Genomic DNA, 72089 nt, shown 5'->3' on the forward strand with positions numbered 1-72089 from the left:
TTGTCTCTCTTTTTGTTAGCATTAATCTTGTTGTAAATTGATTTAGGTGTATATTTCTCCTTGTGTGCGTGTGTGTGTGCGTGTGTGTGTGTGTGTGTGTGTGTGTGAGAGAGAGAGAGAGAGAGAGAGAGAGAGAGAGAGAGTGAGAGAGAGAGAGAGAGAGAGAGAGAGAGTAGGTAACTGGGCTTCATGGAAATCTAAACACTTAACAAAAAGGGAGAAACTCACTAAAAATTGTTAAGACATTTTGGAAATAAGACTTGTGAGTTTCCCAAGACGCTTTTTTACTTGATTGCCAAAGACACTTGAAGAGTTACATGAATATGATGGAGATGAGAAACCGGTACTCCAAGCAACAAAATTAAGGAGAGGAAGCTTCTACCTGCCACCATCACAAAAAGAAAACATGACAATGTTTGTGTTTTAAAAGTGGAAGACAAGTGTCAAAAAAACTTCCTACATGCTATAGATTTCACCTTAATGCAAGTGCTTAAGAGCAGACCTGATTGTTGGAATTAGGGTTGCTGAGAGACGCACACAGCTTGGACAAGGTGAAGGAAGCTCAAGGCACACAATAGAGAGTGTGTTACTTAGTGTGCAATGGAAAGATAGATAGCCCTAGAGTGATGGGCGTATATACAATGCTCGGGGGAAAAAACCTCCTAAAGAGGGAAAAAATGCACCGGCGGTCCTAGTGTGTTCACACACATCACTACCACATGTATATGGTAACAAATCCCCCCTGGAGTGATGCGGTGAACAAGAGCTGGCACATGAGTAAAGGAAAGTGCCATGCCCTGAGGACATGATCAGTCCACAAAGGGGAGTAAGCCCAAAGATTTGTGGAAAGCTTCAAGCTTCTCACGAGACAATGCCTTTGTGAAAAGATCTGCAAGGTTGTCCTGTGTCGGCACATAAGCCAAGCTGATCTCTCGTGCTGAGAGCCTCTCCCTGACATAGTGGTAATGCACCTCAATGTGCTTTGTGCGAGCATGAAAAATTGGGTTCCTCGTAATTGCCAATGCGCTCTAACTGTCAGTGTAGATAGTGTTGGCAGTGTCCTGTCCAACACCCAAATCAGCCATAAGGCGTCTGAGCCATACACACTCAACTGTAGCTGTCAAGACTGCCCTGTACTCAGCCTCACAACTCAAAGTGGCCACAGTAGGTTGCTTCTTGCTCAACCATGATATACATGTACTGCCAAGCATGAAACAAAACCACTTGTGGACACTCGCGTGTCAAAACAACCAGCCCAATCTGAGTCCGAAAAAGCATGTAAGTCTGGCGGCAATGATCCCCCCTTGGGATAAAACAAGCCAAGATGTAAAGTGCCACTAAGGTAGCGGAAAATCCTCTTAACAGCCTGCCAATGCTTAGACCCTGGGCTATGCATAAATCTATTGACCTGTGAGACTGCAAACTGAATATCCGGCCTCGTGTTGCATACATAAATGAGGCATCCAATAGTAGTTTGGTAAAGAGTGACATCAGCAGGATCACCAACATCATGTAGACTCAACTTCAAACCTGTTTCTATGGGAGTGGCAATAGGTTTGCAATCCCCAAGTCCAAACTTACATAGCAATGTCTCTATGTAACTTTTCTGACACAAGGCAATACCACGATCACACTGCTTAAACTGTATACCCAAGTAATGATGCAACAGCCCCAAATCTTTCATCTTGAAAGTAGCATTCAAATCAGCCTTAAATTCAGCAATATGTCTCTCATTTGGTCCAGTGATCAGCAAATCATCGACATAAAGTGTAAGAAAATAAGACGTAGCTAAATAGATTTTTGAGTAGATTACTTAATGGAGAGAGATAGATTTCACACACAAGAGATTATAGAGTAGAGAGAGAGAGAGAGAGAGAGAGAGAGAGAGAGAGAGAGAGAGTACACACGATATACATGGTTCACCCAATGTGGGCTACGTCCACGGGAAAGCAGCCACTCAATGGCTTTACTACTTCAAAACAAGAAGTAGTTTACAAAGGGATTATACCCTTAATGGAGCTCCCGCCTTGCTTCACTCTCACCACCTCACACTCACCTTGTTGCATCAACTTCACACTATGAAATGTGTGTAGAAATGGCCTCCTTTTATAGGCCAAAAGGGCTGCCCTCTCTTATGAGAGACAGCCATGTGTAGCTGCCCTTGTGCGAATAAGTCCAAATCGGACCCTCCAATCCGCCCATGTGTGGCCGTCCTTGAGAAGACAAGTCCGCTTTTGAATTCGGCCACCGGCCACCGGCCATTGACTTCCGACCACCGGCCAACCGACCGGTTGTTTTCCAACCACTTTCCGGTCGCCGTCCGGCCATAATATTTCGGCGAAAAAAAAAAGTCTCGGGGGCCTCCGCCCCCGAGGCCTCTAAAGTTGCCCCTGATTCTTGTCCGTGAAAATTTTGGTTTTCGGTGAGTGATTTTCCTTCACGCACGATGGCTTCTCCTCATAATGGGGGCCTTACAAATGTGCGCTTTTACCACAGAAAATTACAAGGGTAAATCAGGCTCCATACTTAACATAAAGAACCACAATGAGAAGTACATCATCCTCACGCTTTACATACAATGTGCTTTCTGTTGGACTATTACGAAAGCCTCGTTTGACCAAATGAGTGTCAGCTTTCTCATACCAAGCACGAGGAGATTGCTTCAACCCATACAAAGCCTTCTTACATTTGCACACTTTGTCCTCTTGTCCTTTTATGACAAAACCGCAAGGCTGCGTTACATAAAGTTCCTCAAATATGTCACCATTCAAGAAAGCAGTAACAATGTCTGATTGATGTACATCCCAACCAAAATGAGCTGCCAATGCACATAGAAGACAAGTGGGAGTAAAAGTCTCTTCATAATCTATGCCTTTTTGCTGTGCATAACCCTTTGCAACAAGTTGACCTTATGGCGATCGATCTCACCATCCGGCTTGTGTTTCAACTTGTAAACCCACTTCGTACCAATGGCCTTTTTGCCAGGAGGCAAATCACATGACCTGTTTTTCCTCTCAGCAACACCATTTTGTTGAGGTGTATAAGGCACTATACATTGGTGTTTTATCCCACGACTAGCCAGAAATGCATTGAATTCATGAGACATATACTCCCCCCCTCGATCGGAACGGAGGGTGCCCATAGTACATTTCGAGACATTTTCAGCCATAGCCAAAAATTGTTTGAAGCACATAAAAACTTCGGACTTCGCTTTAAGCGGAAATACCCATGCATGCCTGGAGTAATCATCAATGAAAGTCACGAAGTAAAGGTAATTGCCCAAGGACGGAGTTTGCATGGGCCCACAAGCATCGCTATGCACAAGCTGCAACCTGCATGTGGCCCGAACTGAACCATCCTTTGGAAACTTAGAACGCTGCATCTTACCCAAAATACAGCCTTCACAAACATGTTTGACAGGTGCTTCAAGAGGCGGCAAAGAAGCAACCATATCAGATTTTTGCAAACACAGCAAACTGGCAAAATTCAGATGACCAAAACGTGCATGCCAAAGTTTTGCATCTGAAATAGCCCTTGAATCTGCAACAGGATTTGCAAAATTTTGTCCACACTTGTCATACAAAGTAAGTTTATACAGCCCACGACACAAAAGACCAAATGCAACAATTTCATCACCAAACCTGAGATCATGAACTGTACATCTGTCATCCACAAATTTGACTACAAGTCCAAGTCTAGCAAGTGCGGATACAGACAAGAGATTCTTCTTGATCCCAGGTACATAAAGTGCATCAACAAGTGTGAAGGAACTGCCATTTGTAGCACTAAGCACAATCTTTCCAACTCCCTGAATCGGATAAGAGGCATTGTTGGCACAAGTGACTGAATTCCCATGAGGGACAGACTCGAGAGAGGTGAACAATTCATGATGAGAGGTAATGTGCTTTGTAGCACCACTGTAGAAATACCACACATGTGAATCTGTAGCAACTGACAAGCATGCATCATGGACAACAGGATTGTAAGTGCACTATGTGCTAAAAGCCCATTCTGCATCAACATTAGCAACACAGTCTCCTTTCACAGAAGACTCAACAATGGATGCATTTGTAGTGGAACCAGCATTTGCAGTGGAACCACCCTCTTTCTTCTTAGCCTCTTTGGCCTTCAACTTAGGACACTGCTTGATCAAGTGATCATTAACTTTACAATAATGGCAACGCATCTTCTTTTTTCCCTTATCACCAAAATTTCCATACGAATTGCTGCCAGCATAAGCATCAGGAATAGAAGTTTTGCCACTCGCAGCAGAGCCATAAGAAGTGGTTGCATTGCTGTTACCACCCTTTCTTTGAGAAGCAATAAAAGCCTATTCAACTGCACGCTACCTAGTCCTGTTTTTTCTAGAAAGTGACTCTTGCAACAGCAATGTGCATAATGCATCAAACTTGAAAACTTCAGGATTTCCTTGGGTCATCAGTCTCCAAGTACTAGCAAAAGTCTGGTAGGAATCTGGTAAGGCATCAAGAACAGTCTGCACAAGGGAACTATCTGAAATGACTTCACTTGCAGAAATAAGTTGCTCATTGATATCCTTGACACTAGCAAGGAAAGTGTCCATATCATCTTCCTCATGCATAATCTTCGACTCCAGCTCTTTACGCAGCAAAGCAACTTTAGCCTCATTGCGACTTAAATAAAGACCAGCAAAAATATCCCAAGCCTATTTTGCAGATTTTGTTGAACGGATGTGAGGAACAATGGTGCACTTCACAGACAACACAATCAATGCACGAGCCTGTGCATCTTTTACATCCCAACAAGATTGTTCTGCCGTAGGCAAAACAACTCTAATAGCAGCAATCCTTGCAGCAAGACCTGCAACATCCTCAACATCACCTACATCCTCAGAACCAGGACGTACATCAATGCCCTGCACAATATTCCAAACGCCCTTTGTCACAAGAACATGTTGCATCACGTAAGCCCACATAGGGTAATTGTCCCCATCCAACCTGTCCTCAGCAACAAACATCTTGAACACATCTGTGTTGTTGTCAGCCATGGTAAATGATGCACCTGATGTGAAAACTGCCCGAAAAGAGGAGAAATGAAGCAGGAACAACACGTGCTATATAGCACAAACCCTAGAAGACTGTAAGGCACCTGTTATGCAAAAAATGGCACTGATAGAAATTCTGCACAAAATGACGAAATAGCCTGTGCAGACATGCCTATAGTGGAAACGAAGGCCGAAAGGAGCCCGAATCAAAAATTTGAGCAGACTGAGCTCTACGAGCACACCCGAAATATTTGTCGACCTACGAACGCTCGCCAAATCTCACTGTAAACGGAGAAAGTGAGTAAGCGTGTGCTGGAGCAGCAAGCGACTAAGCTCGGTAGGATGTAACCTGCTCTAATACCAATTGTTTGAATTAGGGTTGCAGAGAAATGCACACAGCTTGGAGAAGATGAAGGAAGCTCAAGGCACATAATAGAGAGTGTGTTACTTAGTGTGCAATGGAAAGATAGATAGCCCTAGAGTGATGGGCGTATATACAATGCTCGGGGGAAAAAACCTCCTAAAGAGGGAAAAAAATGCCCCGGTGGTCCTAGTGTGTTCACACACATCACTACCCCATGTATATGGTAACACTATAGAGAAATCCATGGAAAGTAAGGAGGTAGGTGTTGTGTGTTGAAGTTCCTTTGTCAGCCTAGAGGTAGAATGATTCTTACTTGCCCCTTTTTCCAAGCATTGGATTTTAGTCTCCTATGTATAGGTCAGAGAAGCCACATGAAATTTACTCCAGAAAAGGTTTTTTAGTAAAATAAGGGTGGAGAGAGTATGTAGGCCCATCAAGAAGGTAGATGGAGAGTGGGGAGTTGGTAGGAATAAAGATATCCCTTGGGTGGTAATAGCCAAAACACATATGCACGTCCCACTTCTCCTATGAGGGCTAAAAGGTTTGAAAAGATTCTTTTTATTAGCATGTATTGGGGGCTTAGGCCTAAGGAAATGTGAGTGAGAAATATAGATGGAGAAAGAGAGGCCCTCCACCACCTATAGTAGAACAATAAGATATGTCATTATTGGGGACACTAGGCAACCCAATAGGGGTCCTAGTGCCCTCCAATTCGAATTAAATCCAAAATGATTTGGGCTTTGCAAGCATGTGTTGAAGGAGAGAAATTTTTAAGGTACCCTCTACTGATTCCATAGCTTTTCTCTTTCAAGGCTGTTTTGGCAAAATGCATTAACAACTGATTTTATGTTGTTAGCAGCATCAAGGGGTAGGTATTGCAAAAGAGGATAGGTTTCAATTGAGCCAACCCAATGGCCTATTACTCGATCTTTTTAGAAATTTGATCGTGTGCAAAAAGGCTACTTTCCTTATTGGCCAGATGTTTAGTAAGTTTACCATTAGAGATATAGAGCTGAAGGTTAAGAAAAGTAGTGGAAAAACCTTTTATTTTCTCAATCGAGAGGCAATTAGGATTAGATTTTGTGATGATCCAAAAAGTAAGTAGAATCAATTGAATTTACTAGAAGAATGTCATCAAAGTATCAAAAAGGTGTACCAAGATTGTTTAAAGTAAGAAGCGATGCATGTAATGTTAGGTTTTTTGCTATGAAGTTAAACTCCAAGGAATGGAGATAAAGGTTGCACCATAAAGTGGAGCATGCCAACCCCATAGGTATCTCGTGGGTTTGTCGATAGACAAACCCAAAACATTGCACAAACATGTTTTGGATGAGCCAAGTATTAAGCTCTAGGACCCCTTTTTCTCAAAAGGACAAACAGACAAACCTGATTTGACCAAGAACCTTCCATGCATTTGGAGGGTAGCTTTCTGAAAGATATGAATTCCTCTTGGTTTACTGAAAAAAAATAGTTATAAGTTTGTTTATGTAGGAAATCAACCCATTCCCCCTAAATGAGGTATGTTTTCATAACACTTCTTTACATCTCATGAGCAAAGAATGGATGCATTTTTTGGGAGGTTGAGAATGCATTCATAAACTGAATCTACAATCCACCAAGATTGAAGGTGTATATTGTAACAAAGGAGGGCTCTTTGGTTAAGATTCCTTGCTCTAGATTTTAGAGTGGGAATGCAAATTTTTAACTAGCATGCCATGAGTAAAGAAACATCAGAATAACAACACATTGATCCACAAGTTATCCATCTAAAAGATGCCTTATGGAGCTTGTAGATGGCAGTTAAGTAAGGTAGGGATCTGTGTAGAGGAGAAAGATGTGAAGTTAAAAAAGCATAGATAGAATCAAGAGTCCGTTCAATATCTAATTGAGAGGGTTCGAAATCCGAACCTTGTATGCACTTAAGTACTTTATTAGAGACGAACTTTTTACAAATTAGAATTGGATTGTTTGCCACTTTTTCTATGCTAGTGATTGTGAGAGCGCAAATGCGGTGCGTGTGCGGAGAGTGAGAAGGAAAGAGAGAGAGAACACACAGGATGTGGGTGGAGCTCCCAAATCTCACTGTATGAGCACAATGTGAGAGTGAGTGAGAGCTCCTTATTCTTTGTATGTATAAAGAATAAGGAGATAAATGTGGGTGACTGGACACTTCCCGACGGACACGGGCAAAGCATGGTGAGGCACAACTTCCCACTAAAGGCTGTGCGCCGATAAGTGGCGAGAAGACTAGCCTACAACTAGTATATACAAGAGGTGAGAGAAGACGACTCTCAACCTATGCCCACTGGCTCACTCCAAACACATGAGTGCATCTGTAACCGCTCTAGTCTAGATGCAACATGCATACCACTAGGGCTAGGGCTATGATGACACTCCTGATGCAGGTATCGAGTGAAAAACTGCATGGCTCCACAATGCACAATGCCAATGTCAGGCATCGCACAACTGAAAACTCCCATTGCAAATTTACCAAACGCGTAAGCAAGATTAGGTCTCGAGACCAAAAGGTCAGACATGAGAGACCCGAAAGCCGATGAAACATGCACTATGTGTGCCAACCTATCCCTATCAGCAACCTCAGTGCCATATGCATCCTCATCAGGAACCACTTGACTATGCATCACCATGTCAGCATCATCGTCTGGCAAAGGCATATCTACTAAGAATGACTACAAAACTAAAAAATCAACACCACTGTTATCACCACAGATGTTTGAAGGACATTGTCACCCTCAAACATATTAGACACATCATATAACAATGCATCAACCTCTGGCTCAAATGATGTCACCTCAACTGATGACTGACCAAGTTGTGCATCCCCAAAGATACCACTGTCTGCGTGAACGTCACAACAAGACAAATGCACAACCTGCTCTCCATACATCACATCTGTAAAAGAGACACACCTCGTCTCTCGCTCCAAACATGGCTTTAAATACACAAAGACTACATCATCTCGTGTGTCAGAATTATGCAAAGGGTATACCAGACCACTCGTAGCACCTCTGGTTATCACTAGTGATGCCCTATGCATCTGAAATGACCGCTCTCTAAGCAGTACACAATGTACACTACTCTGCAACAACTGACGCACTGAAATGAGACTCTAGCTGAGCCCTGGTACATAACGTACATCTCGTAGCGTAAGCAATGCACTACTAGGTAAAGACATGCATACATCTCCAACACCCTCTATGTCTTATGCTGAACCTTCAGCAAACTGCACACAACCAAGTCTCCCACTAGAGAAGGAGCAAAACAAATCACGACGTGGTGTCACATGAAAAACTACATGCTCTTCTAGTAGAAAACGCGTAGACAATATGCTATCCCAAGAAACAAAGTAGTCTGAAGGCAAGCTAGACTCAAAAGTGACATGCCCATCATATGCATACTCTCTAGCATCTGTCCTCATAGTAGCACCATGCATCTGCCTCTTCTGCTACCTCATACACCTGAAGCAATGGCACCTAATATGCCAACATGTCAGTCACGATTGTGAGAGAGAATCACCTCTAACCAAAAGTGTCTCCATATCCATGCCAAAATTATGGCAAACAATGCTCGAGATCACAACTCCCCCACCCGAGAGCAAGCCATTGTCTCAAGCTAAGAGGTGAGCAAATAGTCAAGCTCACTAGCCTTTGCAATAGCCTCTCCTCACTCCTATGAGAGTGTACAAGAACATTACTGTGTCCAAACTGACATAACCTGTCAAAGTGAGAGTAAACACTCGATCATTGTCAAAGTGGGAATATATAAACCACTATACCATGAGAGAGAAAACTGGAAATATGCATAAACCATGGCGAGAATCTGGGAAAAATTCGCCAGAGTTTCTCTGAAAACTTAGCAAAAACTCAAGTACAACCTTTACCATAAACCATAACACTACTCAATGCCAATGAGTAGAAATGCCAAAATGGCTCCACATTTTCACATACAATGGCAATCCACACTCAACGTACATCAACGGAGTGACCGCGCATAAGCAAGCACCAAAAGAGTTGCAATCCGGAAACTTGATCAATGTGAAAACAATGCTCTCAAGAGAGTTCACCGGCACTTGAAAGTGCTCGTCAAAATGCATGTACAATGGGCATCAACCATGTGCCATCACCATCCGCAAACCATCTGCAAAGACCATGAATCCAAGCACAAAATCACTACCAAAGTATCCTGTGAAAACTTGTGAAAGAAGCTCCAGCTGTGCTCCTAAAATCGTGTCTCTCCTCAAGAGACAGCTTCGATGGTGTGTAAACGCCTGCGTACTTCGTTGCCCAAATCTACCAAAAACCCTCAAACCACAAGCTAAAATTGCATCTTCAGCTCAGAATTTATGCACCTAACTTCGAGCACCTGCCGTGCTTCCAAAAGTGCATCAAACTCACACATTATGCAAAAACAGAAAACGTGCAATTTCTATATACAGTCAGTCTGAGCAGCTGAATATCAACAAAACGGTGAGGAATTTTCAAAATGTTTCTTCTACAAAGTTGTAGACCACGTCGAAATGGTAGGCACCTGGAGCAGAATTCTCAAATCTGCATTTTATAAGGAGAAAAACCAATCTGAAAACAGTGTTGTTATGCACACAGTTTTTAGGGCAGCACCTTCACTTACACACAATCTTCCACACTCCTTTTGGAGCTTCCACAAGAGCATACATCACTCTCAATTAAGCTCACAAGATCCCATTGCATTCTCACAAAGATTCCAAGCTTTTTTTATCTCTCCACCGTAGCCAATCTCAAGCCGCCATAGCCGAGCTTCGTCGCTTCCGTCTCGTTGAGAAGCTGTCGCACACGTGTCGCCAAAGCTCTAATACCGATTGTGAGTGCGCGAATGCGGTGCGTGTGCGGAGAGAGAGAAGGGAAGAGAGAGAGAGAGAGAGAGAGAGAGAGAGAGAGAGAGAGAGAGAGAGAGAGAGAGAGAGAGAGAGAGAGAGAGAACACATGATGTGGGTGGAGCTCCCAAATCTTAATGTATGAGCACAGTGTGAGAGTGAGTGAGAGCTCCTTATTCTTTGTATGTGTAAAGAATAAGGAGATAAATGTGGCCAGCCGGACACTTCCCGATGAACACGCGCAAAGCACGTTGAGGCACACCGCCTTTACCTAACAATGATAAAGTATTGTTTTTTTACTTCCTCAATCTCTTGTAAGAGTTCACCATGCTTGTTGTGTTGTTTTTTAATTGGTAAGTAATTAAGACAATAATCGTATAATAACTTACTCGCAAAATGAAGAGAGAGATGAGCAGGAAGAATAACAAACTTGAGTGTCACAATGGCTTCAAATGCTTTTAGTAACTCGATAAAATCTTGGTGGAAGTTGGGTGGTTTTTTTATAATATGACCCAAGACATTTCTACACATTTGAGCAAGAAAAGGATCCATGCAACCTTCAAGTGAGGAGTTTAAAACATGCCCATGATAGGAGTCAAAACCAACCAAATCAGGAGAACAAGAGTAATGATTTATACGATCTAATGTAAAAACATCCTTTGCATTACATAGGCTAACTTTTAGGGGGGCATCAAATGACCAACAAAAGATACACTCATCCCAAGAGTGAGTTGTGCTAATTCTTAAGCCAAAAATGAACATACTAAAGAAAGCTTTAATGCTAGATAAGTCTAGCAGAGGGTTAGCAAAGTGAACTGTCAAGAAAAAACCTCTATTTTTCTCTTTTGGTACCAAATGAAGACATCCATGGCGATCCCTCGCAACCTGTATCAGTCGTATAATAGTGATTTAGCAGTGGTGGCACAATTGGGGTTGAAGAGAGGGCGAGAACGAGATGGAGGGAGGGAAGGATGGGTGAGAATAGGAGGAAAGGAGGGGGAAGTTTGAGGGGTGCGATAGCTACTGACTGATTCAAAGGGTGTAGCAGAGATCTTCCTAGGTGGTTGAGTTGAATTGGAGGAGCGTTGAGGTGTGAAATGGCTTCCTCTTCCTCGAGCTTGTTTGATGTTTTCTCTTCGTGCACACTTTTGGTTGTCATGCGTTTCTCTCTCCCAAGGGTAATGGCCTGCATGATAAACTTGTGTACTCCCAAGTTTGAGTTAGCCAACGGAGGTACTTGATTGAAGAGAATTGAGAACTTTATAGCTTCTTTAACCTCTCCCTATAGAAGAGGTGTACAAGAAGGGCTTTTAAAGCCTCTTGTGCCTCCTTTGATATCCAACTCAAAAATGAGATAGTTGATTTTTGTAGAGAGGAGCTTGGGAAGAAAAGTGGTAGATGATTTAGAATCATCCAAACAGTATGATCAAACCATAACAAATTTCCATATTTACATTGATCACCTTGGCCAACAAGTTCACATCCACATTTTAAGAAGCGCCTATGAATATTCCAAATTTGTGTGGTATAATTAGGCTCTCTGTCAGAAGTGGAGATAACTCCTTTTACCCCAATAACACACCCATAAGATGCCTTGCATGTATTATTCTCAAAGCAAGACATAGTAAACGAGGTAGCCATGAGAGAATTCTCTACGATGTTAGAAGAGCTGGAATCAACAATTTGTTGTAAACCAATTTTCATGGCTTCCTTGTCTATGCTATTGAGAACGGTAAGGAGAAAACCTCCTGTGATGGGTGCCACAAGTGTAAAATTTCCAAGCGTCCAAGGTTTATGTTGAGCATCTCCCAAGAGTACTTCCAAGAACCGAGAAAGTATAAATGGGTCATTATAAGTTTCAAAAGGTTTCTTGTGGAGGTTGAGTTGAGGACTTAGGAGGGTGAAGCTTTGAGTAGCTGTTTGTTGTTCTTCTTCATCAAGGTCAGCAGGTACAAGAGAGCTGCAAGTCTCTGTTGGAGGTGACATAGAAACATTGTAGTAGTTGTTTAGAAGATGCCTCTTGTGTTGTCGCAACAAAGGGTCATTGCGTAAAGTCTTCCCATGAGCATCCATGAAGCATCTCATCACATTAGGTGATTGCTCCAGCCAGTCCTTGTGATCTCATTCATCCGCTTCGGTGATAGCTTTTAGGTTCATAGAGAGCTCTCAAAGCCGTGTAACTGCTACCTGAGGGTGCTTGCGCCCCTACTTGGGTTAACACCTACTTGGTGGTAGACACCAATTTCACAGAGCGAGAGAGAGAGAGAGAGAGAGAGAGAGAGAAGAATTTTAAATTCGTAGGAATGTATCCCAAGAGACCTCAATCTATCCGACGAGAGTTGAACTCAAGACCTGTTATATAAGAGGCAAATGGCATAACCAATCTACCACACTTGGGTGATAGAAAGGTTATACCATTTTCCTCTTCTTATTAACACACTCACACACCCACACACACACCCGAGAAGAAGAGAATTTTAACATTGTAGGAATCTATCCCAAGAGACCTCAAAGATCTATCCGACGAGAGTTGAACTCAAGAAACTCAAGACCTGTTATTTGAGAGAGAGAGAGAGAGAGAGAGAGAGAGAGAGAGAGAGAGAGAGAGAGAGAGAGAGAGAGAGAGAGAGAGAGAGAGAGAGAGAGAGAGAGAGAGAGAGTTAACCACCTACTTGGGGCCAAACACCAATTTGAGAGAGAAGAAGAAGCGATAAAGTCAGGAAATTTCGACAGAGATCTTGACCTTTTGGCCTCAACCTCCTTGGGACATTATCATTGATATCCACTTGCACATTGCAATTGAGTCTGGCATTGCAATGAGTGTACTTAGTTAATAGCCATGCTTTTCCTTCACATTGCATGAAGTGAAGGGCCGAGAGCACAAAGTGGAGGGTCAAGATGGTAAGAGATGGCTCATAGTACAAAGGTGAGGGAGAAGGCTAATGAGACATGTCATGGAAGAGGCCCAGAAGAGGTAACAAAATGTGCACCTAAACCATTACATGTGACAAGAATGTTGCCCCTAGAAATATAAGGTAGATCATTAGAAATTTTGTGGAATCTGCTTGCAAAATGGCAAAGGATTGCATGTCACAAACATAGTAGTTGGACTATCTTTAACTTCGGTAAGCTAATCTTTTTAGCTTTGGAGATGAAGAGAAATATCTAAATACAGAAATTTGTACAGATTTGGCATGACAATAGATAGATGGAGGCATATGTATAGGGATAAATAGATAAACCTATGCAAGAAACAACAAACTTAGAGAATCACGTAGACAATGATTGTGATAAACAAATAGATCATGGCACTAAATTGGAGGATGTAAAAAGATAAGCACATCAATGGTTGTTGGAGATAAAATAATGTTTTTTTGTGTGTAATTTCTTCAAATCCATGTATGCTTCCCTTATGGAAAGCATGAATTGGGGGAAGGGGGGGGGGGGTTTGCAGGGTTACATGTCAGGGAAAGGGTAATATGACTAATTTATAGCTTTGGAGATGAGGAGAAATAGCTCAATATATAAATTTGTAGACAAATTTGACATGATGATAGATAAACAAATAAACAAAGAAAACCATAGAAGTGATGCATATAGATACATACAAGGAATAATAGACCTAGATAATTGGCTGGAGAATTATTTTGGTAAACCAATAGACACGTGGGTAGATTGACCATAGAGAATAATAAGTGGGAAGATGGATCAACCAATACAAGTAGTACCTATTTGAAGGATAAAGCCAAAAGGGATCCAAATAAAGATACTAATACTTACAGCCTCAAGCCTTCTTTAGAGATGTTTATTCTCATGTCCTTCATGCACATTGCAATCTAGACCTGCATTACAATCAAAATACTTACTTAATAATAGGCATTTGCATGTTAAAAACCGTGATTTGGTATAGCATGCCTCATGAGGAGACTTTGGAATGACACACCTCAAACACGTTGCACCGCTTGAAGTCTAGAAAATAAGCTGGAGGGTCAAGTTGATAGAAGATGGCTCACAATTCAAAGTTGACGGCTCAGACCAAACAAACATATTTTGGAAGAGGTAAAATAATTTGCATCTAAAACATGACAAGTGATGCAGATGTTCTCCTTAGTAAATGTGACGAAGATGCTCCAGTCATGTCAGAATTTGCTTGCAAAAAGTCCAAGTCTAATTTTCTTTTGACACTGTATTGGAGGATGAGAATAATAAGCACATCTATGGATGAAATATACATTTTTGTGCAATTTCTCTCTTTCTATGCTTCCTTTGTGCAAAGTGCGACTTTTTCAAATGACGTGGTTGTAAGAAGGTGTGTGTGTGTGTGTGTGTGTGTGTGTGTGTGTGTGTGTGTGTGTGTGTGTGTGTGTGTGTGTGTGTGCACATATGCGTCAAACATATGTTTCTTTCCATCACTCTATATCTACAAACCTCTGATGAAGCCGAAGACAATAGAGTACAATAGACCAGTTGATCTTGACCACTCGTAGATAGATACATGGTCTTTAGACTGCACAAAAGAAGAGGGAGCCACAACCATGCCAATTCACACTGCTCGGAATGGATTCACGCAGTAAAATGTCAACTCAAAATCTCAATAGGTGGCATGGCACCTCGTTCAATACCAACATCTCACGCTGAAAAGCTGCCCGCCCTTCTTCACATTTTGGTGGTCCCACGCCTTTGTAATTTTGTCATATTGGATTATGCCAGCGCATATCCATGCCCCTACCTGCCATGTTCTTCCATGCAGTTTGAACGCTGCCATATACTCTTCAATGCAGTCCAAATTTGCAACGAACAGAGAACTCTAGTAGGACTAACTTGAGGCTTTCTGGGGTGTGTGTGATTTAGTTTAAACGCTCTAGACCAAGTGCAAGTGTGTTTCGACGAAAGGGCATTGCCTTTGAGGACTTAAATTACCCTTCCGTCTACTAAGATCTTTGCAGGAAACCTTAGGATGGGTGAGAGTGGTAACAAATCTAGCTTGAGGCTTTCTAGAGTGTGTTTAATTTAGTTCAAACGCTCTAGACCAAGTGTAAGTGTGTTTTGACGAAAGAGCAATGCCTTTGAGGACTTAAATTACCCTTCCGCCTACTAAGCTCTTTGTAGAAACCTTAGAACGGCCAGGGTAGTTGTTGTACGTCGTACGGAACATTTCGTTCCGTTCGACCGGTTCCGTCCCGTGCTATCCGTTTCGTACGACAAAATTTTACATCCGTTTATGACCGTTGGCAGTTTTTGAACGTTTACAGGGAGCCGTTTTAGGAGCCGTTTTGGAGCCGCTTTGCAACCATGTGCCAATGCCCATGGGCCATTTCCATGCTCTCCCTCTCACATGCATTAAATGCAATGTGCATAATGCCTCATGATCATTGCTCTCGCTCTCCCATGCTCTAAGCTCTTCCTCTTCCTATTTAAGCAACTCCTCCCCCTTGTTCTCCAACATAACCTACAAGTTACATTGTACAAGCTCTAGCCCTAAGCCTCTCAATGCTCTCATCATCCATGTGCTTCCATTGAAGCTCTCAAGTGACAAGGCTCAAGCTCTCGAGTCTCCATCTTCTCTCCCTTGGGTCTCTCCTTCTCCCACCCCCACCACATCCTTCCAAATGCCCTCTCTCCCTCTCTCTCTCTCTCTCTCTCTCTCTCTAATCTATTAATACATCATACATCATACTAGTAGCTACTAGCTACATACTGCATAATGCCGCCTCCTCTCCATGCAGCCTTTGAGAAGCATTGCCGATATTTTGAGCGGGTGGGGGGTATGCAAAACACTTGCAAGTGGTGGGGCAAATATTGCCCAAAAGGTATGACCTCTTCCATCATCTGTCTCATCATCCACTTGACAAAGATGGGAGGACAAGCGGGCCCATGTCCTAATATCCCCGAAGATATCCTTGCAGAATGCAAGAGAAAGTATCTTCCATTGAAGACACGCAAGGGTAGAGTCACCTCGGATGAGTTCGTGTCACCAGATGTTGATAGCTCCGATTCGGAGGAAGAGGCCTCTCCAACTATGTCCATGGCTACCGGTGCCACCGCGGCCTCATGTGATGGTGGTGCCATCTCCAAGAAGTCCAAGAAGTTCAAGGGGTCTTCAAGTGATGGTGGCCGGCCTTTGAAGATGGAAAAGCAAGCTTCTCTTGCTAAATCGGTGGGTGGATGCTCCGACCCCTTGTCTTTCCTCAAGGAGAGACAAAGAATCTTGGAAATAGAGATTGCCCGCACGGTGATTGAATGCAATCCCTCCTTCAACATTCTTCAGTTGGAGTGATGGAAGAGGATGATCATAGCAATTGCGGTGGTTGGTCCATGCGAAGGGTGGACGGGTGTGTCATACCACGACATGAGAACAAAGAAGCTTGATGAAGAGAGGCAAGGATTGACAAGTCACTTGAGTCCGTACGTGCGGCTTGGGCAAATTATGGATGCTCTATTCTCTTCGATGGATGGAGCGACCGCAAGAAGAGGGGCATCATCAACATTTTTGTTTCTTGTCCTCTTGGCACGTACTTCTTACGGGCGGTGGATGCGGGTTCGAGAGGGAAGAAAGTGACCAGGGCATTCATTTGGAAGCACATCCGTCAAGCCATTCTTGAGGTAAAACTATAAATCAAGCCTTTATGTCTTGAGCAATTGAGTCCTATGTTTTAACTCTTTTTGTGACAAATGCTTCTTGTGTAGGTTGGTGCGGAGCATGTCGTGCAAGTGATTATCGACAATGCTTAAAATTGCAAGGCAATGAGTAAGAGGCTAGAGAAGGAATTTCCATCCATAGTATGGACTCCATGTGCCTCTCATTGCCTTGACCTTCTCTTTGAAGACATAGGGGAGCTAGGTTGGGTGAAAGATATCCTCAACCGAGCACTCTCCATCATCAATGGCAAAGTGAGGGTGCTTGTAATTTACCGCACCTACTCCGACCTTGAGTTGAAGAAGCCATCAGCCACTCGCTTTGCCGCTATGTGGATACTTCTGGAGCGGCTCTATGATGTGCAAAACAAAATACAAAAGACCATGGTCTCCGATGAGTTTAAGGAATGGATGAATGGAGAGTCCGCCGCTTCACAACAAGATGCAAAAGCCATCCAACGGCTTTGCTTGCGGGAGGAGTTTTTGCAAGAAATTAAGGGTCTTGTCATTGCGATCTTGCCCTTGTACAAGGCTCTCCATATGACCGACATGGAGGGGGCAACTATTGGGCTTCTATGGCACTTCATGGAGGAAGCTTACAAGGAGATTGAGAAGTCTACAATCCTAGATGGGGCTACCGATGGAACACGGTATAACTACATATTTATTATTACATAAATGATAATACATTCTCTATGTATCTAGACTCTACATGATTGTTTCTCTACTTAGTACATTTCCTCTCTCTTCTTGTAGTGATTACCTCGAGGACTCTCCCAAGAGAGACTACATTCTCCTCCTAATCAAAAAGCGGTGGGATTGGATAAAGAGACCTATCCATTACTTTGCGGCTCTCTTGCATCCGGCTTACAAGAAGCTGGAACTCTTTGCAAATCAAGAGCTTATTGAGGAGCGCAACAATTACCTCTTTAAGGTGCTAAAAGAAGAGAACATTGGAACATTTCTCCAAGAGGTAATCAACTATAGCGACCAACGAGGCACCGCATTCACTTCCAACTTGTGTTGGAAGTGACAATCCTCGGTGAAGCCTCTATTTTGGTGGGAGAGCTTTGGCTATCAATTGCCCACTCTCAAAAGACTTGCTTTGAGGGTTCTTGGCCAAGTAAGCGGCAAGCCTTAAACTTTTACATTTTGTGCTTAATCTCTTCAACTATAGTCTCTTATAGCTTATGCCTCTCTTGGTGTGTTTTAGGATTGCTCATCGGGAGCATGTGAGTGGAATTGGTCCGCATACTCCCTCATCCACACAAAAATCCGAAACAAGATCTCGACGAAGCAATTAGAGCGACTTATCTATTGTCGCTCCAATTTACGCATGTTGCGCTCTATGCATGAGATGCTTATGGCTCGACATATATAAATTATAAATTATAATCACAACTCACTCCATTTTCTATACTCTAGTCTTTAATTAGTTTGAATATACTACTATGTTTTCATTGTCCAATGTTGTAAATGTCAAATAGGTCAACGTGGATGAGCTCACACTTACGATTGACACTTTAAAGAGTGTCAACAAAGAGCAAGACCCTGAGGAGCAAATGATATTTCGCGAGCTCTACTTGGAGCTTGAGGAGATTGATCGCCGGGTTTCTCGCACACGATCATGCAAGGACGTCGTCATCCATGGAGTTACATCGGCTACAAGAGGTAGAGGTGCTAGGGCTACAAGAGGTAGAGGCAGAGCATCAACAACACCCACGGAGGCTCCTAGGACCTATGTGCGGCGAGGCTCCGGAAGCGGCTCTTGTGTGGTGGCCATCACTATGGAGAATAGAGAGCCTAGAGAGCCAGAGTATGATGATGAAGGCAACCTCATTAGTGATGGAGATTATGAGCCGTCATCCTTCAACTCTTGTGAGGAAGAGGATGATGTTGATGAGCAAGGCTCAGAAGAGGAAGATGAGGAAGACGATGAGAGCACTAGTGACTAGTTACTAGAAGCTCTTAAACTAGTTACTTTAGACTTTACAATTTAGTCTCTTTGTTATGGTGTGCCACTTTTTGAGTACTTTGTAGCCCTTGCCACTTTGTCCCCCCACTTTTTTGTATCATCTTCAGTCTGGACTCTCTACTTATCAAATTTCAATGGTCATTTTGGTTTATGTAATGCTCATTCTCTTTAGTCTTTGAGTCTTGACTTTTTACATTGTAGTATTGTAACTTGTAATCTATACAAATGTCAAGTTTCTTTAAGGCCTAAGCCTTAAACTTGAGAATTAATTGTTTTTTTTAATTTTAACGTACATAACGTCATCGTACATCATAAAAAATTTTAGTTCGTTTAGTACCGCACATCATTGTATGCGTACAAAACGTACGGGACTGTACGAAACCACTATGAGAACGGTTGAGAGACTAGAGTAAGGTTTTGAACTTCCATCCTTTAAAAAAAATAAAATTTATTTTAGCAAAACTCACAATTGTGAGTGAATTATATTTATCAACCCAAATAATTACAAGGTCTTGCCATGCTCGTGTTGAGCCATGACGTCAACCAGGGACCATAATTACAACGGCTATCAGGGCAGCCATCCCACCCAACTCCCCCCCTTATCCTTGATACATAGGGTCCCTTATCATGTTCTTCTGAGATCTTTTAATTACCGATAGCCAAGATTTTCCCCCCTCCTAGGCATGCCCTCTGCTGTCAACAAAGCCCAAGTAGTCCTAGACCAATCCTCCGAGTGTTGCTTGCATCCAAGCATCCATATTAGCACTTTGCTTTCTTGTATAATTTCTGCGAAGCTTGCCACCTCAAGACCTCCTTCAGACACACGGGGGTTCCTTGTCTACTATACATTATGTAAGAAGACGTACCTGATGATTTGAGTGCTGATGAGATGTCAGGACCACCTAAATTCTTCCCTCCAAGGAAAAGATCAGTCTTGTAAAAACCAATTTTCCATGTTCTTTGGATCCACTTACATATTTTCCCTGCGAGGCCTTTGATAGTTGGGCAATCCATGAAGAGGTGAGCCAGATCTTCACTAGCCAACCTGCATCCCAAGCATCGATCTGACCCAATCCCTCTTTCCTGAATCTTCACCCCCGTCGGTAGAGCACCCCAAATTACCTTCCACAAAAATATCTTCATGTGCTGCGGAACCTTTGGATTCCAGATGTTCTCCATTACTTGCTCCCTCCTTTCCTCCAGCCATTGTTTTTTCCATATCTTGTTAAGGAGGCTAGACCAATTCTTCTTATGCATCATTGTCTGGTAGATGTCTTTAGGATGGGGTTTCCAAAAGAGACTGCTTCTTGGCCATTTCAAGGCATTCCAGTCAAACAAACTCCGAATCACAGATAGGCATCACTATATTGTCAAGCTCTTTCCTCACTTTGTGGACCAGCAAGACCTCCAAGCTGTTCAGTTGGTACTGGGTAACTAGAATGTGAGGTCCCCACCCTATCGTCTCAACAACGGATCTGATGGTAAACCTGGTGGCCACTAGATCTATAGCGGAAGCAAACAAAGTGGTCTAGGTTCATCTAGCGGACGATCTCTCATCACAAAGTGAATTGAGTTCGAGCCTACTAGCAAGGAGATCTAGCTCCACCTCGCAGGGGAAGCGTGATTTAACCTATGTAGCGATCCTAAGACCCACCTTCCAAGAGGAGAGAAACCTCGAGTGCCTTTTTCCCCATGTTTCAGAGGCACGTACTCTTGAGATTTCACCGCTCTAGGGGCAATGAGTATTACTAATATCGAAGTAAGCACAATGGGAACAAAGAGTTCCCGACCAATCGGGACCACCCATCTCGTAGGCATTGGCAACCTGAGCCAAGCCCCCACTTTCCACCCCCACACTCACACTTCCTTGTGTGATCTAATTACTACCACAAAGGTTGTTCAACATAAAGATTCTTTGTTTAATTCCGAATCACATTGTTCGTTAAGACAACCTTTCAACCAGTATTGCAAACAACACCAAGACAGTATTCTAGTAAAAATTCTACTCAAACTTATTCATTAAAATTCCAATGTTCTGGAGGTACAACATCCCCCCTCCAGCGAGAGTTCACTCCTCCCGTTGTCGCCTAGCTGCCCATACAACTAGGTATGTCCACCGCATAGAAAGCACGTCATGGACACTCCCACCGCATAGAAAGCAAGACGTGGGTTCCCATCGCATAGAAAGCAAGTCGTGGGTATCCACCGCATAAAAAGCAAGTCGTGGATTCAAGAGCCCTTAACGAAGAACTCTGCCCCCTGTGATCTGTAGGGGGGTCAGGAATGATTCAACATTGGAAATAAAATGAACATGCCGAGCTAAATTTTCCCTAGCAGACATTCTTTCCTCTTGCAAACAGCATACCCATCAATCATTTCCTTCCTACTTTAGAATTTAATGTACAATGAATTCAATGCCGAGGTTTCTGTCGGATTTCTCCAACATGTTTGGGGATATGTTCATTCCTAACTAAACGTATGCAATGTTGATTCAAACGACTTAAATAAAATTATGACCTACCTCTTCCATTTCTTCGTCAATGGCCTGTGAGATGGCCGGTATTTATTCCTCCATGGGAGCTTTTCCCTTTCCGTTCACCTTGCTCGTTCTTGCCTCGTGGTCGTGGGCTCCACCAAAGCGAGTCCTCTTAACCGGAGCCATTTCTCACTACTTTAAATAATTAGCTTGGAGAAAAAACTAAGGTTCGCAAGCGTCATAACAATCCGATAAATAGATTAGCGACATTAATTAATCCCTCCTATATGAGAGGTCTAGATTTTTCATATAACAATCATTAAGGACGACACATAATCCTATGGGAACCGGCTCTAAAGATAATTACCCGGCTTACATGATTAAGAATAATAGGATTTCACTAATGGAATTACCAGAGAGATGAATTAAGTATGATTAATCTCTTTCCTAGCAATTAGATGGTGCAGATTCACCGCATGCATAGGTGTGAGAAAAGTCAACTCTTAGAGACTTAACGACGGATTAATTATTCTTTAATTACATCTTAATGCATAAGAGAATGGGTCTAAATTAGCTACAATGTTAATAAAAAAGTGATTTTCATCAATCTACACAGTTACCGGCTTATCGATTAATCACTATGCTACCTAAAGAGAGAAGATTCTGTTAATCATGCAATAATCATTAATCGAGGATGATGAATGATTGATAATTCAGCTTTAGAATGATGATTACTTAATAGAATATGATTAAAGAGAATTTAGGGAGTAATTATAGAGAATTACGACTAGGAATAAGCATAATATATGAGAAATTTAGGTGGTAATGAAAAGGATTTGCAGAAAGCATTAATTAAACCGAGGTTACCGTGATTAAGGGCTGATAATCTTCTCGATTCTCTGATCTAATCGAGCTTCTTGAGGCGAGAATTCGACAGCACCTCCCTCCTTACTTCTCCTTCAAAAGGTGTGTGAACTGGCAACACTTCCCAGTGTGTGTAGGTATGTGTGTATGCACGGTGTGTGTGTGTGTATGAGCATATGTGTATGTGTGTGTGTGCACTGGCCCTTAAATAGACTCCTACAGGCTGAAAATCGACCAGCCTTGCTATTAGCATCTGAAGGAGCACTCAGTCTCTGCATTGGCAAGTTCAGTTCCTCTACCCACCAAGTGTCAGGTAGGCTTGGTTAACTGGCTCTGAGACTAAGTTGCAAGCTTGGAAACTTCCCAAAGACTCCCACAAGGAATCATAAAGGCATTTATCACTTTTATCCGACTTGGGAATGGGAGAAGAGCATGCTCCCACCTACTCATTTTTGTTTTGACTTTTTCAAGCACCCACTCAAATCTTTGCTTGTGAGTTACGTCCACCCCCAAGGGGGCTCCTAGATGTCTGAAGATATTCCCTTTTGTGACAATCTCCCCCGACCAGTCAGAAGGGTCAAATGAGTCATTTTTCGATAGGGAGATCAGCCTTGACTTCTCTATATTACAATGGGACCCCGAAGCTACTGAGAATATTTATACAATCTCCAGAGCTTTCCTGATGACCTGGGGGCACACCTTCAAGAAGAGGAGAGAATCATCTGCAAAAAGTTTTGCTAGGAGTTGGCTATTTCCTGGCAAAGCCAGGCCTTGCAACTCCCCTCGTTCCGCACTAGCTTCGAGCTTCGTGATTAAAGGATATGATCCTATGAAGAAAAGTAGGGGGACCAGAGGATATCCCTGCTTAATAGACCTTTTGACCTCAAAAGAGCCCACAACTCTATCGTTGAATAGGAGCTCTGACTGGCTTCCAACTCCCAGTACACTTACTAGACGATAAAGGCTCGGCCCAAAGCCTAGAGCTTCCATGATGGCTTCTATATATGTCCATGTTATTCTGTCATAAGCTTTATCCAGGTCCAACTGTAGCAATACACACTCTTGCTTTGTGACAGTTGCGTACTCGATGCCCACCATTGCTGCCAAGATGTTATCTTAAATGGACCTTCCTTTGATGAACCCATGTTGATGGGGAGAGATGTTCTTGTTTAGTAAGGGGGCTAGTCTGAGGGCTACAGCTTTAGCAATAATTTTGTAGGCCACAGACATCATCGTTTTAGGGAGCCAGTGTTTCAGTTGAGAGCAACAGATCTGTTTGGGGATGGGTTTGATAAGCCCTCTCTTTACACTTCTCTCCAACGACCCTTCGACAATGGCTTTATTGGCCAGCCTTGTTTGAGATCGTCCCAAAATTCTATATAGAATTCCACCGGCATCCCATCCCAACCAGGGGACTTTTCCTTGCTAACGGCTAGGACAGGCATTAGAACCTTGATACTCACCTAAATTCTACGACAATTGTCGTTTAAAGCCAGAAATGTTTGTAGGTTTTCTCAATTGCTTCTGCTGCAGGTTTTCCAGTGATGGTTCGCGGAACAGGTCATGGTAGCTGTTGCAGACTATATCATCTTGAAAATTTCAGCTATGGTTTCCTTGCTTAGAAAAGAAGAAAAGCGCACTTCTTGCAAGGCGCTGATGTCTGACCATTGAATTAGAGGAAGACATCAACATATTTGACTAGCCAGCATTGCCATCTCTTGTCAGAGCTATGAGAAACTATAATTCGGACACAGATGCATGGTTGGTGTTGGTGCGTTTGCTCATGTTTCCAATCAAGACTTGCTGTTTGCTTGATCGGAAAGTGTTGCTCTACATCAGCTTCTAATCCACATACTGATTTGCCATATGCATCAGCTGAATTATTCTAGCTTGCATGCATTTCCCGTTGTTTATGGCAGTTCGTGACTCTTCATAGCTCACAGGACTTGTCCAAGCGACATGGCAGATTTTTTAGAGGCAGAGGCAAATGATGGGGTTAGAATGACTTGGAACTTATGGCCTGGAAGTAACACAGAGGCGGCAAAATGTGTGATACCCATGGCGGTTTCTTATCAACCTTTGCATTCATCACCACATTTGCTTGTCCTGCCATATGGTCCCCTTCGCTGCAAATCTTGTCGGTCACTGCTTAACCCTTATTGCAGGGTGGATTTCGTTGCTAAGATATGGTCTTGCCCGTTCTGTTTTCAGCGCAATTATTTTCCAGAGTCCTACAGTGCCATCTCAGAGACGAACTTACCAGCTGAGCTGCACCCACAGTGCACAACAGTGGAGTATGCACCTTCAGACACTTCCGTCTCACCACCAGTTTTCCTGTTTCTTGTAGATACCTGCGTCATTGAGGAGGAATTAGGATTTCTCAAATGGGCTCTGACCCAAGCAATTGATCTACTACCTGCGCATGCTCTTGTTGGGCTCATAACATTTGGTACTTTGATCCATGTGCATGAATTGGGGTTTTCTGAAGTTTCAAAATCTTATGTCTTTAGAGGATCCAAAGATGTGACAAAAGAGGAAATCATTGATTCTCTTGGACTTGTTGATGGAGTTCACAAGGGAGTAAGGCCCATAGGAGTGATTGCAGGAGTTCATGATGGAGTATCAGCAAAAAACATTAGTAGATTTCTCGTGCCAGCAGCAGAATGTGAATTTTCTTTCAATTCTGTAAGTTAACATACTTATTTTTCTGGACTCTGCAGCTACTTAATCCAATTCTAAGGGAATTGGTTTTTGTCAAGGTCTTAGATGAGTTGCAAGGGGACCCTTGGCCTGTCCAGGCAGACAAAAGAGCCACTCGTTGCACTGGTGCTGCTCTTAAAGCTGCTGCAGGTTTGCTAGGTGCTTGTGTACCAGGCAGTGGTGGAAGGATTCTCACCTTTGTTGGTGGTCCATGCACAGAAGGACTTGGCATGGTGAGTTTCATTTCCGAATCTTTAGCTTGAATTTCTCACTGTGTTACTAGTTGTAAAAGCTTTATTGTGATTTTCAACCAGTAAGCTTGTTTTTACGTTGTCCATAAAGGGGCTCAATTCTCTGCTCGTGTTGTGCATTGAAGATCCTCATACTTCGTCAATATCAAGAGGATGTAAACTGACTGGTATACTTGAGATAAGTTGTGTTCAATCAAGAAAGAAGGAAGAGGGATGACTCATTCTTAGTTTCCAGGCTGTGCTGGCTCCATCCAAAGGCTGGATACTGATAGTTGCTTTTTGCTTACCATTGATCTTGCTTTTTGCTTACCATTGATCTTGTTTGTTGATGTGAGTTGGGAGCATCTTTTGGCTAAGTGTGACTGGTCTTGTAATACTGTAACTGAGGCTTTCCATTGGTCCGCTAATGCCGAGGGGAAGTGGCCGTACAAGCCTCCCTAAAATAAACGAGCAAGCACACAATTCCAATAATTCAGATGGCTGCTTTTTCCCAAGAAGCACATGTTTCTGCTTTTCCCCAAAAAGCCCTCACTTTTTACTTTTCCTGGAAAAGCATAGACAGTTTGCTTCTTCCTGAAAAGCAAGATATGAAAAGCAATTTCTTCGGCTTGTTTTACAATCAGTTTTTGCTTTAAAGAGTGTGTGTGTGTGTGGTTTGAAAATGCCAAGGCTTTTGGGGAATTGCTTCAGTTTTAACTGTGTTGAGGGTAGAGGCTATATATGAGTTCTTAGAGGAGGCACTTCACACCCAAAAGCACGAGTGCAGAGTGTGAAGCAGCAATGAGTGTTGGTCATTTCGATTGAAATCTGTTTTCCCTTCTAGGCTCCAAGTCATTATACATTGTTGGCCGCAAAATTTGGCTCGGTTTTTTTCTAAAAGATATACCAAAAGCTGGAGGAAACCTGTCGACGTTCTCATCGTCTTCCTTCTCATCTTTGTCATCCTCAAGATATCCATAAGGATCTTTGAATCTATGGGGCATGGATCTCCTCTTCTGAGGCCGCAAGATCTCTCGTCGATCTCGTCCAACTCCTGTCGTCGAAGTCGTTTGCATCTCAGCTATGTTTCCCTTAGGCACCCCAATCGGCGCTGTGAGAACTATATGCATCAATATGAGCACCCTTGTAAGGTGCAGCAGATTGAATGTTTGAACTTTGCTCAAGATGAGTGCTCCGAACTGTGCTCAAGGTTCCTTTTACTTACAGAAGGGAGAGCCTTCCGTTCCTTTAGTGAGAGAGTGCAATGGACACAAACAAAGTGAATGGACATAGTGAATGGAAGTGCATGAGACTGAGAGATAGAGAAGAGAATACGACACCAGAGACGTAAAACCCTCCTCCGAAGGCCCCACTCTCTATGGTGAGAGCGGTCTACTTATGATTGGACAAATCTCTACAATTCTTGGACTTGCCGACGATGTCGACGACGACGAGACGGGCTGAAATCTGAAAATGCTAATGGCTGAAATCTGCAAATCTTTATCTGCTGAATTCTGACTCTATGTCGGTGACGACGGCGATGACGACGATGCAACGATGACGCACTGAAAATGCAGATGCTGAAATCTGCGTTTTCCGGGCTGAAATTGTAAACTTCGCGGAAACTGACCGTGCGGCGAGGAACTGTTGCGGAAAGTGAGACCTGCGAGGTTCTGGACTTGATCTGTGTTGTCTAAGGGCTGAAAACTGAAAACGCTCGGGTTTCTTGAGGTTCCGTTGTCGCGGAGAATTTGCAAAACGCTAGGGTGTGATGCAGATGCAAAAACGCTAGGGCTGAAAATTTGCAAATCTGTTGCCGGTTGTCTTGCAAATGCAAAACGCTAGGCTGATCTGATGTTCTGTTGTCGCTAGAATCTGCAAGTGCAAATCGCTGGCTGATCTGGTCCAAAAACGCTAGGTGGTTGCTGTGGAGCAAAAACGCTAGGGCTTGGGGTTCTGCTGAGAAGTTGCCTGTTGAGCGAGTGCTCTTGCTACCTCTTCTGCCAACTATGGCTAGTCTAGGTTTGCTTATATACAAACTTACTCAATTTGCCCTACCTACTTTCCAACAAAAGTCACTTAAAAATAATAAGTGAAAAATGTCAAAAATATGGAAAATAGGCTAAATGCTCTGGAAAATTCCCCTGAAGGATTCTGATGGGAATGCTTATGATCATGCTGTGTGCAACCAGAGGATATGCATCTATACTAAGTGTCTGAATATGCATGGTCTGCGAACAGACTCACAAAAGTGTCAGATTACTTCCTATTCTAGACTGACTTGACTGAATTGAACCCTGGTCATACTGTAGCTCGTCCACGGACACATAGGGTTGGATGTGTCACATGACATCCCCTCCTTTTCAAAGTGAGATACTGGTACCGAACTGTATGGCATCGAGGGAGATCGCCAATAGCATCCGGAATCCTGGAAGGGACTCTTCGTCGGCCCACTCTGATGTGTGGGTCGTGCGGTACTTGAACTTAAGAAAGGTCTGCAACGCTTGCGTCTTTGGGCTGCGCCGAAAGCGACAGTCTTCTGTGGCTCCTTCAATGCTTCAACTTCGTCTAGAGTCATGCTTCTTTCTTCTTCAAGAATCTCCATGGCTTAAAATTCGTGAAACCATTTCCAACACAAAACCATGAACATACCTATTCCATGTAATGTGAGTGGAAAAAATCATGTCTTCCTCAAAGACTGTGCATGCAATCTAGATGAACAAAGAGACGGAGTGCTAAACCGTTCACCACACACACGCAAACAATGAGATCAAATCTCTCTTTTGATCTAGAGCAATCAATTGTGGCAATTCACAACGGAAATGCCCATGCTTGGTGCTCATACTTTCATGTGCTCTTTCTACAACTGTGTCATGCCAAGGAAGAGACATGGAATGTGACTTCCTTACATACTTTTCAGCTTTTCATGAACAATCCGCATACATTCGTGCTCATTCATGAGTGAAACGTGCTCAACGTACAATATGTCATACCTAGGAAAAGGAATCACATAAAGACGCTGACGAAAATATAGGAAATGATCACGAATGAAACACTCGATCAATGCGTGTTGACTAATCATGCGAACACATAGTACTTCCTGTGAGGGCTCTTTGGACCTAGGCTCAAGAGCCAAGATCGGTTCTTCGTGTTTGATCGAATCTTCCTGTGGGGGTTCTGTGGACCTCGACTCAAGAGCCAAGATCGGTTCTTCGTGATTGATCGAATCTGCAATGAGGTTAGCTTCACCAGAGAAAGTATCAACTAACACATCATCCTTGTGAACAATCACATCATCTTCATGCAACTCATCATGCTTGTGAGAAATCACATCTTGATAATGCAAATCATCATGCTCATCATTGTCATTCAAATCATCATGCAAATCCTGTGTGTCATGCTTTGGAGAAGAAGAGACTGAGTGAGTCTCCTTTCCTGGTTCTGTGCAAACTGCACCTGCACAATAGAAAAGAGTCGCAAGAATTTTTCATGTGTTGGTCGCTCTGTTCTTGTCTTTCTTTGCTCTCGTGATCAAATGTTGCTTGTCTTTCGTTGTTCTCGCGATCCAATTTGGCTTGAATTTCTTTGGCTTCCAAGTCGTACTTACGCTCTATGGCTGCCACGCTTTCTTCGTAGTCACGATCTATGGTTGCCATTGTTTCTTCGTAGGCCTTTCTTTCTGCTTCTCTTTCTTTGCGTTCTAACTTTCTTTCCATAAACAACTGCTTCAACTCCTCCATAGGAGTTAGTGCAATCCTTGGCGTAGATGGGGAAGGGGGAGGGTCGGAAAAACCTTCTGGTGAGGAAAATTCTTCTTCGCCTCTCTCATGCTCATCACCTCCAAGCGAAGTATCCATTCCTCTTCGAGTGATGACCATCCACTGAAGTCGTGGGTTCTTGTTTTCTGGTCTTGAGGTTCTTGAGGTTCTTCTTTCGCTTGCAATCTGTGTTAGAGAAGGATCTTCTCTTCACCCGAGTTCTACTCTTTTCCGCGGGCGCACCCCTTGGCGGCCTTGCGCTCGCACCAAGGTTGCTTTTTCCCACCTCACGTCGATTGGCCGGCCGCTAAGTGCACGGTCCGCTCTCAATGAGTGAAAAGAGGCACAATGGGAGGCTGGACAAGCCCTTCTTTCTTGGGCTTCCTGTCACGCTTCAAAAACACGATTAGGAATCGACACGCCCAAGCTAACTTGGGTTTGTGCGACCTCAACAAGCAAAAAAAATTTGTGGCTCTTGTGGTTCTTTCCTTGAGTGATACAGAACACTGCCAAAGCTCTCATACCAATGTTAGGTGCAGCGGAATGAATGTTTGAACTTTGCTCAAGATGAGTGCTCCGAACTGTGCTCAAGGTTCCTTTTACTTACGGAAGGGAGAGCCTTCCGTTCCTTTAGTGAGAGAGTGCAATGGACACAAACAAAGTGAATGGACATAGTGAATGGAAGTGCATGAGACTGAGAGATAGAGAAGAGAATACGACACCAGAGACGTTGTAAAACCCTCCTCCGAAGGCCCCACTCTCTATAGCGAGAGCGGTCTACTTATGATTGCACAAATCTCTACAATGCTTGGACTTGCCGACGATGTCGACGACAATGAGGACGACGACGAGACGGCGGGCTGAAATCTGAAAATGCTAATGATTGAAATCTGCAAATCTTTATCTGCCGAATTCTGACTCTATGTCGGTGATGACGGCGATGACGACGGTGCAACGAGGACGCGCTGAAAACGGAGATGCTGGAATCTGTGTTTTCCGGGCTGAAACTGTGAACTTCACGGAAACTGACCGTGTGGCGAGGAACTGCTGCGGAAAGTGAGATCTGCGAGGTTCGAGACTTGATTTGCGGTGTCTAAGGGCTGAAAACTGAAAACGCTGGTTTCTTGAGGTTCCGTTGCGGAGAATCTGCAAAATGCTAGGGTGTGATGCAGATGCAAAAACACTAGGGCTGAAAATCTGCAAATCCGTCGCCGGTTGTCTTGCAAATGCAAAACGCTAGGCTGATCTGATGTTCTGCTGTTGCCGGAATCTGTAAGTGCAAAGCGCTGGCTGATCTGGTCCAAAAACGCTAGGTGGTTGCTGTGGAGCAAAAACGCTAGTTTTGCTGAGAAGTTGCCTGTTGAGCGAGTTCTCTTGCTGCCTCTTCTGCCAATTAGTGCTAGTTTAGGTTTGCTTATATACAAACTTACTCAATTTGCCCTACCTACTTTCCAACAAAAGTCACTTAAAAATAATAAGTGAAAAATGTCAAAAATAAGGAAAATAGGCTAAATGCACTGGAAAATTCCCTTGAAGGATTCTGATGGATTCTGATGAAGACTGATGTAGTGAGCGTTGAGTAGGATTAAAGTTGCTTGGGCGACCACGTTGAGAAAAGCGGCCACTGGTTGAAGACTGATTGCCCATAAATGAGGTCCGTGTTTGACGGCTATTGTCTCCAAGCCATTCGACATAATCAATGGTAGCATCCAGTGTAGTTGGGTTAAACTTTTGCACATCATTCTTCAGGTTGGGTTCTAGTCCGTCGATAAAATTGTGTAGTTTATCCGATGAACTGACGGTCTCTATCTCTAGAGTTAGCCTTTGGAACTCTGTGATATACGTGGCCAAGGAACATGTCTGGTTCAGGTGGCGGAGAGCAAACCGGGCATGAAAATCCGCATTCGCAGGCTCAAATGCTTTGCGAATGGAGCGTCGAAATTTGTTCCATGAAGGAGTGCGTTTACCGTCAGCAACTCTATATTGCCACCACAGGAACGCTGTATCTTTTAATAATGAACTGGCCAATGCAACTTTCTTACTTTCCACCAAGTCCGTATTGGACATGTAGACCTCCATCTTAAATATCCATTGGTCTAGCACGCGCTTGTCGCGGTGACCATTGTATGGTTCTGGCAGCTTAACATCAAGTTTCTTTTTCTGTGCGGAATTAAATTTTTTTATAGAGAAGCTGTAATTCATTATTGTCAACCTCTGCTGTAGGATTTGGTTCGTCTTCGCGTTCGTCCAGTGAAGCTTCTGAAGAAGAGGGTGAAGGAGCAGAAGGGTTTACTCGAGACGGAGTGTGTGTCTGCAGCATCTGCTCCAAACGAGTGCTAAAGGAAGAAAGACTTGTTGTAAAAGTTTGTTGTAAAGCTTCCATTTGTTCCTTGAGAAGAGCAAGCATCTGTGTCTGCTGGCCATCTTTTTTTGCTTGGGACGTCGACATGATTCTGCTTCAGAGAGAGTACCGAGGAGAAGCTGGAGAAGTATGTGGCATGTAGGCGGGAGAAACCGCTACCGAAGATTCGCCGAACTCTGCTATGAAATTTGGATCCAGGTCCGAATCCTCGAGATCCTCGAGCTCGTCCAATGGAGGTGTTTCCTCTGGAGCGGGCGTCAAAGGTGTATAATCTGGAATGAGAATCTGGCTGTGAACACGCACCAGCCGGCTGGAGCAAAATAATATTGTTGATCTCGTCCACTCTGCACTCTGTCAGTGAGTAGGCGAGATGAGGGTTCCCCCCAAGGAGGTACTCGTGGTGCAGAAGATGCTGCGGCTCGCACGTTAGAACAATATGCCACACTAGCCAAGTCTTGAAGTGTGTCGAGTGGTGGTGGGTGGCGTATAGTAGGTACTGTTGTGGAGCCGGTACAACCTGGGGTACTGGAATTGGTATCTCTGTTGGAATGGGAGCGCTTTCGGGAATTGGAGCGCGCACGGGAGCAGGGTCGGGTTCCGGCGAATCGGGAATGATAATAATTCCGGGTTCCGGGGTATTGGGAATGATAATGACTTCGCGTTCCGGCAAGATTTCGTATGGAATCTCGTCTATGTACGAGAGGAAGTGGATTGGAACATCGAAGGCATCGTCGGCCATGACGGCGAAGAATCCCACGCGCGTAGAGTACACCCAAAGCCAGGGTGGAAGAGCGGGAGAGATTGAAGCGCTGGCTGCCAACGTTTGATGAAAAACATCGCTGGCTGCTCGTTGGGCATTTTGGACATTTGGTTTTTTTATTGAAGGGGTGGGTTCACATAGACTTAAAAAAATGTGGGGCTTGGGCGGCCACTTAAAGCATGTGAATGACTGGTTGAGGTGTATAAAAAAACTTACGCTACCTTTGTAAAACAAACTGGTCAGCATAAAATAAGAACCCAACAGCGCGTAGGAATTAAAGACCAGCGAAGGGGTTTTTGAAGAGGCGTTTCAGCGTTGCTGATGTGTGCTGCCGCTTGGGAAAGGTTGCGATGCGAAGGGATTCCAGCGAAAGGGTGCAATTCAGCCCGTGTTTGCAGAATTTCCACCAAAGGGTGCTCACACGAAAGGGTACTCAGCTGAAGAGGTACACATTGGAGCTTGAAAAGGCACACTCTTTCGCATTGACCCATGCATCACCTCGAGCACGACCGGTACGGGTACACACATCCATGCTGCTGTCTCTGGTGTTATGTAGTATGTATTATACTAGAACATAAGTAAACTTAAGTTACCTCATGTCGAGATGTGTGCGTAGGCCACCGTTCTTCGGATTCCATAGAACGCCGGGAGAGGGGTAGAGTGTAGCTGCAAGGGTGAGAGGCTCACAACCGTAGGGTCCCGGGAATTTTTTTTTGCTTTGATACCACTGTGAGGATTTTAGGTACTAATCCTTTATTAAGTATTTAAACTCATGATTAAGACTTAAGAAACTTGAACTGAACTCATAAGCAAGACTCAGAAGACTCTGTGATTCATTGATTGAATGTGTGATACAAGGGCTCTTTATATAGAAGATGAAGAGACGAATGAAAAGACACGTCTCATGGTGAAGAGATGCGACTTCAGACGTAAAGAGACATCCTTTCGGCGAAGAGCTGCAACCATTGGGCGAAGAGTCGCACCCGTAGAGCGAAGGGGTGTGACCAGTCGTCGAAGGAGTGTGGCTTTTGGTGAAGAGGCATGTCTCCTGGGCGAAGGATCTTGACTATTCAAGCGTAGGGGTTCTGCTTGGCATGGCACTTCGCATATCTGCATCAATGAGTAAGTATGTAATGTAACTAAGTCACAGAGAGAGAGAGAGAGAGAGAGAGAGAGAGAGAGAGAGAGAGAGAGAGAGAGAGAGAGAGAGAGAGAGAGGGACGACATGGCCCGGTGTAGAGAGAGAGAGAGAGAGTCGACATGGCCCGGTGTAGTTCCGTGCCCAGAGATATTGGCCCCAAAGACTGGCGTCCCTTTCGGTATTTCTTTTATATTAATGCTTGATCAAAGTACAACGGGTGCTTGCTCTGAGACTCTGCTTCCAGATGCTTTGCAGAGTGAGCCCCCTTGGGTCACTTGTAAGCATTACAAGGGATGCTAAAAGCAGAGCCACCAAAAGCAGGTGATTTCAAAAGTAGAAGGCCCAAAAATCTGCCATAAAAATTAGCAGCGCAAAAAGCGGGAATTTCTGTACAGTTCTGCCACATCAGCCTATCAACGTGAAAAGCGGGATTTCCGTACAGCTTACCAGGTCAGTAGTTGTCAGCGCAAAACGCGGAAATCCGTACTGTCTGCTGCCAATCTGCGGGTGGTCATGCCACATCATCAGTTTGTGACATAACTACCCTCTTGAAAGAATTGTAATCGCCCTCGATTACGCCTGCAAAACAGATAGAGGCCTTAAATTGTCTCGGTAGACACTGACTGTTAGTATCGACGCACTAGACCCCACACATCTGGCACTTGTACAAAGATGATAGTCACATCCCAGGACATCACAGGACATCACTCGACATCACATGACAAATCACAGGAAAATTCATTTCAAATCTCAGACCATGACTGCCAGCAACGTATTTAGTAATCGCATCTAGATCCAGTCGAGACCTCACTGATGCCCGATTAACTAATCCTTATTGTGATCATGTCTATAGAGATTTATGAGACCGAAATGCTGCAGTCATTTCGTCTTTCAGTTCCTGCACTCAAACAAGTCAAGTGAGAGAGTACAAATCAATCATATTCAATGTTGGGAATTCCGTTTCATAAAGTCATTAAGCAGATACTTGTCAGCCCATTAGTATCCCTGAAACCCAAAGGGGATATTAATAACCTTATTCAAATCGAGGTAATCTGTTGACAAAGGAGCGGAGTGACTCCCCTCTTGTGCAAACCCACTGTACCAGATTCACTCTTAATGAGTTCAGGGTTCTATCGGAGTAGACTATGCTAAACCGAATGCTTCAAGGTAAAGTTCCAAAATTTGAGGAGTATCTGCTAGGTCCTTCTCCATCCACTTTGCATTTCGGGATAGTTCTTGAATTTAACCAAGAATCGCCGAATCACTTTACCTTTCATCTTTCTTTCCTTGTGTGCCAAAATCTGTTTTGAACGAGTATCTCCTCGCTTTCTTCCACTTCTTGTTGCTCATTAGGCTCCCCATCAACTGACACATCACCTTTAAAAGGTTTCAAGAGACTCACATGGAATGCATTGTGAATCTTCCAAGTATCAGGCAGCTTGAGTCGAAAGGAGACATGTCAAGCAAATACATTCCAAGACATCTCTGGTCCTGATAGCTCATGATTTTGGAGTAAGGTCCAAAGTCTTCTCTAAATAGATAGTGGAAGCAACCTCGTATCTCGTAATACACTGTGTAGTGACATATATATTGCATCTCCGTCTCTGGCTCCGTGTGGCATAGGTGGCATATCTTGTTGGCTGCTGGTATCCCTTTGAGTCTACCAGTCTCAATCTTGAGTTGGTGCGAAGATGTCCGTATCTGACCAATGGCACACCGTAACTCATGTGCTCTCTATAGAAAGCCATCTTCGTGCCCAACTCCTCTGTCGGCTCTATCCATGTCCTCCTGGTGTCCAATTGGGTTAGGTCTTGGCGAATGAGTTTAGTAATCTCCATCCGAGTAAGAGACAATGATGGTGCATCAAGGGAATACTGAAAGGGCGGTAAGCTGTCCATTCTGAAGCCATGTATTTGGAACCATGCTGACATTTGTGCATACCAGCATATGTGTCCCTCTGTGATGCTAACAGTCTGGAGGACTCAAGGGCCAATCTGGCATATGTCTCTCTAGCAGTGTCCCATATGCTGTGCTTGAAGGAGACTGATATGGTAAGCGCGTCTATCTTCATTGGAGGGGTTGCTAACTTCTCTCTAATGATCTCATGTGGCACGGAGGCCTTGACTCTAATCAATTGGGAAATTCTAGATACCAAGGGCCTCTCCATGACTATCCAACCATCCTGACCCACAGAGGGTCCCCAAACTTGAACCTCATAGAGCATAGCTGAGGCTACCAATGTATCAAAGACTGAGAGTTTGGTTCGGGGGTTCGTTCCTGGAACTGAACTTGCGAACACATCCTCTCCAGTCCTCCCAAGGCCGCATATGCTATGGTTAGTCCTGTCTCTACTGCTCTCTTCAAAGAAAACCTTGACCCAGTGAAGACTACCCCAAGATAGGTGTGTGCATTTGTGTACTCCACGATCTCTTGACCATAAGTGAATATAGGTGCTGATCTCTTGATCCACTGCGGTGTGGTGTTAAACACCGTACCCTTGGTTTTACCAAAGTTTATAGACAATCTGCTATCCTCCACAAAGCTATGTAATGCGTCCAAATGTAGCTGCATACCCTTCGATGAGTTAGAGCTCAACACAATATCATAGGCATATAACAATGGAATCTATGTCCCTGGCAGAGGTGTCAATGTAATCCAAAACCTCATCTATGTACATACCAAATAGAGTAGGGGACAGTGGACAGCCTTGTTTCACTTCAATAGTTACATATCCCCTCTGGAGTACGTACATGTTCCATCACTGATTTGTATAGAACCATGATCCCCCAAATCTGCGTATTTCCTGTAGTCTGCATATCAATCTAGCTCTGGGTACCATGTCAAATGCTTTGCGGAAATCCACAAAGCTACAATAGATCCATCTCCCATGTGTTCAATGATGGCTATGAGTGTCATAATATGGTCAAGCGTGGAGAAGCCTCTCCTGAAACCGTATGCCCTCACTCTCTGTCATATGCTCAACTGTTGCTCAAGGGTAGATACATACAACCGTGCCAATGTGTGTCCAATCATAATAGTACGATAGTTTTTAGGCACCATAGGATCCCCTGCCTTGCAGATAGGCACAATAGTAGATAGTCTCCAAGTCCCATAATAGTACGGTAGTTTTTGGGGGATCCCCTGCCTTGAAGATGACACAATTGAACAGAACTGCAAGAACCTCTACCAGCATATCTATAGCATGTATAAAGTAGACAGTCTGAGAGAGAGAGAGAGAGAGAGAGAGAGAGAGAGAGAGATTTTATTTATGTCTTCAAGAGGCCAAAGAGAACTGGCCTATGAGAAAAATCCATAGACAAAGTGTGTATATCCTCTAGATATCTTGTAAGTGCAAGGTGACTGGGTAATAAATCCGGCGTACATAGTGAAGTGTGAAATGTGACCGGGTAATAACAAAGCATCCGGTGTACATAATGGAGTGTGACCGGGTAGTAACCAAACCTCCGGAGTACATAGTGAGATATACAACTATGTGATGGGAGTGAGAGGAGGATGTGTGACTGGAGCTCTCTATTGAAAGCGCGAAGCTGAGGCTACCGGGGAATGCGCGGGGTGAAGGAGTGCAGGATTGGGCCGGGTAGAGCAAGGCACAGTGCAGCAGAGAGCTAGCGCTAGAGATCGAAAGCAGAGAGAGAGAGAGAGAGAGAGAGAGAGAGAGAGAGAGAGAGAGAGAGAGAGAGAGAGAGCTCGTACGATTTGGGGGAAAACTCAATCAATGAGTTTTTGGGCTTTCCCACTTTTATTATAAGTGACTTAAAAAAAATGTGTCCAGGTTCATTGTGAACCTTGACAAAGTATAAAAATATACGATAGAGGTCATTTAGGGCCTTTAATCCAACAACCTCCCACTTAAAGGCATAAATGATGCCTTTAAGTTAACCAACTTCCACCAGCTGTATGCAATGCTCATGTTGAGTCTTAGCAAGACTCTCGGTGAGAACATCTGCAGGGTTATCTTGTGTATGGATCTTAGTCAAGGTGACTAGACTATCGTCCGATACCTGTCGTATGAAGTGGTACCGCACATCTATATGTTTGGTACGCACATGAAACATGGCATTTTTGGCTAAATAGACAGCACTCTGGCTATCACAACCCAACACTGGAGTATGAGCAGGCATATGCCAAGTTCTTTTGCAAGTCTGTCCTCCTTTGAAGTCTCCGTGGCTGAAATATATTCAGCCTCAGTAGTACTCAATGCCACAATTTTCTGCAACCTAGAACACCAAGAGACTGCACGACCAGCAATAGCAAATACATATCCACTGGTAGAGTTCCTGGTATTTATGTCACCTGCCATGTCTGCATCACAATATCCTAATTCACTTTTGCCATAACAAATACACTTTGATTGTGTACCTTTCAAATATCTCATAATGCATTTGACAGCTTCCCAATGCGCTTTGCCAGGATTCGACATGTATCGACTAACAACTCCCACTGCATAAGCAATGTCAGGATGAGTGGCAACCATAGCATACATAAGAGAACCACAAGCTGATGCATAAGGGATTCCCTTCATTGCTTTCAATGCCACCTCATCCTTTGGGCAATCTGCTTTGCTAAGCTTAGTGTATGGAGGTAAAGGTACTCCAAGAGGCTTAGCATCAGCCATATTAAATCTGTCAAGTACTTTTGCAATGTACCTTTCTTGAGATAAAAACAATGATTTCAGCTTTCTATCTCTTTTAATACGCATGCCCAAAATATGCCCTGCATCACTCAAATCTTTCATAGCAAATGCTAAATTTAGCTTACATTTCAAAGCATCAAGACTAGTCTTATGTTTCCCGACAAGCAACATGTCATCAACACAGAGAACAAGTATGATGGAACTACCATCTTCGTCCCTTTTCGTATACAAACAATGATCTGCATGGCTACGTTTAAAGCCTTGAGACAACATAAAAGTGTCAAACTTCTTATACCACTGTCGTGATGATTGTCTCAAACCATACAGAGCCCTTTTCAGTTTGCATACAAGTTCCTCACGTGTAGGAACTATAAAACCCTTAGGTTGTTTCATGTATATGTCCTCTTCAATGTCACCATGCAAAAACGTTGTCTTTACATCCATTTGATTCAATTTCAAATCAAGCACCGCAACGAGAGCAAACAGGACACGTAAAGTTGTAAGCTTTACAACAGAGAAAAAGATTTCTTGAAAATCAATTCCTTCTTTCTGTGCATATCCTTTTGCAACCAATCTTGCCTTGTACTTTGGTTTTTCATCCACAATCTTAATCTTGTACACCCATTTGTTAGCAAGAGCCTTTCTCCCTTTAAGCAATGGCACAAGATCCCAAGTATCATTTGCATATAAGGATTTCATTTCTTCTTGCATTGCAAGATTCCACTTATTGCTTGACTCGCATGACTTAGCCTCTTTATAAGTAAGAGGTTCACCCTCATCTGTCAACATTACATGATGCAAAGAGGGATTAAATCTCTGCGGTTGCTTTCTCAAACGAGTTGACTTGCTTACCCAATGATCTACATTCTCAGGCAACGGTTCTACATCATAAGGCAACTCATTTTCAGCTCTATCATGCTGCTGAAAATCATTTTCAGCCAATTCAGGTGGCTGTCCATCCTCATTAGGAGCATCAATATCATGTCCTACCTCTTCTGGCTCAAGGTCAACCGGCTGAATATCAATTTCAGCTTGCGGTAATGCATCATGAGGCTGTTTTTCAACATCAATGGATGGCACGGAAGACTGAAATCTGACTGTTTTCTTGTCAGCATCAGATTTTGTAGCATTCTTAAGCAATTTTGCCTCCTTGAACACTGCATCTCGGCTGCAAATTACCTTTCTAAACTGTGGTAATCACATTCTATAGCCATTTCACCTTCTCTCTATAACCTAGGAAGACTCTCTCAATGGATTTCATATCAAGCTTTGTTCTCAAGTCATTGCGTACAGGAACAAAAGCTTCGCAGCCAAATACTCTCAAATGATCATAAGAGGCAGGTTTGGCAGGTTTGCTAGACCAAACCTCCTTTGGAATGTCATTTTTCAGCGTACTGTTAGGAGAGCGATTGCAAATATGAACTGCAGTTTTCAATGCCTCCCCCCAAAACTCTTGGGAAAGATTAGCGGTGGACAACATGCAACGCACTCTTTCACATAAAGTACGGTTGTACCTCTCAGCCACACCATTAGAAGACGGATTATAAGGGGCTGTTAACTCCCTTTTGATCCCATTATCATCACAAAAACGCTAAAATTCAGCAGATACATATTCTCCTCCATTGTCCAACCTGAGACATTTAAGCCTAGCACTCTTTTTGAGTAGTGACAAAAGCATGAAACTTCTTAAAAGCATTAAAAGTCTCACTCTTACTTTTCAACAAATGCACCCATCCTTTCCTAGTACAGTCATCAATGAGTGTAACAAAATACAATGCACCACCCAGCGTTTTGGACACCAGCAGCCAGCGTTTTCCTAGACAGCAGACCTGCGTTTTTCAGCCATAGAAAACCAACGTTTTCCATCAGCAAGCCAATGTTTTTGACAGCAAGAAGCAGCGTTTTCAGCATTCAAAGCCACAACAACAGATAGAAGTTCGTCGTCATCGTCACCGTCGTCTTCGAAGCATTCAGTTTCAGTCATAGTCTCGTCATCGTCGGCACCACCGTTGGCCTCGACATAGCATCACTTAGATTTGTATCAGTATCTTGTACCAGATTGTGCAATCAATAGTAGACCACTCTCGCCATCGAGAGTGGGGCCTTCGAAGGAGGGTTTGACAACATTCTGGTGTCGTATTCTCTTCTCTCTCTATCTCTCAGTCTCAGTACCTTTATTCACAGTGTCATTCACTTTGTTTGTGATCATTTGCACTCTCTCACTAAAGGAACGGAAGGCTCTCCCTTTCGTAAGTAAAAGGAAACCTTGAGCACAGTTCGGAGCACTCATCTTGAGCAAAGTTTAACATTCACTTCCGCTGCACCTTACACCACAATTCCGTGTGTGAAGCGACTTCAGCAACAACAAGAAACTTGCCAGGCAAAGCTTTGCATCGAAGATAGTACAAAGTACCTCTTTTAGACCCTTTTGCAACAAGCATAAAGCCCTTAAGCAACTTCCATGAACCCCCAACAAAGATGGTAGTAAAACCATGTGCATCTAAGTGACCAATAGATAGCAAACTTTTCTTAATGCTTGGTACAAAGCTGACATCATTCAACATAAGCTCTTGACCATTTTTAAGAGCCAAAATGGTACCCATTCTCTCTATGTTGCAAGCAAAATTATCACCAAGGTACACCTTGCCATAATTGCGTGCAGCATATGTAGCAAAACACTCCAAGGATGGAGCCACATGGAAAGAGGCACCGGAATCTACTATCCAAGACTGAGATAGGCCATCATTAGCACTAAGCAATGCATCAATGACATCTTTCTTCGAGATAAGCATGTCTTCTGCATTAGCTATCACCAAATCTGAGGGGCATGAAGCCGCAACCAAGATTTCCTCAACGTCTGACAACTCCTCAATGACCACACTAGAGGATACATTTGCATTCTCAGCATCCTTGTAGGAATCACCTGCTGATTTTCCCCCTTTCTTCTCATCTTTCTTCTTCTTATCTTGTGTTTCCTTCTTCCTTTCCTTCTCTTTTTTGAAATACCTGCAATCGGGTTTCTTGTCACCCGTTCTGCCACATTGATAACAAGTGACATCCTTATTCTTTGTCTTGCTCTTACTTCTATTTTGAGTCTTGTTGCCCGCATCACGCTTTTGATTTCTACCTCTTGCAGTACAGGCAGAACTGCCACCTTCCCCACTAGACTTACGTCTAATCTCTTCATTGAGAATAGACCCTCTCACACTGTCATACGTGAGGGTGGGACTGTTGCTCAAGGAGACAACCAATGTTCCCATCCCAAGTATCTGGCAATGTCATAAGCAAGAAAATAGCTTTCAGCTTATTATCGAATTGCTGAAGCCCATTGTCCTGCAACTGACTCAACACACCTGTAAAAGCACTCAAATGCTTAGTAGCTGACTTCGAGTCATCAAGTTGCATATTCACCAACTTTCGCATCAAATGCACATGGGTCACAGACGTGGTGTTCTCATAATTTGACTTTAGCTTTTGCCATATTGCATAAGCAGAGTCCAAACGCTCGATGTCCGTCAGAATGTTATCATTGATAGCCATTTTGATGTAGGCCATAGCCTTCTTATTTAACCTGGTCCACTCTTCGTCAGACAAACCTGGTGGCTTATTCTGTTCCAATGCATCTCTACAATCCTTTAAGAAAAGGATACCTTATGTCACGTGACACATCCAACCCTACGTGTCCGTGGACAAGCTACAGCATGACCAGGGTTCAATTCAATCAAGTCAGTCTAGAATAGGAAGTGTTCTGGCACTTTTGTGAGTCTGTTTGCAGACCGTGCATGCCCAGGCACTTAGAGTAGATGCATATCCTCTGGTTGCACACAGCATGATCATCAACATTACCATCAGAATCCATCAGGAGCATTTTCCAGTGCATCAAATCTATTTTTCGTATTTTTGACATTTTTCACTTATTATTTTAAGTGACTTTTGTTGGGAACTGGGTAGGGCAATTTTGCTAAAGTGATATATAAGCAAACCTAGGGCTAGGCTAATCTGGTAGAAGTGGAGAAGGTGCAACAGGCAATTTACTTGCAACAGGCTACCCTCTCTCCCTCTCAGCAAGAGAACGTCCCCTTCAGCCTGGCGTTTTCAGCAAGGGAAATCCAACAACTTTAGCCTGCCCTTGGCGATTTTCAGCAGCGTTTTCCACCAGCGATTCCAGCGTTTTCAACAGGGGATTTCAGCAAGCAAAGGACCAGCAAGACAACGTTTATGCAACAATTAAAAGGACAACAACTCAGCGTTTTCCAAACAGCCTAATCAGCGTTTTCAGGCAGCAATAAACAACATTTTTCAGCAAGTAAAACGACAGCAGATTCCATTGACGTCGTCCCCGCTGTCCCTGCCTTTTGCATCATAGCTTCACGAGTTTGCATCAGCATCTGTACCAGATTGTGCAATCAATATCATAGACTTCTCTCACCACATCGAGAGAAGGGCCTTGGGAGGAGGGTTTGACCACTTGTTGGTGTCGTATTCTTCTCTCTCTATCTCTCAGACTCAGTACCTTCACGCACAATGTCTATTCACTTTGTTTGTGATCACTTGCACTCTCTCAGTAAGGGTACGGAAGGCTCTCCCTTCCGTAAGTAAAAGGAACCTTGAGCACGATCGGATCACTCATATTGAGAAAGGACATCATTCACTTCCGCTGCACCTTACACCTTACATGCGTTCTTGCCAAAGATCGAAGCCTTGACCATCGAACCGTTTGATTTCCATCAAACTTTTAGTGTTAGATGTGGAAGAGGAAGAAGCCATCTTAACTCAACCACAAGTGTGTATACAAGAGAGATGCAATAGGCTGAAACTTTCAGCAAATAGGAGCAACCACAAGACTTTGCATACGATAGACCACAATTTCTTTACATGAAACTGTCCAAATCTGAATTTTCAGCTGAATATGCAATTTAAATCACCTATACTTAGCTTCTGACTCAAATCCTCGCACAAAACATCAATACATGTGATCCCACAAATTTGGTACACCTGCGTATTGCTGTTTTGGCCTGTAAATCACCTGTTTTGGGCTGTTTTAGTAGTTTTGGTGACCTTTTCGACTCCGGAAGCAAAGGGCTTCGCGATAGAAGCGAAATTGATCGTGGGAGAGCAAATTTAACTTGCTGTTCAATAGACTGTGTAGGGTTGTTTTGAAACCCTAGGGCTCTGATACCAGTTGAAAGCGCGAAGCAGAGGCTACCGAGGGATGCGCACGGTGAAGGAGTGCAGGATTGGGCTGGGTAGAGCAAGGCATAGTGCAGCAGAGAGCTAGCGCTAGAAATGAAATGATATATTAACGTCTCCAAAAGGCCAAAATGACCTATGAGACCATCAGATACAAAGTGGTGAATCTAATACAATGTCTGAAGTACAAGTACAAAAAGTACTGAAAGTAAAAATGAAAACTGAAATGAAGTGTGAAATGTGAAATGTGAAAATGTAGAATAGGCTATCAATGACAATCTGGGTGTCGTGCTAGAATGCCTCTGATCCTTTGCTGGAGTCTCCGTCGATGTAGTGTGCTCCTGTGTCTTGGTCGTGGTCATCTCGATCTCCCGAGCTCAATCGCCCTGTCAATGAGGGTGCCTCTGGTATGAATGCGGGTACAACCTTGTGCTGGTGGTTGGTCTCTTGGCTCCCTCGATCCAAAGAAGTCTGTGATCTGTCTCTGCGACTGTCGTACTCCATGTCTCCCCAACAGACTGTCTCTATGTCGGTGTAGCTCAAGTAGATATAAGCCAAGGCATCTCTGGTCCTGATACCTCATGACTCTATCTAGGGGTCCAAAACCCTCCCTGAATAAGCAATGGAAGCACCCTCGTATCTCATAATACACAGTGCAGTGGCATATGTAGTGTAGCTCTGTCTCTGGCTCTCTACCGCATAGTTGACATATCCTAGACTCTGGTGGTATCCCTCTGAATCTACCCGTCTCAATCTCCAGCTGGTGTGAGGATGTGCGAATCTGACCAATAGCACATCGCAGACCATGAGATAAATGAGTGTCCATGTAGTTTTGACGAGTTACAAACCCATCCCTTGAAAGTTGGAGAAGGTGCTCTTTGTAGAAAGCCATCTTCGTGCCCAACTCATGTATCGGCTCTACCCATGTCCTCCTGGTGTCCAACTGTATAAGATCCTGACGAATGAGTCTAGTGATCTCCGTCCGTGTGACTGGTATGCAGGGTGCATCCAGGGAATATTGAAAGGGAGGCAATCTATCCATGCTGAGACCATGCCTCTGAAACCATGAGGTCATATGTGCATACCAACATGATGCATCTCCTTGCATCGCTAACTGTCTAGAGGACTCAAGAGCCAGTCTAGTATATCTACCTCTATGTGTATCCCATAGATTGTGCATAAAGGACACTGATCTGGTAAGAGCCTCAATCTCTATAGGAGGGGCGGCTACCTCCGCTCGAATAATCGCATGTGGTACAGAGGCCTTGGCTCTAATCATCCGGGATATCATAAATACCAAGGGTCTCTCCATGTTCCTCCAACTGTCATGATTCACAGATGGTCCCCAAACTTGGACCCCATAAAGCATAGCTGAAGCAACCAAAGTATCAAAGAGCCATAGTTTTGTTCGTGGTTCTTGAAACTGAACCTGCGAACACATCCTCTCTAGCCCTCCTAATGCCGCATAGGCTTTGAATAGTCTAGTCTCCGCTGCTCTCCTTAGGGTAAACCTCGGTCCCATGAATACCACCCCCAAATATGTATATTCATTTGTGTACTCCACAGTGTCCTGGTCATATACGAGTGTAGGCGCCGATCTCTTGACCCACTATGGTGTGGTGTTGAACACCATAACCTTGGTTTTACCAAGGTTCACAAACAGTCCACTATCCTCTGCAAAGTTGTGCAATGCATCCAAATGTCTTTGCATGCCCTCTGGCGACTCTGACAATAACACAATATCATCAGCATATAATAATAAAGGGATCCATGTCCCTGCTAGCTGAGCGCCTCTGTCACCCTCTTTGTCGATGTAGTCAGAGACCTCATCTACATACATACCAAAAAGTGTAGGGGACAAAGGACACCCCTGTTTCACTCCAATAGTGGAATGAACAATGTCAGAAAACCCCTCAGGAGTGCGTACTTGGCCAATCACTGAGCCGTATAAAGCCATGATCCCCCATATGATCTCTGTGGGTACTCCCAACTTCAGGAGCCTGTGCATCAATCTGGCCCTCGGCACTGTGTCAAATGCCTTGCGGAAGTCCACAAAGCAACAATACATCCGTCTCCCATGTGCCCGACCCTCCTCAATAATGGCTCTGAGTGTAAGAATATGGTCCAATGTGGAGAAACCCCTCCTGAATCCAGCGTGTCCTGCTGCTCGTATGCCCTCATTTTCTGCCCATTTACTCAGTTGCTGTTCAAGAATGGATGCATACAACCGTGCCAATGTGTGCCCTATCATAATAGTACGGTAGTTCCCTGGTACCGTGGGGTCCTCTGCCTTAAAAAGAGGTACAATAGTAGATAATCTCCAGGACTCGGGTAGTCCCTCAGACATGACACGGTTAAACAACCTTGCAAGAACCTCTGACAGTAAATCTCTAGCATGTATCAAGTGCTCTGCCACCAAACCATCATGATCATATGCTCTCCTAGTCCTCATCCTGTGAATGGCGTTCTTCACCATCTCAATGGTAAAGAAGGTACTAGTGGCTGGACATGGCTCTAGAGGGTCTGGTAATGGTGGTTGCCTAGGTATTGTATATAATGATGTTGCATATTGACCCCAAATCTTGGGAGAGGTAATCACTGGAGGTGGTGAGTGCTCATGGAAGAGACGCCAAGCCTCACCTGAATCTCGGCTCAAAAAGAGCTGATACAAATCACGTTCCATCTGGGCTAAAAAGGCCCGCTTCTTCCGTCGCACTAAACGCCGAAGGGCAATCCTAGACTGTCTATATGTAATGACTCCAAGTATAAGCTCGCTTTGAATCTTAACTCTCATCTCTCTGCACTCCTCATCATACCAACTATTCTGAGGCATGTTCCCAGAATGTCTTCTCTGATCTGGTTGAGTGTGTGGGTATGCCTTTGCTGCTGCCCCATGCAAGATCTCCGTCAATAAAGTGGTGATCTCCTCCACTGTATATACAGGCTCGGCTGCCCCCATCCGTCTATAAATCTCTTCCACATAAACTGAATCCGTCTTTGGTGTAAAAGTATACCGTGTGTGTGCAATCCTCCGTGGTGTCTGAGAGACACTGTACTGGAAAGAGACTGAAAAATTTAGGAGAGCATGGTCCACTGCTACTCCAACAGGCCTAGGGCCCACACTGAGATCTTGAATGGAGAGAGAGAGAGAGAGAGAGAGAGAGAGAGAGAGAGAGAGAGAGAGAGAGACCTCGTATGATTTGGGGAAAACTCAATCAGTGAGTTTTTGGGCTTTCCCACTTTTATTATAAGTGACTTTAAAAAAATGTGTGTGAACCTGGACAAAGTATAAAAATATACAATAGAGGTCATTTAGGGCCTTTAACCCAACATCTATCTCTATGTGGGCTCAATGCATGAACTATACATTGTGGGGTGAAACACGCATGCAGAGAGAGAGAGAGAGAGAGAGAGAGAGAGAGAGAGAGAGAGAGAGAGAGAGAGAGAGAGAGAGAGAGGGGGGTCAAAGCTGGAAATAGCATTTCTTATCTGTAGTATTTACACCCTTTTATTTAATATATCTTACTGAAGCATTTTCCGTGATGTTTTTTTTGAAAGTATTGCTACCAAGGTGCTTCAGTGCCTTTATTGGACTAATTTTCACATGCTCAAGTTTTTGCAACCTTGTGCTGTTATTGATGTTAAAAAGCTTTTCTAGCGCTATGGTGATTATTTAGTGTTGAAGCATCTGGTTGAGATGCAAAAACATGAAAAACTTTAATATGAAGTTGTCTCATAGGAGGGTGCAGTTGTCTACCTACTGCTATTCTGTATCCACCTCTTGGGGCTGATGATATGGTGAGGATGTCCAAGTGCGTAAGTTGATAACATGCATGATTGTCCCTGAATCAATTAGGTATATCAAACTGTTAAAAGTGACCCCCTTTTTGGAGGTGAATTTGGGCATTTATTTAGGTATCCAAACATTCTAAATCTTTTGTAATTACACTTTCTGCAGGTGGTAGCAAAAGACTTATCTGAACCTCTTAGATCGCATAAGGACGTGGACAAGGGTGCGGCTTCATACTATTATCAAGCTATAAATTTTTATGAGACTCTATCAAAGCAATTAGTCACCCAGGGCCATGTCCTGGACCTCTTTGCTTGTTCTCTGGATCAAGTAAGTGTTTACCGAGCAGCTTGATGAGTTGTGAGTCAATTTTCTTGTTTTGTCCATCATGGTCAAGTGTCCTTGAGTGAAACGAGAGATGCAATGACGCAAATTTCATTAGTGGGAGAGAATGCCTTTCGAAAAGATCATGAAAAAGAGCCTTTAAAGAGGAGGGAGTCCTACTTGGTGGGGACGTTTATACGTTGCAGCAATCAGAAGGATTGTCATTCCTTTATAAGTTCTTGATCACACAAGTGCATGCATGGGAATATTTTTTAGGTATTTGGACTGTTGCTTCGTACTCTCAGGTTCTGCTCTTTTGTGAATTAAGAACAAGGGAAAGGTGTAAATTTCAATTGTTTAGCTACAATCCTGCTCTTTGCAATGCTCAAAATGGTAGGGGTGCACGATGGCTACAGTATTATACATTATCATGATTGGAGGGCAGTTCTTTTTCCGGGATTGAATTCTGAGCAGTCAAATTGCTGGAGTTGCACTCGTTTCAGCTTTTCTATGCTCTTAGTTTATGTCCTATATGCCTTGCAGATAATGCAAAGGTGTCTCTATTCTGGTTGACCATGGGACTTTCTGGGAACAGGTTGGAGTCGCTGAAATCAAAGTTGCCATAGAGAGAACAGGTGGAATAATTGTACTGGCGGAAAGCTTTGGCCATCCAGTTTTCAAAGAATCCATTACTCGTGTCTTTGAAGCTGGAGAATGTGGCCTGGGCCTCTCTTTTAAGTATGTGCAATGCTCCTTTCAGCAATGCTTGCTCGCTTCATCGCATCAGAAATTCAAGCATGTTTCTGTTGCCTGGCTTGCCAATCTTTTAGTTGTTATCCATCTACAGTACTGCTGCTAATTGATAATTCACTTCTCGCTGGCAGTGGCATTTTTGAAGTGAATTGCTCCAGTGATTTAAAGGTTCAGGGAATCATTGGACCATGTGCCTCTCTAAACAAGGTGTATACCTTTGGTCACACTAGCTTGATATCCAGCTGTATCTCCAATTCTAATCGTTTTTGTTCGTTTGTTTGCAGAAAGGCTTATGTAGCTCGGATACTGTTATAGGGCAAGGTAACACAACAGCATGGAAGTTGAGTGGATTAGACAAGAGCACTACTTTGTCCCTCTTTTTTGAAGTTGTTACCAGAGAATTACCTGATGCTGTTTTTCCAACGATTCAACAATTTTACTTCCAATTTGTAACTTAGTAAGCATTTGTGCTTTAGTATTTGTTTGAAGGATGCCCTTGAGGAGTTCAAGAATTTCTGATTAGTATTAATTGTGTTCATCTGTTCGAAGCTATCAGCATGAAGGCGAAAACATGAGAATGCGCTCCTCAACTATAACTCGACGGTGGGTCCCTGATGTGCAAAATATAGAGGTGTAAGAGATTTGACCGATAGAATCTTGACATGCAGCAAAGATGCAATCTAGCTCCTTAGAAGTGATAGAAGGCTGTACTGTTTGACTGATCGTTACAGGAACTTATTTCGGGATTTGATCAAGAAACGTCGGCAGTAATTATGGCACGCTTAGTGTCTCTTAAGATGGAGACAGAGGTACTGACATCCTTTGAATCTGAAACTTTCATTGAGCAGTAAATTATGAACCAAAGCTTATTCGTAGCTGTCACTTTCTATTATACGATGGGTCAGAGAGTTTATTAAATTTTATAATACGCCGTTCTCAAGGATTATAGACAAACATGTTATCTATTATGGCCTCTTTTTCTCTCATGGTAGTACTTTTTACATGGCATAGTCAAAGCTTAGAAAGGAGACATAAAAGGAGCATAGTCTAGATATATGTAAAGAAGATTGTAACTCGAGCTCTATCTAATAAAAAACACGCAATGGGGTAAGTCCAATAATCTTAGATTTACCCCATCAAGGTCAAGATTCATAATTTTAGCTTGAAATTATTTAGTTGTCCTTGGAAAGTTCTTTAGTCTGTTGTTTTGGGGCAATTCTCCTGTTTTGCTCTTAGGAATTTTTATTCTCAGTTTTAATAAGTTAATTGTCTATCAATGTGTTTTTGCCGTCGTGTTGTGCGGGGGACTGGATTACCAAGGCTAGAGCTTGCTCACACGTACATGCATAGTTTATTTTCACATAATTCAACTTGTCTGCCTAAAAATCAAGATGAAGCAATGTAGGTGCATCATATTGACAATTTATTTAGAAGTTCTTTGGTCTGTTGTTTTGGGGCAGTTCTCCTGTTTTGCTCTTAGGATTCTTTCCTTATTTAGAAAGGTTTTTTTCTGGGTTTTACAAATGCAATTGTCTATCAATGTGTTTTTGCTGTTGTGTCGTGTGGGTGGACTGGATTACCAATGCCAAAGCTTGCTCACACGTACATGCATTTTTTGCTGGAAAAAATATGAAAAACAACAGATTACTACGAGCACACATGGTAAAGAAGTTAGAACAAAAGATGTACCTACATTGCTTTATCTTGATTTTTAGGCATACATTTTGAATTACGTGTCTTTTATGTCATTTTTTTCTTATGTGAAGATATTCTTATTTGTGTGCTTTTTTCTTGGGTCTCCCATTTTGCAAGGTCAGCTAGTTATGTATCAATGGTGTACATGTATCCAATTATGTGCCGGTTATCAAGTCATCTGAAGAACCACTGGTCTTTCATTCTGAATGCAGGAAGGCTTTGATGCAACACGGTGGTTGGATAGAGCATTAATAAGTTTATGTACCCGGTTTGGTAATTATAGAAAAAATGACCCATCCTCTTACAGCTTGGCCACCAACCTGTCTATCTTCCCACAATTTATGTTTAACCTTCGGCGCTCACAGTTTGTTCAGGTCAATTTTAAACCCTTCTCAAAATTTCCAGAGGTTTTACAAACTTCTAATGTTGAATCTAGTTTGGAGCAGGTATTCAACAATAGTCCAGATGAGACGGCGTATTATCGTATGATGTTGAACAGAGAAAGTATCTCGAATTCAGTCGTGATGATACAGCCGTCCCTCATATCCTATTCTTTCAGCTCACCTCCGGAACCTGCTTTACTTGATGTTGCCGCCATTGCTGCGGATCGTATTCTTCTTCTTGACACTTTTTTCACCATAGTGATTTTTCATGGCATGACGATAGTTCAATGGAGAAATGAGGGCTATCAGAATCAGCCAGAACATCAGGTCAAGTTTTTGTGTTAGTTGCTGTTCCCTTTGTTGGCACTTTTCAAGGTAGGGACCATGTTGTGCTTTTTTGTGCCCATGTTCATAGGGTGTACTCCAATTAAAAAGTGTGTGAAGCCTTTGTGGAGGGCATGCAAAGAGCTACTATCTTTAGGAATAGAAAGTATGTAATGATTTTTTGCTTGGCAGGCCTTTTTTTTGCGCTTTGTTTTTTTAAAAAATATAATTTACGAAGTGCACACTTCTTAGTCCGCATTGTGGATGACTACTTGCGCGCTTCCAGGTATGAACAACAGAAAAAGAATGTGGTACTGTCGATGTGGGCGATTGCATGCAAGCCTTGGGGGGAGGGGAGAGAGATATGAAACAATATATTAACATTTTCAAAAGGCCAAAATGACCTATGAGACCAATCCGTTACAAACGATACCATGTCAGGGTACAAAAAAGAGATGCTTAAATGAATCTAGAAGTGCTACTAGCTGGAACTGTGTGGGGTATGTGTGATCATTGATACAATGGGTGCTCAATACAAGAGGGTGACATATATAATGCATTTCCGTCTCTGGCTTTGTATGGCATAGGCAGCATATCCTGCTGGCTGTTGGTATCCCTCAATGAGTCTACCAGTCTCAATCTCAAGCTGGAGTGAAGATGTCCATATCTGACCAATGGCACACCGTAATCCATGAGATAGATGTGTCTCCATATAGCTTCGTTGAATCACAAACCCATCCCCTGTGAGAGTTGGAGAAGATGCTGTGTATAGAAAGCCATCTTCGTGCCCAACTCCTGTGTTGGCTCTATCCATGTCCTCCTGGTGTCCATTTGTGTCAGGTCCTGACGGATGAGTCTAGTAATCTCTACCCGTGTAAGAGACAATGATGGTGCATCAAGGGAGTACTAGAAGGGAGGTAAGCTGTCCATGCTGAAGCCATGAATCTGGAACCATGATGACATGTGTGCATACCAGCATGATGTGTCCCCCTGTAAAGCTAACTCTCAAGGGCCAATCTGGCATACTTGTCTCTGGTAGTATCCCATAAGCTTTGCATAAAGGAGACTGATCTGGTAAGCGCCTCTCTTGCCATGGGGGGAGGTTGCTAACTCCGCTCTAATGATCTCATGTGGCACGGAGGCCTTGGCTCTAATGAGAGAGAGAGAGAGAGAAAATGAAATGAAATGAAATGATATATTAACGTCTCCAAAAGGCCAAAATGACCTATGAGACCATCAGATACAAAGTGGTGAATCTAATACAATGTCTGAAGTACAAGTACAAAAAGTATTGAAAGTAAAAATGAAAACTGAAATGAAGTGTGAAATGTGAAATGTAGAATAGGCCCTCAATGACAATCTGGGTGTCGTGCTAGAATGCCTCTGATCCTCTGCTGGAGTCTCCGTCGATGTAGTGTGCTCCTGTGTCTCGGTCGTGGTCATCTCGATCTCCCGAGCTCAATCGCCCTATCAATGAGGGTGCCTCTGGTATGAATGCGGGTACAACCCTGTGCTGGTGGTTGGTCTCTTGGCTCCCTCGATCCAAAGAAATCTGTGATCTGTCTCTACGACTGTCGTACTCCATGTCTCCCCAACAGACTGTCTCTATTTCGGTGTAGCTCAAGTAGATATAAGCCAAGGCATCTCTGGTCCTGATACCTCATGACTCTATCTAGGGGTCCAAAACCCTCCTTGAATAAGCAATGGAAGCGCCCTTGTATCTCATAATACACAGTGCAGTGGCATATGTAGTGTAGCTCTGTCTCTGGCTCTCTGCCGCATAGTTGACATATCCTAGACTCTGGCGGTATCCCTCTGAATCTACCCGTCTCAATCTCCAGCTGGTGTGAGGATGTGCGAATCTGACCAATAGCACATCGCAGACCATGAGATAAATGAGTGTCCATGTAGTTCGGACGAGTCACAAACCCATCCCCTGAAAGTTGGAGAAGGTGCTCTTTGTAGAAAGCCATCTTCGTGCCCAACTCCTGTATCGGCTCTACCCATGTCCTCCTAGTGTCCAACTGTATAAGATCTTGACGAATGAGTCTAGTGATCTCCGTCCGTGTGACTGGCAGGGAGGGTGCATCCAGGGAATACTGAAAGGGAGGCAATTTATCCATGCTGAGACCATGCCTCTGAAACCATGAGGTCATCTTTGCATACCAACATGATGCATCTCCCTGCATCGCTAACTGTCTAGAGGACTCAAGAGCTAGTCTAGTATATCTACCTCTATGTGTATCCCATAGACTGTGCATAAAGGACACTGATCTGGTAAGAGCCTCAATCTCTATAGGAGGGGCGGCTACCTCCGCTTGAATAATCGCATGTGGTACAGAGGCCTTGGCTCTAGTCATCCGAGATATCATAAATACCAAGGGTCTCTCCATGTTCCTCCAACTGTCATGATTCACAGATGGTCCCCAAACTTGGACCCCATAAAGCATAGCTGAAGCAACCAAAGTATCAAAGAGCCATAGTTTTGTTCGTGGTTCTTGAAACTGAACCTGCGAACACATCCTCTCTAGCCCTCCTAATGCCGCATAGGCTCTGGATAGTCTAGTCTCTGCTGCTCTCCTCAGGGTAAACCTCGGTCCCGTGAATACCACCCCCAGATATGTATATTCATCTGTGTACTCCATAGTGTCCTGGTCATATACGAGTGTAGGTGCCGATCTCTTGACCCACTGTGGTGTGGTGTTAAACACCATAACCTTGGTTTTACCAAGGTTCACAGACAGTCCACTATCCTCTGCAAAGTTGTGCAATGCATCCAAATGTCTTTGCATGCCCTCTGGCGATTCTGACATTAACACAATATCATCAGCATATAATAATAAAGGGATCCATGTCCCTGCCAGCTGAGCGCCTCTGTCACCCTCTCTGTCAATGTAGTCAGAGACCTCATCTACATACATACCAAAAAGTGTAGGGGACAAAGGACACCCCTGTTTCACTCCAATAGTGGAATGAACAATGTCAGAAATCCCCTCAGGAGTGCGTACCTGGCCAGTCACTGAGCCGTATAAAGCCATGATCCCCCATATGATCTCTGTGGGTACTCCCAACTTCAGTAGCCCGTGCATCAATCTGGCCCTCGGCACTGTGTCAAATGCCTTGCGGAAGTCCACAAAGCAACAATACATCGTCTCCCATGTGCCCGACCCTCCTCAATAATGGCTCTGAGTGTAAGAATATGGTCCAAAGTGGAGAAACCCCTCCTGAATCCAGCCTGCCCTGCTGCTCGTATGCCCTCATTTTCTGCCCATTTACTCAGTTGCTGTTCAAGAATGGATGCATACAGCCGTCCCAATGTGTGCCCTATCATAATAGTACGGTAGTTCCCTGGTACCGTGGGGTCCCCTGCCTTGAAAAGAGAGAGAGAGAGAGAGAGAGAGAGAGAGAGAGAGAGGATTCTGGAGGCACGGCCGAGGGCTTTCACAGCTCCTTGGCTTTTGGGAGCTACTACAGGAGGTTTCTACGGAGGATGCTTTATATTAGTCAGATAAACTTCACTGGACTTTGTGGTTTTGGCTACATCCCCCAAGGTGGACAGAGCTTTGGGCAGATCCGTGTAGACTTGGTCACTATCCAGATAGCTCCACTTCACCACTTGATTAGAGTATCTTTATCATGAGATGTATCCTGTGGTTTGTTATGGGAATTTTCCCCATGATGTCATCGTTCCTTCGTTAGGGTTTTTCCCATATTTCTTGTATATGGACCTATGGTCGACTTTTATGTAATGCAAAGGGTCAAAGCCCCACTTTCTCGCAGAGAGAGAGAGAGAGAGAGAGAGAGAGAGAGAGAGAGAAACATTACAAGGCAATGCCTGTCTTCTGTAGACGACCTTGTTTGACATGTGCAAGGTTTTCTGAAGTTCTTGGTGTTATATGGAATACAAACCAGGTTTTTGCGCAGCTACTTCAGGCTCCTCAGAATGATGCGGTTGCTTTGATGAAAGAGCGGTTTCCAGTGTCGCGCTTGGTAGTTTGCGATCAGCACAGCTCACAAGTACTTATGGCTATGACTCTTATATTTCATGTGTCATGTTTTGTTTGCCGATTCTTCAAGGCTAGAAGAGACCATGCGGCTTTTGTTGTCAAAGTATATCGCCGATTGTATTGTGGATGTGCAGGCAAGGTTTCTGCTGGCAAAGCTAAATCCTTCAGTAACGCATAAATCGGATTATGGAGTGGTTCATGGAGGGGACATCATTTTTACAGACGATGTGAGTTTTGAAGTCTTCATGGAGCACCTTCAGAAATTGGCTGCACAGTCTTAAGCAACATCATCAACAATTGATGCCTTGTGAAGTTATTTCGATACTTTTTTTTTGCCTACGCGAAGCACAAATGCTGCTCAAAACTTTTTGGACATTCGATTTTCACAATTAGTTTCATAAAGCCAAGCATACATTGTGTCAGTGACGTTCATTACACTCCTGTAAAAAATTGTTGTGAGCAATAATATCCCCAACAAGGCTTGTATATGGCTAATCTTCCTTGTCTTACATAGGTGCTTGTTGGTAGGTGCACTGTGATATAGCATGAACACAAAAACCATTTTTTCTCACCTATTAAGGTTAAGGTGGACTAATGTTATGCCTATTATTGTATGTGGGTATGCCTATTGTATGTGGGGATAAACTGGTGAATTTTCTGGAAAGGGCCATGTCTGTACAAGCATGTGCTCTCGTGCACGCACGCACAATTTTATGTGGTTAAAAGATGTGAACTGACTTAGAGAAGAAGGTCAATACACGGCAGTATAACTTGTTTAAGCAGTTGGCATTCACAATGAAGAAAAGAACAATGGAAAAACCTACCAAAATAGAGAGAATCTTGTTTTTGGCCTAATGATTGCTGATTGGTAGTTTGTATAAGAAGAGGTCTTGAGTTCTGGATTTGTTGGCTAGATCTTTGAGGTCTCTTGGGATTGTTTCCGACATCAAAGTGACGTCCCCATCCCCCCCCCCCCCCCCCCCCCCCCCCAAAAAAAAAAAGAAAAGAAACAAAACAATAAAATAAAAAACATTTTTTGGGTTTGTTCCAACTGCATTTAAGATCTCTCTCTCTCTCTCTCTCTCTCTCTCTCTCTCTCTCTCTCTCTCTCTCTCTCCCCCCCCCCCCAATCTGCGCGCGCGAGCATAAATTTAGAGCCCAAAGACAATTTATCCAATAAAATAGCCATATAGAGCTGTTTTTGTCCTTCACTAGAAGCCAAAACTTCAAAGTGAGGTGGGTGAGTGTACCAGGTATACGGATAGGATTAGGTGGAAGGGATATCTATATGATTGTGAATACATTCATAATACATCTTTGGAGAGATGCAAACCCCCGCTAGTATAAGGTGGATGAGCCAATGAGGAGTCATGCATCAATGACAAGAGTGTGGTACCTTGTTCTAGTAAACGTGCAAAATTCTTGGAAGGTGATTGGTTAAGTGGCCAACCTTTTGGACCTTATTTTGGAACAAAGGTGCAAAGTTGAAATACTAACTTGGATAAGTTTTTTATACCAATATTGGTCTTGTGAAAAGCCCCTTGAAAGGACTAATTCAAAAATGTCTTCAAATATGAGATTTGCAAATTTGCATAGAAAAGCTTGGATATTAACTTGTCTCAGATGGGAGGTTGACACACCTTGAAGTGAGATTGTGACAATAGCCCTTTGGCTTTGAAGACGTCCCTATGTATGCTTTACTATATTGGTCACCCTAAACCATACTCTAGAAAGTCATAGTCCTTAACATCAGTTCTGTAGTTGGACACTCAAGCACTATAAGAGACAAAATCTATACTCTTAAATTCATGGAGTCCTTAACATTAGTTCTATACTTGGACACTCGAGCACTATAAGAGGCAAAATCTAGAACCGTTAACATTGTCAGGATTAACAAATGAAAATGGAGAGAGGTTTTCTAGTTACTTTTGTCCCTATCACTATTGAAAAATTAGCTTAGGACTACTCTAGTAACTAGAGTACGTGTTTTTTTAATTTTAATTTTAATTTTTTTTGTATTATAGGTATTTTTTTTATGTGTTCTTATAGTTTTAATTTATTGTAATAAAATTTTATACAATTTTTTAATATGTACTTGTAGTACAATTGGATGATCATGGCCCTCCGAAACGATTTCGAACGTGATCGATGGCTCAAGGAAAAACTCCCTTTTTCTTGCGCCAGTGCAAACAGGCAATCCCTCGCTTGAGATACATTGCTTTGGAGCATGTGGAGAACGAAGAGCTTTGGCATGTTAAAAAAAGCTCGAGTAGATTAGAGCGAAGCTCTCTCTCTCTCTCTCTCTCTCTCTCTCTCTCTCTCTCTCCCCCGTCTCCCTTGCTTGAGGATGCCCCCATTGGTTTGTGTTTAGTGGTGGTGCTCTAGTACGCAAGACTGAAAGACAACGAGAAGAGCTATTGTGCGAAGGCATGGTGTGTGGTGACCCTCCTATTATCCCTACTTCGACAGCTCCTCTACACACGTCTCAGGGACACTTTGAGCTTGATGATGAGTATATGTTTGACATGGTTGATGAGCTATTGGCTCATGAAGGCAACATATGCGAGGAGGATTGTAGACCGTGTACTCAATGGACAGCAACAACGGAAGGCAGGTTGAAGTTGAGTGTCCGAATACCTCTTCACAATGGTGCATAGTACTCAGTGTTCCGAGTATCGTTAAAAGTCTTCGACTTGCAAGCAAAATTTGGTTGGAACAATGCAAGTATGACGCATTCTTTAAGTAAGTTCTATATATGGTCTTTTATACATAGCACCCTCTTCTTGGCTTCCCCTTTTATTTGTATTGATACTCTTTTTGGTTGTAATTTGATGTGCAAAATGTTTCCTAAAGATCACCACACGCCTTCAGATTATCGACGACCGAGATCTTATGTCACTGCACTTGGTAAGGAGTATGAGCGCATCCACACGTGCGCAACGATTGTATACTATACCGCATTGTGCATGGTCATGCTATCTTCTGTCCAGTGTGCGGGGAAGTACGCTACAAGATTGGAGTGAGCGGGACACACCTATCCTGCAAGGTATTGATGTATTTTTAACTTATCCTTCGCATTTAACATATGTTTAAAAGCAGGTCTACGGTGGAGCTTCTCACATGGGACGACAATCACTGCTCAAATGATGGAATGATGCGTGTGTTGATTCACCTGCATGGAGGCACATAGAGACTCGATGGCCAGAGGTTCGGTTAGAGCCTCGACACTTGATGCTTGGGCTGGCAAGCGACGATGTCAATTTCTTCGGCACCAAGTCCATATCATGGAGTACTTAACCTGTGGTGATCAACAACTATAATCTTCCACCATGGGAGATAACCAAGAAGGGGGATATGCTTCTTTCTTTGCTTGTGCCAAGGAAGTACAAGGTAGCGAATATTGATTTCTACCTTGAGCACCTCATCTACGAGTTGGAGGAGTCATGGAAGGACATTCCCATTGTCAATGTTTCACTTTCAAAGGAGAGGAGAGAGGCCATTGTGAGGGAAATCCTTATGTGGACTATGTACAACTATCATAGGCTTGGAGAGATTTCTGGTATGTTATGTTCATTCTTATCTCTTTTTATCATTTGGAGTTTGAAGCTTTTCTCTAACGCTATGATAAGAGTGCAAACTTGTCCACATTGGGTCACAATGTATGTCCTACTTGTGGGCCATCATTGATGAAGGAGAGGCTAGATACCTTGCACAAGGTAATTAATCCAAACAACCACCATTTTTGCTCCAAAGTCATAGCAAATACAAAACTCCAACAAATGGGAAGACGCCACTAAAGCGCACGATGATAGATTGAGTAACTATTTGGAAAGAGCACTACAATAGATCTCCAAATCCCGACTAGTCCACCAAAAGTTATCATTTTGAAGACTTCCATATTGGAAGGATTTAAAAATACACCATGTCTTGAATCTCCTGCACATATTGAAGAGAATGCAGCTCACACCCTGTGGGATCACATTACGGGCAAAAAAAACTCTTTGGGGGCAAGGGAGGATTTGAGAGCCTTGAAACGTCTCCCCACCTTCGCCCCTCCATGTTGAGTCCCCAATGGAAAGATTGTGCTTCCTAAAGTCCCATGGATGCTAACCAAAGATGAGCTAGATCAAGTGAAAGGTTCCATTGCATCTATTCGCACACCAACGAGATACATGAGGTAAAGAGAGAGGAGCTAAAAGAAAGGTGAAGGCGTTCAATTGTATGGGTTGAAGTCCCATGATTGGTATAAGATGTTATAAATAATTCTTTAAAAAAAATAATTATTTTTCTCATTTTGTTTGGATATTGATTTGTATGTATGACTCTCTCATATTTTGTTTTACTCTTTTGACATTGTAGTTCATTTTGCCGGTGAGTATGTGCATATGTCGGGACAAGAAAGTGAGGGAAGCTATTTTTAAACTCGGAGAGTTAGTAAGGGACATCTCATCTCCACTCAACTAAACTTTCCTATGTATATAATATCCTCAACAACCACTTAATGTACTCTTGTGTGTTATCTTGTAGATTTGTGAGCTCCAAAAAAATTGAAAGAGATACCATCACCGCTACTCAAACACTTGTCGTACAAACCATGTGTGCCATTGATGATGATTTTCTCAATCTATTTTTCTTAGCCAAATCCACCTCCTGGTTCACATGGTTGAGGAGATCGCTATATGTGTAGTAGTGCATGCACAATAAATGTTCTTTCTAAAGAGGTTCTTAAAGACTCTCAAAGATTTTGTGCAACTACGATCCCAACCAGAGGCATACATGGACGAAGGATGGATCGTAGGTATTTGTTTACATTTTAGAGTATTTGTGGTCAGAAGAGGAGGATGCAAGGATGACTTTACACTTGCCAAGTAGGAAGGAAAAATTATTTAACATCGATATGGATCTATCCCGAGTGATCAATAACTTTTGCATTCTCAATGAAAATGTTATGACCAAGTGGGTGGACTTGTGGACAATGGCAAAGGCAAGGTGTTTGTAGGAGACGAAAGCATGGAAGCAAACGCATGGAGGCATGATGACATCCCTTGCCTCAACACCTTGCATGTTTTTCAGATCTCATTAGTGGTGTTGAGTGGCTTTATGAGAGAATGACCAAAGCAAAAGCACGCGGAGAAGACACCATCGATAAATAATGAGAGTATGCACGAGGTTGCGTGCCAAAAGTAGAGTACCCATATACTTAAAACATATTGTATAGTTTTTTCTTGATTTTATCTTTGTAATTGATAAAATAAAATTTTCAATTTTATAGTGCCTTTCCTTTAACTCTATATGGTAAAAGGATCGACACTTTCGTACAAGCCACATTGACGAGTGTTGAACGACCATGGATTGAGGTGTCATGGGTAACTTTGACACAAATGGTGATGAAGCCAGGTACTCTGGGACTATTGAAACGATACTAAAGGTCAATTTTAGAATCTTTCATACCTTCATGTTCGTGTGCAATTGGTTTGCAAATGTGTTTAGACGGCATGAGAATGGTCTTTACATGGTGGTCTCTAGTGTGCATCAAACGGGGAGGTATGACAATTTAGTTTTGCCACACAATTGTGGCAAGTAAGTGATTACCTTCTTTACCCTTATTTGCTTTTAACATTGATTATACCAATTTTACTCATTTTAAACTTCTCTTCTATAGGTCATCTATATCCCATCAATCCACCAACCAAAAATTTGGTTCGTAGTTTTGTAACACCTCGGGGGAGAATCATTCTTGCTTCTAATGAAGTAGAGACTATCTTCGACTCTCTCCTACCTACTACTTTGGATGAGGGGGAGACAGAGGAGAGAGAGATCGATGATTCAAGTCCCACGGTTGCCAATCTTAGCGAGGATGATTGCCATGATGATGATGATGAGATGGAGGATGACGACTTTGAAGAAGATGAAGTCAACACATCCACAAACGACAATTCAATTTCTCTTTTTATTGATGTAGGACTCATGGGTTTATAATTGGATGACACTTAAAAAAAAAAAAAGCAAAACTCACAATTGTGAGTGAATTATATTTATCAACCCAAATAATTACAAGGTCTTGTCATGCTCGTGTTGAGCCATGGCGTCATCCAGGGACCATAATTACATCGGCTATCAGGGCAGCCATCCCACCCAACTCGCCCCCTTATCCTTGATACATAGGGTCCCTTATCATGTTCTTCTGAGATCTTTTAATTACCGATAGCCAAGATTTTCCCCCGTCCTAGGCATGCCCTCTGCTATCAACAAGGCACAAGTAGTCCTAGACCAATCCTCCGAGTGTTGCTTGCATCCGAGCGTCCATATTAGCACTTTTCTCTCTTGTATAATTTCTGTGAAGCTTGCCACCTCAAGACCTCCTTCAAACACATGACAGTTCCTTGTCTGCCATACATTATGTAAGAAGGCGTACCTGACGATTTGAGTGCTGATGAGGATGGCAGGACCACCTGAATTGTTCCATCCAAGGAAAAGATCAGTCTTGTAAAAACCAATTTTCCATGTTCTTTGGACCCACTTACATATTTTCCATGCGAGGCCTTTGATAGTTGGGCAATCCATGAAGAGGTGAGCCAGATCTTCACTAGCCAACCTACATCCCAAGCATCGATTTGACCCAATCTCTCTTTCCTGAATCTTCACGCCCGTCGGTAGAGCACCCCAAATTACCTTCCACAAAAATACCTTCATGTGCTGCGAAACCTTTGGCTTCCAGATGTTCTCCATTACTTGCATGCACCTTTCCTCTGGCCATTGTTTGTTCCATATCTTGTTAAGAGGGCTAGACCAATTCTTCTTATGCATCGTTGTCTGGTAAATGTCTTTAGGATGGGGTTTCCAGAAGAGATTGCTTTCGGGCCATTTCCAGGCATTCCAGTCAAACTTCGAATCACAGATAGACATCACTATATTGTCAAGCTCTTTCCTGACTATGTGGACCAGCAAGACCTTCAAGCTATTCAATTGGTACTGGGTAATTAGAAGGTCAATGGTTTTCCAACTCTTGTCCCAGAAGTGCCCGAGTCGATTCAGACCCTTATTATTCAGCTTCCTGGCTGTCTCTATCCAATAGGGAATTTGTGGCGGATCTACAACTTTGGAAAGCCAGGGGGACCAATGCAAAATGGAGTTCTTGAAGTATCTGGTTTTTTCCTCCCACTTTAAGACTCCTGCTGTTCTATTGCATTTTCTTACCAATTCTCCTGTGCTGTCCCTCAGTCTTAGGGTAGTCCACGTTGGGGCTAACAGCTTGTCATGAACCTCCACCCCTCTCCACTTTCCCCCTTTCGAGCCAAGTTTAGCTGCTTCTATCATATCTTTGATCATGACAACCCAAACTTGATCCCGTTTAGCCAAGGAAACAACAAATTTGGCGCAACAAGCTTTTGCATGGTCCACAGGGTCGAGAATTTCGGGGCCTCCTTCATTCACCGGCTGAGCAATTGATTCCCAACGGGCCCATTGCCATGGCTTGGAGGTTTCGTGTTGTTTTTCCATAAAAACATTTTCATTGGTTTTAAGAACTCTTTCCAGTGACACTTAGCCATCTTGAGAATTGGGCTAGTGAAGGCAATATAAGAAATCATAAAGGCATTTATCACTTTTATCCGACTTGGAAATGGGAGAAGAGCATACTCCCACCTACTCATTTTTGTTTTGATTTTTTCAAGCACCCACTCAAATCTTTGCTTGTGAGTTACGTCCACCGCCAAGGGGGCTCTCAGATGTCTGAAGATATACCCTTTTGTGACAATCTCCCCCGACCAGTCAGAAGGCTCAAATGAGTCATTTTCCGATTGGGAGATCAGCCTTGACTTCTCTATATTACACTGGACCCCGAAGCTACTGAGAATATTTGTACAATCACTTCTTATAGAGATCTTCTAGAAGATGATTCATAAACATTTTGTATATTTTAAGTTTTTTTTTTCATGTCATCCATTCATCTCTCTCTTTCCTCTCTTTCTCTATCTAATTTTGTGAAGCATACTACATTATGTTAATAAAGTGAGTGTGATTAATTTAATTAATGATAAAATATCTATAATTTTTGAAACACCTATTTATGAAAATAACAAATGCTTTGAAATTTTTTAATAAGATAGATAAACGTACATGTATTTGCATATTTTAGCTCCAAATCATTGCACAATAATACTACATACAATAACGATGATTATAATTTTGTTCCCTCCCTCACATCCACATTCACACATTGCATTCCGTTGTTATTGGTAAGCGTTATGGGTGCAAGTGGAGCTAGCGTTATGGGTGCAAGTGGAGCTAGCGTTTTGTGTTGTGTACAATGCGAGAGTGCTTCCATTACTTAAAACTACTTTGAAAAAGAGCTCCTTTATTGTGTTCCTTGCTCAATACCTTTTGCTGACAAGAGAGATCTATAGCACCACTATGTAAAGCCTTTCAAAATATGCGAAGAATGCATTGATGCAGACGCTTGGGTGAAATGTGTGCGATGTTCGAGGGAAGCATGCGAGTCTCTTAATATGTAAAGAATGTGACGAATGCATGGATACAACCACTCGGGTGAAATGATTACGATGTTTGGGGAAAGGGTACGAGCCTCTTTTGTTTTGTGCATGATGCGTGTATCACGTATGGGTCAACGTTAGTGACGGAGCGGTCACACGCTTTGCATAATTAGAAATATTTAAATAACCATTGTTTCATCTTTCAATACTATTTTTAGTCAAATTTTTCATAAATAAAAATCATGTTCTTTATATTTTTTCTAATAAGCAAAATAGATAGAAATATGCAAATTTGAATGCTTTAGCACTAAGTGAAGATTCGGTAATGCAAGCGATAATAAGATCGAAAATCACAGTGGTAATAGAAGCGACAATATACATGATAATATCCGTAGTAATACTTGAACACCAAAAATTTGACGTCTCGTCTCTCTCTCTCTGTTCTTTGGCCAACCCATTTTGGACTCTCTCTCTACAAAGCGTAATACAATGACACGATAAATGTTTTCATAGTTTCATAGTGAAGTGTCTTAAAACACTACAATGTTCAGTTTTCCTTCCAACGTTTCGGATTTAATTTGTGAAGCTAGAACCTAATTCTTGAGACACCGATCGTCAAGGAGTTAACCTAAGAGAGAGTAAAAAAAAATACTTTTTTTTAATGTCAAAATGAGCACTATACTAAAAGATTGATAAAAAATTTAAAATTGTTAAAACATAGATAGATAGGTGGAGCTAGTATATAGATAAACTACTTCAATTTTTTTCTAGACCTTGCAAGGCCTTTAAAAAAAAAACGCTTATTGTGCCTATTCCTTGTATTCATTACATGCAGTTTTGGGCGAGCACTCATATGGTCCCAATTATTTATCATATCAAGGTCACAACTAGTAGGTACCCAAAACGTTTCTTTCATTTCTTTTTAAAAGACTCACTCAAGATCCTTTTGAAAACAAAAAGGAAAAAGGGGGGCAAAGGAGGAGGAGGATTGGCACGTGGAGAAGGGAGAGTAAAAGAGAGAGAGATGATTTAAGGTGTTTTGGGATATTTTTTTGCGACGTTAAAATTCTCTTCTTCTTCTTCTTCTTCTTCTTCTTCTTCTTCTCTCACTGTGCTGAGGACGAAGTGATGGCCCATCAAAGCAAGGTGAGGAGGTCGCTCACGGTCTGAGGATGGGTGGCAAGACTTGCGTTGCATGGCGTCAGTTTTGATGCGAAGCCAGGCTTGTCGTTTCTAGTCGGGCTACCTTGTGATCGAGTGGCTCTACGCAGACTGCTTATTTCCAACCTATCTCAATACATTCTTGCGTTGCTTCATGTCTGGAGTGCAATGGATCAACTTGTTGTGTGGCCCTCTTTACGTGCAGCTCCCATGGATACTCCGCTCTAGCTCTTGTCCGTGCTCATCTTGGTTTTGCCGCCTCTTCCATTGCACGACTGATTGATTAACCTTGCAGTTGGAAGGAAAATCCCTCTCTCTCGGTGCAAGTTGGAACAGAGCACATCTCTGTCTCTATCTGCTGCATTTGTAGATGGGCCAACATTGGCTCGAATGTCCATGCGCATGACGGGCCTCGGGTCCATGATGGAGGAGAGTGGTGGGTCAGAGAGAGAGAGAGAGAGAGAGAGAGAGAGAGAGAGAGAGAGAGAGAGAGAGAGAGAGATTTTTTCTGGCTAGTGTCATGTATGTGGGTGAAGTCCTCGACGAGGCCACGTGGCAGTGTGACACATTCTATTACGTAGGTGGTGGGCAAGAGCGGCTATGGCTGTGGTCACCATCGCTGATGAAGCTGCCATGCCACAGCTTCTCCGGTAGCTGCAGCAGCCCTAGAGCAGGATTTGCACTTAATGCAGCAATGCATTTTTCGACAGATGTGTTCTAATCTGGAGATAGCCGCTCCCTCGGAGTGGGAAGAAGAGGTCCTACTCTACGCTTGCCTTTGACCAACACAACGGGTTCCTGCCTTGTCGATGCGCTCGATCGTCACCATGGCCCTTCTCCCCTGCTTCCACCTACATCTGTCCTAACCAACACACACACACACACACACACACACACACACACACACACACACACACACACGTGTGCGCGCGCCTTTGGAAAAACGTGTGCAAGCAGATCTGCACAACAATCTGCACATTGAATGAGCCCACCACACACCCGGTTCATTAGATGCGGGGCACAGAGCTCAGTGAGTGTTGCCCTGGTCTGCAAGGCGGAGAGAGAGAGAGAGAGAGAGAGAGAGAGAGAGAGAGAGAGAGAGAGAGAGAGAGAGAGTCTCTCTACTACCATGGCATGGGATGAGAGAGAGGCAATGGTTGGCATTGGTATCTCTGCCATAAGTGCCGCCTCTCTCTCTGTCTCTCTCTTACTCTCTCTTAGACATAGGCGAGGTCGAGGAGGGATGTGCAGGAAGAGGGCAGCTCGTTGCGACGGGGGGATTCGGCGAGTGCTACGCAGCTAGTAGGTTGGACAAGACAAGAACGTAATGGAGCGGGCGCATCACCTCCAGCTTAAAGAGTAATGGTAAAAGCCATAAGGTTTTTTTTGTATCCGAGCGAATCTTCCTAAGTAATTAGTTAATGAAATGAAAAAGTAGAGCCAATAGATCATAAAACTATTAGAATACAATTTTGAAAAACTCTATGATTATTGCATTAAAGGTCATGAATTGTTTATTTGAAGATTCTTTCTTACATTCAAAACCTTGGGAAAAGGAAACAAGTGTTTTGTTTTGGTACCAAAGTGTTAAAGGTTACAAAGCTAGATCATCTCTTGAGTCCTTTAATTAGTACGAGACGATGACATAATCTTTCTGTACCCATAATCTTTTTTTCGTTTGTTTTAAGAGGAATAAAAGGAGATACTGTTTGAGTTCAAAGCAAAAAAAAAAGTTGAATAGCTTTTAACCTTGAATTATGTCTTAAGTTATCATTCTAAGAAACTAATGCATCTCATCTCATTTTCATTTTCTAGTATCTTAGGGAAATAATTGGCTCAGTTGAAAAGGCCAAATGGGAACGAGACACTTGGAGAAGAGAGAGAGGGAGATTTTTATGGATTTAGACCCAGCACCTCTAAAATTTCAAAAATTCCCAACATTTTTCGATCTTTATTTTGTTTTGACAATTGAGATTCATTTTTTGGTGGTTGATTGCCTCGTTAAAAAAAGGCAATTATGTCTAAAATTAATGAAGCTATCAGTCTCCAAACCCTACATAACCAACTCAAATTCTATTTTTATCATCTTGTATTGATAGACAATCAGTAGACAATCAGTCTTCTTATGGAAAGGTACAAGTTTTCCTATCTTTGAAGAAATTTCATCTCCCAATTTAGGAAAATTTGAAGGGCATTTTGGAAATTTATGACAAAATAGTGGGGGTCCTCTGGGAAATTTTGAAATTTGAGGGGTGTTTTACTGGGAATAGAAGCGAAACAAAGTCAACATCTTGCTTGGGGGTTTATTAAGGCTTTAAGATTAAGGGAAGGTGGCACATGTAGAGGAGCTGAGAGAGAGAGAGAGAGAGAGAGAGAGAGAGAGAGAGAGAGAGAGAGAGAGAGAGAGAGAGAGAGAGAGAGAGAGAGAGAGAGAGAGAGAGAGAGAGAGAGAAGCTGTCATGTGTTAGCGCATTGCTGAAGCGACAAAACAGGATTTTTTTTAATGCCAGTGTGAGTCGATGATGGGGAGAGACAGAGGGAGCATCGCACAACAAGCACCTCTCTCTCTCTCTCTCTCTCTCTCTCTCTCTCTCTCTCTCTCTCTCTCTCTCCTTCCTGCAGGTTGTCGCGATAAGGGTACCAAACGCGTAGTTGATCGGCTTTGCCAGGCGCAATTGCAACAGAAACCGAAACGACGGGCATGGGTTTCATTTGCTGTCGATCTTTGAACGCAAGAGGAGCCTATTCAAAGCTCATGTGCGTGCGCTGATCAGGGCCATGGACACATTGGGAGAAGGAGGGGAAGAGAGAGAGAGAGAGAGAGAGAGAGAGAGAGAGAGAGAGAGAGAGAGAAAGAGAGAGAGAGAGAAGGTCGCTGCCATGGCAAAGGAGAGCGGGGAGTTGGCAATGGCGACGGTGGCTCACAGACAATGATGGCGATAGACTGGGGCGAGGCGAGGGTGGATCATATTTTGCCTTTGAACTCAGAGATTCCTTAAGGAATCTAACGAACTAATTAATCCATTCTTGTCGAATAGACCCAGTATGTTAGCATAAATTCATTTCTAGTCTAGTATCCCACCTTGGGTTTAAGGTTGACATAGCTTAACATTGAATTCTGAAAAGGAGATTGGTGTTAAATGACAAAATGTTGATGTATCAATCACTAACAAGACCAAAATAACTACTTTATTTTCTAGCTTTGGCATAAACATGAACCAGAGTTGTACATTGAAAATTTTTCAAGAGATATAGATTTGAAAATTTTTCTCCATCTCACTAGTAGAACAATGACCACAACAAATCTCAACATACCAATACCAATCCCCAACAAGTGTAAGCTCCAAATCAAGTTTCTAATGGCTCAAAGAAGGTAAATTGTTTTGAGTATTTATGATTTAGTCATTATGCTCGTGTAAATATCTAGCCAATAACAAAGGTAAAGGTAATGGTCAATTAAATGGTCAAATAAATGGCGATAATCACAACAACAATTAACAAGGCTACAAAAACAACGGTACAAAATGGAAAAACACTCAACCTTATTAAAGAATCGCCTTCAAGTGGCAACAAAGTTGAAGCTGACTATGGTGAGAGGATGATCCTCATTATGATCGTAAAATGAAAGAAATTCTCAAGGCATCTCTATATCTTCTCATAATTTGCTAAAAGTGGACACATCGCAAGGCAAGGATTGAAGTGCACATATGTGATGCTCGTGCGGAGAGAGAGAGAGAGAGAGAGAGAGAGAGAGAGAGAGAGAGAGAGAGAGAGAACACAATTGTGGGATGGAGCAATGTGGCAAGAAGCAACACTCACTCCTTATTCTTCTATGTATAAAGAATAAGTGAGTAAGTTAGTAGAGTCAGTGGGTGGCTGGGCGCCGGATGTTCGACCTTGAGAAAGGGCACAACACCTGTACCCCAACAACCTCCCACATAAAGGAGAATGTGCCAAAAGTGGGTGTTACTAGCTAAACTACTAGTAAATACAAGAAACTAAGTGAGAGAATCTCTCAACTATGCCCACTGGCTTGCTCTCTTGATCTACATGAACCCGTATTGGCTCTAATGATAGACAACCGTGCGTATCCACACTAGAGCCTGCATGTACATCCCGCAAACAACTCTGTATGGTCTACAAAGCTGCACAATGCGTCATGCTGGTGTCAATCATTGTAGACTGACATTCCCTGCCGCAAATGCTCCCATTGCAGATGGTACATCAGGCCTTGACACTAGTCGATCGAGCAAGACACTCGAACACTAACAAAATATGCACAAACATGGTTGTCCTAGCCTCCTTTGTACTATGTGAAATCCCTGCATCATTAGGACTAAAGAAAAATGGATGTGACCAATTAGAGGTGCTCAATACTACGACTATCTCTGCATCCGTCGTACCATGCACCACTTGTTCTAGAATAACCATGTCAGCATCTAGCATAAGGTTATCCAAGAACACCATACTTGCCATCTTTGCTTGTGTCTCTAGGGAGCAGAGCCGCTCTACCTCTATCTGCATAGACTCTGACAACATATGTTATGTCTCACTAGAGCATTGCCACTCTACCTCTGTCTCTGCATAGTGTACTGGCATGTTTTGCACAACTACATGATCTATCTCATGAGCATGGTGGAGCTCACCCGTGAAGGAGACATGTCTTGTATCTCACTCAATGCATACTCGCAACAAAACTGAGACTATGTTGTCTCGTACCTTAGATCCATGCATATGATACACCAAGACACTGTGGGATCCCTTGGCAATCATTAATTATCCACAATGCATTTGGAAAGACTGCTCTTTAAGCAATGTTTGACACCCACAATTTGCTAACTGTCTCACTGAGTTCAAGCTCTATCTCAGCTGAGGAACATGGCGAACATGTTGTAGCGTACAGGATGCACCACTGGGCAATGATAAGAAAACAGCTCCTTCACCTGCAATGTCAAATACCAAACCATCGGGCAAAATGCACACACATTAGGAAAAATATGAACCCTCTAGGGTCCCTTTGGGATTAAGGTTAATTAGAGGCCAGCCAATAGGAAGAGGGTGGTGGACACACTCTATACCCTCAAAAAAGTAGGGGGACAAGGTAGCCTTACACCTCTTAATGGCCTCTTACCTAATGAGAAGGTAAGGGAGGTGGCTAGGGGAAAGGGAGGGGGGGGACCACTTTGACCTTTTTTCCCCCACTTTTTGGCCCGGATTTAAAAATACACTAAAAATTTCAAAATTTCAAAAAATTTCAAATTTCAAGTTTTCCCTCTTTAAAAGGTCCCCTAACCTATTTCATGGTCAAAAAAGTATTTTTGACCTCCAAAAGTCAAAAACGTGCACTAAAAAATTCCAAAAAATTAAATTTTTTCAAAAAATTTCAAAACATCATTTTCCACCCTCCAAAGTCTTTCCAAACCTATTCTATAGCTAAAAGTGATTTTCTCTCTCTACAAACCCTTTTCCAAGCTCTCCATGGCTGCAACAACCACATGCACCCCCTATAGTCCAACATTATCTCTCTACTAGCTTTCTCCCATCTCCATTGTAGCACCAAGCAAGCTTCTTCCCCATCTCTTCCCCTTGCCCACCACATAGTTCCACACCAAGCTAGCTCCTCTCCCTTCTCTCACCTCCATTACAGCATGAAACAAGATTCTCCTCCTACTACTTTCATTCACTCGCACTACATGGAAACCTCTACTCCCGAAGGTGGAAAAAGCATCAACTCACATGACTTGCATACCACAAGAACAGGAGGTGTGAATAGTGCATGGGCATTGCAAGGATTCATCTCCAACATAAAGATAGAATGGTGAGAAAACTACCCTTGTAGCTTACATTCAGAGCTTAAGATCATCTCCATCTTTAAGTTTATCATGCTGGAGGGAATTAACCTCTTTATGGCTTTCAATGTTTAGGCTTCACACCTCATAACATTGGGTGGTGCTATTTTGTTGATGGCTTTGGTGCGCCATCTATAGTTTTGTAGCATGTGATTGAGTCTCACAATGTAAGTAAGTTGTGTTATCTATGGAGAGTCATCAAAGATTTTTCTTATAATTTATTCTTTGTATAGTTGTCATTAGATTATTAGAATGATATCATTTTGTACTTTATAACTTTGTGCTCACATAATCTGTTGTTTACTTACAGAGTCAACTTGTTTTGAGAGGACATGAGCAAGCAACCATGTGCAGAGATGGAAATCACCCTATTTTTGTTCCGTGAGGAACCTTTCACTACCTTGTTAAAAGATTTTGATAAGAATAGTAGGATTTTTGTAGAATCTTGAACCAATAGGTACTCTCTAGGAGCTCTTAGAAAAGCCATCCCTATAGTACTACTATCTTCCCTCGTGTCATAGACACACAAATACTCGTGTATATGAATTTCTAGATGAGAAAGACAAATACTTGTAAGAGAAGCGTAACAACAACAACATTGTCTCCATTTGTAATTATTTTTATGAGGCTGGATTCCTCTATAAATGCAATATAAATATTTCTTTTTGTTAAATGGTGTCGCACTGAGTGAGAGTATTTTATTTAGATTACTGGAGTTTCATACAGATTTGAGAAATATTGTTGATTTTTTTGGATATTCTGATTTGTCTATAAGATGTTTGAAGTTTCAAGTCTTAATCATTCCACCATGAAGAAATTCATGCAATATTTTGATTTCAGTTTAATCACTAATGGTTATTCTTATTAAGTGGATCATAACCTTTGTCAAGATGTCCTCATTTGGGGATGTTGAATATATATCAATAGCAACATTTCAAAAGTTGAGAAAGCTAAATTCTTGCTTTCCAAAATGTTATTGTTTCCATACTATTCCTATGCCAAGCTTGACTTAGAGAAATGACAACTTGAGATGGAGGTGTAGATATATAGGGGTGAATTATTATTGATTCTTGTTTCATCATATATATTATAAAGCCTTTGAGTTTCCACCTTTTTGAGTAGTGTTGACAAGTTTTTGGTATCAAACCTTCTTAAATATCCCTATTCATTCGCTATTGGTAGCTATTTATTTGGTATTGTTAAAGATCATACCAATAGCTATCACCTTGTGAACTTAATTGTTGAATTGCGGATTTGATTTTTACTATGTAGCTCATTTGGATAGAGAAAGTGTAAACATAAATTATAGATACATGCATTGTTAACATAGAAGATATGTATCACTCGAACCTATATAACTGCTAATCAAGAAACCTTTGGTCGGATACTATAACAATAGGGGTCACATGTGGTTTTAAATACCAAAAAAATGGCTTAACCAAAACATTTCCAAGAACACGAGGTGAACACAAGGAAGTAAAAATTGGCTCCTTGTTTGGTTGATTTCTAGTGCTAAATGTTCTGAGTGCACAAAATTTGTAAGGCCTTTGACCTTGCGAGTTCACTAAAGTATATGTAACATAGCACATGTGTTCAACAGAAGGGAATTTATATTCTTGTAAAGTTACAGAAACATGTGTAGGTAAGGCCTATAAGGGCTACTTTCAATCCATTGTGGTGAACGGACATGATATAGGAAAATTTGACATAGTGAATACTCCGGACATCAAACACTACAACTCTATCTCATGGCCATACATTAAAACAAAGCCCCTATTTGTCATTTTGAAGCCCCAGAGACCCTCAACAAGAGGGACCACAACGGGGCGTAGAATGCCCATCCAGGCACAAATAGGGACCAAGATATTTCCAAGAACAGGGGATGGACACAAGGAAGTAAAAAATGGTTGATAAGCATGATACAAGTTTTAGGTATCTGCCATTTGGGGGGGGGAGGGGTTGCTATGAACACATTAAACTACCCAGTTCTATCTCATGGACATGTATTAAAAAAAGCTTGTACTTGTCATTTTAGGGGCCCAGGGACCCTCAACAAGAGGGGCCACAAGGGCGCGCAAACTGGCCATCCAAAAATTTTGGATGGCCAGTTTGCGCGCCCTTGTGGCCCCTCTTGTTGAGGGTCCCTGGGCCCCTAAAATGACAAGTACAAGCATTTTGGATGGCCAGTTTGCGTGCCCTTGTGGCCCCTCTTGTTGAGGGTCCCTGGGCCCCTAAAATGACAAGTACAAGCTTTTTTTAATGCATGGCATGATACAATGTTTAGCTATTTGCCATTGTGGGGGGGGGG

At 42.8% G+C, this 72089-nt stretch overlaps 1 protein-coding gene across 1 annotated transcript; it reads left to right on the top strand.

Annotated features, from left to right (window-relative positions):
• The first annotated feature begins 23579 nt into the window (after positions 1 to 23579).
• On the top strand, positions 23580 to 54774 carry LOC147430824 (protein transport protein SEC23 F-like). The gene is made up of 12 exons (XM_086493374.1): positions 23580 to 24893; positions 24968 to 25141; positions 46962 to 47123; positions 47713 to 47855; positions 48002 to 48077; positions 48155 to 48327; positions 48420 to 48501; positions 48602 to 48679; positions 49778 to 49939; positions 50012 to 50275; positions 54185 to 54289; positions 54414 to 54774. Exons 1-12 carry the CDS (start codon positions 24168 to 24170, stop codon positions 54558 to 54560), a joined length of 2292 nt encoding a protein of 763 aa, XP_086349500.1. The 5' UTR covers positions 23580 to 24167; the 3' UTR covers positions 54561 to 54774.
• Positions 54775 to 72089: the final 17315 nt, after the last annotated feature.

The sequence above is a fragment of the Adiantum capillus-veneris genome, chromosome 21 (genome assembly GCF_014529385.1).
Source record: "Adiantum capillus-veneris isolate H3 chromosome 21, ASM1452938v2, whole genome shotgun sequence".
Lineage (NCBI taxonomy): Eukaryota > Viridiplantae > Streptophyta > Polypodiopsida > Polypodiales > Pteridaceae > Adiantum > Adiantum capillus-veneris.

Bases quoted from the DNA above. Each gene is read 5' to 3' on its own strand.
- LOC147430824 (XM_086493374.1), top strand. From the start codon at position 24,168: ATGGCAGATTTTTTAGAGGCAGAGGCAAATGATGGGGTTAGAATGACT. The intron at 48,078-48,154 runs GTGTATACCTTT...GTTTGTTTGCAG, and splicing joins CATGTGCCTCTCTAAACAAG to AAAGGCTTATGTAGCTCGGA. The intron at 50,276-54,184 runs GTCAAGTTTTTG...AATACAAACCAG, and splicing joins AGAATCAGCCAGAACATCAG to GTTTTTGCGCAGCTACTTCA.